Genomic DNA, 72,089 nt, shown 5'->3' with positions numbered 1-72,089 from the left:
GTGGTGGAAATCTGGAACTCTCTGCTGAGAACTCCAAGCTGAGAATGGTAGATTTTTGATAGGCAAAGGTATTAAGGGTCATGAAACAAAGGCAGGTAGATGGAGTAAGATACAGATCAACCATGATCTAATTGAATGGTGGAACAGGCTTGAGGGGCTGAATAGCCTCCTCCTATTGCTCTGTTTACACCATCGCCCAAAGTCAAAATGACCCCCAGTTGGTGAAGGCTTGTCTTCAATCTCAGCACATGCTGCACTGTCCTTTATGATCCTTGTGCATGCTTCCCATGAGCGTCAATGATTTTTGCATCTGTGTTAAATGGAGCCACATGTAAAGTTTAGATCACTGATTCCATCATTAGCTTTGGCTCAGTGAGCAGCACTTTCAGATTTGAATCGGAAAGTTGTGGGTTCAGTGCCTGCTTGAGACACAGACATGTCTTGATAGTGTAATCACTTTTATAATGTAGGAAATGTGGCAGCCAATTTGTGCACAGCAAGGTCCCACAAACAGCAATAAGAGAATGAACAGTTTTGAAAGTAGTGCTTGAGAGACCAGGAAACCGGGCAGCACTCTCCCTGATTTTCCTCAAAATAGTGGCCATCGGATGTTTTACTTCCCACCTGAGAGATGGGTTCAAGACACAGTCCAGAGACTTAAGCACATCATCCAGGCTGACATTCCCAGTGCCAGTACTGAGGGGGTGCCGCACTGTCAGAGGTGCTGTCTTTCAGATGAGACATTAAACCGAGGCCCCCGTCTTCCTTCTCAGGTGGACATAAAAGATCCCATGACATTTTCTTTCTACAAATGGGGCACAGGACAGGCACATCACTTGAGCAGTGGTTCCCTGGGCTAGTGCAGATAGTCAGTAAGTCATTTAGCCTGATGCACTATCGCTGGATGTAATGATTCAAAACCAGTATCTTCAACAACTGTCTTTGATGTTAATATAAAATGGAGAAATAGCTCCCATCCCATGTCCAAATGCAGTGTTCTTTTTATTCTCTTTTTCTGAGAGTTATCGGAACAGGAGGAGGTGATTTAGCCCCTTCAGCCTGTTCCGCAATTCAATAAAATCATGGCTGATTGCAATCTAACTCCATATTCTCACCTTTGCACCATATCCCTTAATACCTATGGATAACAATACAATCCTAATTTGTGTAATCTCTCCTCGTTATTTAACCCTTGGAGTCCAGGTATCATTCTGGTAAATCTACACTGCACTCCCTCCAAGGCTAATATATAACACCTTCCTAAGGTGGTGCCCAGAACTGCTCACAGTATTCCAGGTGTGGTCTAACCAGAACATTGTACAGCTGAAGCATGACTACTACTTCCTGTATTCTAGTTCTCGAGATACAAAGGACAACACTCTATTAGCTTTTTTGATTATTTCTGTACCTGTTCATGACATTTTAATGATCTGTGTACCTGGATCCCAAGACATTTTAACATCGGTGGTGAGTAAAGTTTTAAAAACAATAATAAGGAAAAAGAATCAACAGGCACTTGAAGAGGTTTGAGTTTATTTTATTTATTTATTTATTTAGAGATACAGCACTGAAATAGGCCCTTCGGCCCACTGAGTCTGTGCCGACCAACAACCACCCATTTATACTAACCCTGCAGTAATCCCATATTCCCTACCACCTACCTACACTAGGGGCAATTTACAATGGCCAATTTACCTATCAACCCGCAAGTCTTTGGCTGTGGGAGGAAACCGGAGCACCCGGCGAAAACCCACCCGGTCAATGGAGAACTTGCAAACTCCACACAGGCAGTACCCAGAAGTTAATTAAGGATAGCCAGCACAGATTTGTAAAAGGCAGTTCATGCTTGACCAATCTAACTGAATGTTTTGATGAAGAAAAAGAGAATGTTGATGAAGGAAATGCAATGGATGTTGTCTATATAGACTTTAAAATTTGACAAAGTACCATATAAAAGGCTGGTTAACAAAATTGAGGCTCATGGTTCATAACAAATTAGCTTAAGGACCGAATACGAGTCGTGGTAAATGGTCGTTTTCCAAACTGGACAATGGTAGACATGTTTCTAGGTTCCTATAACTCTCAGAGAAAGAGAATGGCGTTCCCCAAGGGTCAGTGCTCGGACCACTGCTTTTTATGATATATATAAATGGCATGGACACTGGAATACAGAGTAGAATTTCAAATGTGCCAATGATCAGAGATGTGGCAGACAGTGGCGATGATACCAATCAACTGCAAAAGGACATAGATAGGCAAGCAGAATGGGCAGACAAGTAGCAAATGGAATTGAATACAGAGAAATGTGAGGTGATGCATTTTGCCAGAAGGAATAGGGAAAGGCAATATATACTTAATGGCGCAGTTTTAAAGAGAATACAGGGACAGAGGGACCTGGGGGAAGGGGGGTGGGGGGAGGTTCATGTGCATTGATCTTTGAAGGTGGCAGGACATATTGAGAGAGTGGTTAGTAATGAAAATGGGATCTTGGGCTTCATAAATAAATGCATTGAGTACAAAAGCACCGAAGTTATGCTGAACCTTTATAAAGCTCTGGTTAGGTCACAATTGGAGTATTGCATTCAGTTCTGGTCACCACACTTTAGGAAGGATGTGAGGGTCCTTGAGAGGGTCCAGAGGATGTTTACCAGAATGATTCAGGGATAAGGGATTTTAGCTACAAGGTTAGGTTAGAGAAGCTGGGTTGTTCTCTTTGGGGCAAAGGAGATTGAAGAGAGATTTGATAGAAGTGTATAAGATTATGACAGGTATAAGGTAGGAAAAGAAAAGTTGTTCCCATTAGTTGGGTACAAGGAATAGGGACACAGAATTAAGGTTTTAGACAAGAGATGCAGGGGGAATGTGAGGAAGACCTTTTTTTACACAGCGAGTGATAATGACCTGGAGCTCGCTGTCCACGAGGGTGGTGGAAGCGGAGATGATCAACGATTTCAAAAGGAAACTGGATGAACACTCAAAGGAAATAAACTTGCAGAGCTATGGGGATAGGGCGGGGGAATGGGACTGACTGGATTGCTCCACAGAGCTGGCATGGACATGATGGGCCAAATGGCCTCCTTCTATGTCATAATGATACTATGACTCTATCACTCTTTGGACCTCCACTATTTCTAGCTTTTCCTCATTTAGAAAGTCAGCCTGTTCTATCCTTTTGAGGTCCAAAGTGGATGACCTTGCATTTGCCTACATTGAATCCATGTGCCAGTTTTGCCCATTCACTTAATCTTTTCATATTACTCTGTATTTTAAGCTACCATTTACACTGCTTACAATACCGCCTATCTATGTTCTCACATCAACAGCAGACCAGATCAGAACCTTTTGTGTTGGTTTGGCAGAAGTTCAACAGAGAGTGCTAAAAAAAATAAATCTGAAGAGGTATTTAGAAGAGGACAGATTGAGAGAGACAGTGCTGGGATCTCAACTGCTTTTATCGGCAGAAAATTGCAGGGTGTGCATAAATCCTGGGCAGTATAAAGAAGGAAAATATTTACTGTCACTTGACATTTACAGCTCTTGTTGTGAAAAATGGCTGCCCCTCCTGAATGAGCCCACATGGTGAAGGCAGCAGCAAGTTGATTGTATGGTCCAGTTACATATGTCACTTAGAAAAACCTGTTCAGGATTCCTCTGCTGTCACTTAGCATCACTTTCTGTTTAGGTTTAACGACTGAGATATATGAAAATAAATCCGTCGCAGCAGATATATTTGAACGTATGGACTAGACTGCATCATAAAAAACATCATAAATAAAAGTATGTGTGGAAGCAGAGTGCAATTTGTCTTTTATGCCTGATACCCTCCCTCCCTCTCCTGAAGGTGCTCGGGTGCCATGGGCACTGCCCAACATCTCTGACACCTATGACCCATGTGCGAGGCTAGGTAGCTAATGTTAGACGATAGTCCTCCATGGAAAGGTTCACAGCTAACCTCCCTCATTCATTGTCCTCGCATGTATACAGGCACACACACTCTCATGTACACTGACATGCAAACACAAAAATGCAAATGTACACACACACCCAAATACACATGTACTCATACATAAAGGCGTATACACTAACCCACACAAACATAAACATGCAAATGCACATACAAATACACATACGCACATCATGCACACACATGCGCGCATACATACTTCTATGCACGCAAACAAACGCACACAAATGAATACACACATGCGCAAATACACACCCACACACAAGCGCACATGCACAAAGTTGCAAATGCATGCAAACGCAAACATACATATGTACTCGCGCACACAAACACACGCACACTGCTTCTACTGTATAAAAGCACAGACTGTGGCTAATTTGTCAACTCTTTGATCCAATAACGCGAAGCTCAATTGTCGTAGTCCTGGTGCCAACTGAAAACTGGGCGGTTTTTGTAACACATGGCCAACCTGCAAAGCCCAATTTACTCCCAAGCACCCGGGTGCAAATCCAGTTTTCCCAGTGAGTTTAAGGCTCAGGGACAAGGCAGTTGCAGATGTGTAGATACAACAAATAGCGAGAGAATTCTAAAGGAGCCTGAAATGCTACACAACCTAATGGATACACTGTTTATTGCAGTGAATTGAAAGAAACCAATCTAATCCTTGAAACCTCTCAAACAGATTATTGTCTCTAATGCACTGTGATTTACCCATCATCCTTCAATATAGCTTCTGAAAGGACAAAATGCTAATTATGGGTTTTGCTTTTTTTTTGTATCATGTATTGATCACATTAAGAGTTCTTCTCTTCTCTTCTTTGGCCTCCTTATCTCGAGAGCCAATGGATACGCACATGGAGGTGGTCAGTGGTTTGTGAAGCAGCGCCTGGAGTGGCTATAAAGGCCAATTCTAGAGTGACAGGCTCTTCCACAGGTGCTGCAGAGAAATTTGTTTGTCGGGGCTGTTGCACAGTTGGCTCTCCCCTTGCGCCTCTGTCTTTTTTCCTGCCAACTACTAAGTCTCTTCGACTCGCCACATTTTAGCCCCGTCTTTATGGCTGCCCGCCAGCTCTGGCGAACGCTGGCAACTGACTCCCACGACTTGTGATCAATGTCACAGGATTTCATGTCGCGTTTGCAGACGTCTTTAATGCGGAGACATGGACGGCTGGTGGGTCTGATACCAGTGGCGAGCTCGCTGTACAATGTGTCTTTGGGGATCCTGCCATCTTCCATGCGGCTCACATGGCCAAGCCATCTCAAGCGCCGCTGACTCAGTAGTGTGTACAAGCTGGGGAAGTTGGTCGCCTCAAGGACTTCTGTGTTGGAGATACGGTCCTGCCACCTGATGCCAAGGATTCTCCGGAGGCAGCGAAGATGGAATGAATTGAGACGTCGCTCTTGGCTGACATACGTTGTCCAGGCCTCGCTGCGATAGAGCAAGGTACTGAGGACACAGGCCTGATACACTCGGACTTTTGTGTTCCGTGTCAGTGCGCCATTTTCCCACACTCTCTTGGCCAGTCTGGACATAGCAGTGGAAGCCTTTCCCATGCGCTTGTTGATTTCTGCATCTAGAGACAGGTTACTGGTGATAGTTGAGCCTAGGTAGGTGAACTCTTGAACCACTTCCAGAGCGTGGTCACCAATATTGATGGATGGAGCATTTCTGACATCCTGCCCCATGATGTTCGTTTTCTTGAGGCTGATGGTTAGGCCAAATTCATTGCAGGCAGCCGCAAACCTGTCGATGAGACTCTGCAGGCACTCTTCAGTGTGAGATGTTAAAGCAGCATCGTCAGCAAAGAGGAGTTCCCTGTTGAGGACTTTCCGTACTTTGGACTTCGCTCTTAGACGGGCAAGGTTAAACAACCTGCCCCCTGATCTTGTGTGGAGGAAAATTCCTTCTTCAGAGGACTTGAACGCATGTGAAAGCAGCAGGGAGAAGAAAATCCCAAAAAGTGTGGGTGCGAGAACACAGCCCTGTTTCACGCCACTCAGGATAGGAAAGGAGTCTGATGAGGAGCCACCATGTTGAATTGTGCCTTTCATATTGTCATGGAATGAGGTGATGATACTTAGTAGCTTTGGTGGGCATCCAATCTTTTCTAGTAGTCTGAAGAGACCACGTCTGCTGACGAGGTCAAAGGCTTAGGTGAGATCAATGAAAGCAATGTAGAGGGGCATCTGTTGTTCACGGCATTTCTCCTGTATCTGTAGCCTAAAGGGGCACATTCTCATTTAAGACATCTGCACTGTGCAAGAAGCAGTGGAGTAGACGGGATTATCTCTGTAAACTCCTCCATCTCTACAAGCCTCCGAGATCTCTGCCTCTTGTGCATCCCTGATTTTAATTGCTGCACCATTGGTGACTGTGTCTTCAGTTGCCTGGGCCCTATGCTCTGAAATTAACTCTCTGAACCTCACCTCTTCTCCACCTCACTTTCTTCCTGAAAGACACTCTTTAAAACCTACCTCTTTGACAAAGGTCATTTGTCCTAATATCTCCTTCGTGGCTTGGTGTCGAATTTTAGTTGAGAATGTTCATATGAATCACCTTGGGATGTTTTAATAGATTAGAGGTGCTATATAAATGCAAGTTGTTTAGATATGAATTTGCCAGACCAGCCAAATCTAATTCAAAAGGTGTATTTTTCAAATAGGAATTTCACAATAAGATACAAATGAAAGATGATGACTGATATTACTGTAACAATTCAAATAAAGCAAATGAAAACTAAAAACAGACTTGATGGTGATTTGTCACTAGTCTTTCAATTAATTAGTTTGTTTAGTTTAGAGATACAGAACTGAAACAGGCCCTTCGGCCCACCGAGTCTGTGCTGACCATCAACCACCCATTTATACTAATCCTACACTAATCCCATATTCCTACCACATCCCCACCTGTCTCTATATTCCCCTACCACCTACCTACACTAGGGGCAATTTATAATGGCCTATTTACCTACCAACCTGCAAGTCTTTTGGCTTGTGGGAGGAAACCGGAGCACCCGGAGGAAACCCACGCAGACACAGGGAGAACTTGCAAACTCCACACAGGCAGTACCCAGAATCGAACCCGGGTCGCTGGAGCTGTGAGGCTGCGGTGCTAACCACTGCGCCACCCCATTCACTGCAATATTCCGATGCAGATTTAGAATCGCAATCCAAACTATTCAGTTTATACTAGAAACACACCAGAGATGGAAGGTGATCCAACAACAACATGCATTTGAATAGCATCTTTTTACGTAATCGAAACCACCTCCTTTCCAATCAAGTGATCCAATTTAAAAGAAAACAGAAATTTCAGGTGGGAAAGTTTGAACAACATAATCACTCCCAATGTTTATGCCACTTCTTAGATATAGAATAAAGCTCCCTCTACACTGTCCCATCAAATACTCCCAGGACAGGTACAGTACGAACAAAAAGAAAAAGAAAAAAAATGGGGTTAGATACAGAGTAAAGCTCTCTCTACACTGTCCCATCAACCACTCCCAGGGCAGGTACAGCACGGGGTTAGGTAGAGAGTAAAGCTCCCTCTACACTGTCCCATCAAACACTGCCAGGACAGGTACAGTACGGGTTAGATACAGATGAAAGCTCCATCTACACTGTCTCATCAAACACTCCCAAGGCAGCTACAGCATCGGTTCTATACAGAGTAAAGCTCCCTCTACACTGTTACATCAAACACTCCCAGGGCAGGTACAGTACGGGTTAGATACAGAGTAAAGCTCCGTCTACACTGTCATATCAAACAGTCCCAGGACAGGTACAGCACGGGGTTAGGTAGAGAGTAAAGGTCCCTCTATACTGTCCCATCAAACACTCCGAGGCATATACAGCACAAGTTGGATACAGAGTAAAGCTCCCTCTCCACTGTCCCAACAGCGTGTTTCCATCGCAACCTATGACGAGCACCCCCTACTGCTTCAATATAGTGTTGTTCTATTCTTGCCCACAACATCTCGCTGCCTTTCTGATTGAATCTGACAATTTGGGGTTTGATCTCCTCTGGTAACATACAAATGTGTTTGTTGAAATTTCTTCACCTAAGCAGCTGAAGATGACATTAAAATAGCACAGAAAATAATTAGATATTACAGAGTCAGAGTAACTGAACTCCACAGTGTTAAAAGCAGTTCCATTCCCAAATCCTCCAAACCCTGAAACCCAATCTCCCTCAATCTCCAAAACACCCACTCGAAAACTTCCAATTGCCAACACCTCAATCTCCAAGCCCAACCCAAACTTCCAAACCCTGCCCAACTTCAACCCCCAAACTCCAGACCCTCACAATCCTCCCCAACACCCCCATAGTCAATCCCAGCCAACCTTGAAACCCCCAACTCCGAAACCCTCTAAGCTTCTAATACCCACAAACCTTCAAACCTTCCCAAATCTCCAAACCCAATCTTGCAAATAAATATGCATTGGTTCAATACCAGTCTTATTTGCACAACAGCTCCAGCTACAGTATTAACAGAGCATCTTGCACTCATGATTTTCACAGTAATCCTTCACTAAGGACACAATCTATGCTTCACTGCAAACAGCTGTCTACATCTAATATTATCTTTATCTGTTGTAGCAACTGCAGTTATCTGGCCAGTAGATAGCAGTGAAGTGGAGAGTAATAGTTATTAGAAACCCAAATGATTATGTTAATAGTTGTCAAATAATTTGTTCACTCATGGGTGCACATTATGCGAAATTAACATTATGGCTCCTGTGATTGGGATGCAGGAAGCAGCAGACTTCACATTTAGGTGGACAGGGATTCATTTTAAGGCTCCAGTTTTAATGAGCAGCACCAGGTGAAGAGCTGGAGCCTGTACCGAAGGTTAGAAAAACTAACAGTGTAATTGGCTGACGCCGAGTTTGGATTTTAAAACAACAATAATAACAGCAACTTGCACTTATATAGTACCTTTAACGTTCCAATGCACTTCAAACAAGAATTTGCACCAAGCCACATAAAGAGATATTAGGACAGGTGACCAAAAGCTTAGAGAAGGAGGTAGGTTGGAAGAAGCGTCTTAAATGAGGAGAGAGAGATGTAGAGAAGTGGAGCATTTTTGGGCAGGAATTCTACAGCTTAAGACCCAGGAAGCTGAAGGCAATGATCTCGCGATGGAAATAGGGGATGCACAAAAGGCCAGAATTGGAGGAGTGTAGATATCTCAGAGGGTTGTAGGGCAGGAGGAGGTTGCAGAGGTACAATACAATAGTCATCATACTCTTTGAAAAATTACTTCAGATGCTGAAAGGATCTGAATAAAGGCGAGTCATTTTGTTATTTCATTTCATGTTGGAGACTCCCGGCCTGAATCTGGCAGTTCTTTTATTTAAAGGTATACTATTGGCTATTTGTTCAGTGATGCAATTCAAAAAATAATATAAAGGGTGCTATTTTAGAGAACTGTTATGATGAAAGCTTCCTCATTAACAGCGCTTTTGGTTTTTGGTATATTTGTACAGTCAAGTAGACAAACTCTTGATAAAGAGTTGTGTTTCAATAAGACATTTCATCATATCAAACCATCAACATGCATTTCACATAATAAATGTAGAACACGCTGTTACATAGGCAAATTCAGGAGCCATTTCACACAATGTAAGGACAGACAAGTTAATTTTTTTTCATGGGATGTGAGTGTCACTGGCAAGGCTAGCATTTGTTGCCCATCACTAATTGCCCATAAGAAGGTGGTGGTGAGCCGCCTTCTTGAACTGCTGCAGTCCACATGAGGTAAGTACACCCATAGTGCTGTTAGGGAGGGAGTTCCAGGTTTTTGATCCAGCAACAGTGACGCAATGGCGTTATTGACCCAAGTCAGGATGGTGTGTGACTTAGAGGGGAACTTGCAGGTGGTGGTGTTCCCATGCATCTGCTGCCCTTGTCCTTCTAGGTGGTAGCGTCATGGGTTTGGAAGGTGCTGTCGAAGGAGGCTTGGTGAGTTGCTGCAGTGCATCATGTAGATGGTACACAGTACTGCCACAATGCGTAGGCAATGGAGGGATTGAATGTTGAAGGTGGTGGACGGAGTGCCAATCAAGCGAGCTGCTTTGTCCTGGATGGTGTCGAGCTTTGAGTGTTGTTGGGGCTGTGCACATCCAGACAACTGAACAGTATTCCATCACACTCCTGACTGGTGCCTTGTAGATGCTGGACAGGCACTGGGGAGTCAGGAGGTGAGTTATTCGCTGAAGAATTCCCAGCCTCTTGTAGTCACAGTATTTATGTGGCTGGTCGAGTTAAATTTATGGTCAATGGTAACCCTTAGGATGTTGATAGTGGGGGATTCAGTGATGGTAATGCCATTGAATGTCAAGGGGAGATGGTTAGATTCTGTTTTGTTGGAGATGGTCATTGCCTGGCACTTGTGTGGCATGAATGTTACTTGCTGTAATCAGCCCAAGCCTGGATATTGTCCAGGTCTTGCTGCATGTGGACACAGACTGCTTCAACATCTGAAGAGTCGCGACTTGTACTGAACATTGTACAATTATCAGCGTACATCCCCACTTCTGGCCTTATGATGGAGGGAAAGTTACTGATGATGTCATTGACAATGGTTGGGCCTAGGACACTACCTTCAGGAACTCCTGCAGTGATGTCCTGAATCTTACATGCTTGGGTTCCAACAACCACAACTGTCCTCCTTTGTACTAGGCATGACTCCAACCAGTGGAGAGTTTCCCCCCTATTCCCATTGATGTCAATTTTGCTAGGGCTAGGGCTCCTTGATGCCTTATTCGGTCAAATGCTGCTTTGATGTCAAGGGACAGTCACTCTCACCTCACCTCTGGAATTCAGCTCTTTTGTCTATGTTTGAACCAAGGCTGTAGTGAAGCCCTGGCAGAACCTAAACCGAGCATTGGTGAGCAGGTTATTGATGTGTAGTTGCTGCTTGACAGCACTGTCGATGACACCTTCAATCACTTTGCTGATGATCGAGAGTAGACTGATGGGGCGGTAATTATTTGGATTGTATTTGTCCTGTTTTTTGTGGACAGGACATACCTGGGTAATTTTCCACATTGTTGGGTAGATGCCAGTGTTGTAGCTGTACTGGAACAGCTTGGCTAGGGGTGCAGCTAGTTCCGGAGCACAAGTCTTCAGTACTACAGCTGGGATGTTGTCAGGGCCTACAGCATTTGCTGTATCCAGTGCCTTCAGCCATTTCTCAATATCAAGTGGAATGAATCAAATTGGCTGAATTTTTTTTTATTCATTCATGGGATGTAGGCGTCACTGGCCAGGCCAGCTCCCCTATTTGCCCTTGAGAAGGTGGTGGTGAGCTGCCTCTTGAACCGCTGTAGTCCATGTGGGGTAGGTACACCCACAGTGCTGTTAGGAAGGGAGTTCCAGGATTTTGACCCAGTGACAGTGAAGGAACGGCGATATAGTTCCAAGTCAGGATGGACTGAGGCTTGGCGGGGTGATGTTCCCATGTATTTGCTGCCCTTGTCCTTCGAGTTGGTAGAGGTCGCGGGTTTGGAAGGCGCAGTCTAAGGAGCCTTGGTGCATTGCTGCAGTGCATCTTGTAGATGGTACACACTGCTGCCACTGTGCGTCGGTGGTGGAGGGAGTGAATGTTTGTAGATGGGGTGCTAATCAAGTGGGCTGCTTTGTCCTGGATGGTGTCGAGCTTCTTGAGTGTTGTTGGAGCTGCACCCATCCAGGCAAGTGGAGAGTATTCCATCACACTCCTGACTTGTGCCTTGTAGATGGTGGACAGGCTTTGGGGAGTCAGGAGGTGAGTTACTCACCTCAGGATTCCTTGCCTTTGACCTGCTCTTGTAGCCACGGTATTTATATGGCTACTCCAGTTCAGTTTCTGGTCAATGGTAACCCCTAGGATGTTGATAGTGGGGGATTCAGCGATGGTAATGCCGTTGAATGTCAAGGGGAGATGGTTAGATTCTCTCTTGTTGGAGATGGTCATTGCCTGACACTTGTGTGGCGCGAATGTTACTTGCCACTTATCAGCCCAAGCCTGGATATTGTCCGGGTCTTGCTGCATTTCTACGCGGACTGCTTCAGTATCTGAGGAGTCACAAATGTTGCTGAACATTGTGCAATCATCAGCGAACATCCCCACTTTTGACCTTATGATTGAAGGAAGGTCATTGATGAAGCAGCTGAAGATGGTTGGGCCTAGGACACTACCCTGAGGAACTGCTGCAGTGATGTCCTGGAGCTCGGATGATTGACGTCCAACAACCACAACTATCTTCCTTTGTGCTAGCTATGACTCCAGCCAGCGGAGGGTTTTCCCCCTGATTCCCATTGACTCCAGTTTTGCTAGGGCTCCTTGATGCCATACTCGGTCAAATGCTGCCTTGATGTCAAGGGCAGTCACTCTCACCTCACCTCTTGAGTTCAGCTCTTTTGTCCATGTTTGAACCAAGGCTGTAATGAGGTCAGGAGCTGAGTGACCCTGGTGGAATCCAAACTGAGCGTCACTGAGCAGGTTATTGCTAAGCAAGTGCCGCTTGATGGCACTGTTGATGACACCTTCCATCACTTTACTGATGATTGAGAGTAGGCTGATGGGGCGGTAATTGGCCGGGTTGGACCTGTCCTGCTTTTTGTGTACAGGACATACCTGGGCAATTTTCCACATTGCAGGGTAGATGCCAGTGTTGTAGCTGTACTGGAACAGCTTGGCTTGGTGCACGGCAAGTTCTGAATTCTGGAATCTGTGATGTTAGGGACCTCAGGAGGAGGCCGAGATAGATCATCCACTCAGCACTTCTGACTGAAGATGGTTGCAAATGCTTCATTTTACACTGATGTGCTGGGCTTCCCCATCATTGAGGATGGGGATATTTGTGGAGCCTCCTCCTTCAGTTAGTTGTTTAATTTCCACCACCATTCACGACTGGATGTGGCAGGACCGCAGATCTTTGATCTGATCTGTTCATTGTGCAATCGCTTAGCAATGTCTATCACATAGCAAAAGGCTGAATGGCCAGTGAGTCTATATTTGCTTTTGGTGGTGCAGGTTAGGGAGGAATTTTAATCAGTGCGACTGACAGAGAACGCATTCTCATTTTCCAATAACACCATGGGCTTTTTAACACCCAGCTGAACACACAAATGGGGCCTCAGATTTAGCACCTCATCGGAAAAGGCGAAACATCTCCAACACTGCAGTGCTCCCTCGGCACTGCCCTGGAAGTGCTGGCAGGGCTCAAACCACTGGCATCAAATTTGAACCCATAAATTGACATTAAGGCAAAGCACGAACAACTGGGCTAATTTGAGCTTGATCTGTGTTCTCATAGACTGGTTACTGTTTAGTCTGAACATTTTCACTGAACAGTAGAATCTATAGCATAGGAGGCCATTCAGTCCACTCTGCCTGTGTCAGCAAATCAACTGGAGCTAGGTACCCCAATCCCATTTCCCTGCCCTTTATCCATATAGAAACATAGAAGCATAGAAAATAGGAGCAGGAGTAGGCCATTTGGCCCTTCGAGCCTGCTCCACCATTCAGCATGATCATGGCTGATCATCCTACTCAGTAACCTCTTCCCACTTTCCCCCCATATCCTTTGATCCCTTTAGACCCAAGAGCTATATCTAACTCCTTCTTGAAAACATAAAATGTTTTGGCCTCAACTGCTTTCTGTGGTAGTGAATTCCACAGGCTCACCACTCTCTGGGTGAAGAAATTTCTCCTCATCTCACTCCTGAAAGGTTTACCCCGTATCCTTAGACTATGACCTCTGGTTCTGGACTCCCCCACCATCGGGAACATCCTTCCTGCATCTACCCTGTCAAGTCCTGTTAGAATTTTATAAGTTTCGATGAGAATCCCCCCCTCACTCTTCTGAACTCCAGCGAATATAACCCTAACTGATTCAATCTCTCCTCATACATCAGTCCCGCCATCCCAGGAATCAGTCTGGTAAACCTTCGCTGCACTCCCTCTATAGCAAGAACATCCTTCCTCAGATAAGGAGACAAAAACTGCACACAATATTCCAGGTGTGGCCTCACCAAGGCCCTGTATAATTGCAGCAAAACATCCCTGCTCCTGTACTCGTATCCTCTGGCTATGAAGTCCAACATTCCATTTGCCTTTTTTACCGCCTGTTGCACCTTTTCAAATGCATGGACAATTCTCTTGTAAATGACATTACACTCTCTGCCTCAATAACCACTCGTGGAGATTTGGGTGTCCTTGTACATGGATCACAGAAACTGAACATGCAGGTACAGCAGACAATTAAGAAGGCAAATGGTATGTTCACCTTTACTGAAAAGAGGTTGAAGTGCAAGAGTAAGGAACCTTGCTGCAAATATATGACTCTGGTGAGATCATATCTGGAGTATTGTGTACAGTTTTGGTCTCCTTATCTAAGGGAGGATTGCCTTAGAAGGGGTGCAGTAAATGATCATTAGATTGATTCCTGGGATGAGAGTGTTGTCCTATGAGGAGAGATTGAGTAGAATGGGCCTATATTCCTTGGAGTTTAGGTGATCTCATTTAAACATATAAGATTCCGAGAGGGCTTGACAAGGTAGATGCTGAGAGGCTATTTCTCTAGCTAAGAGAGTCTAGAACCCGGGATCATAAACTCTGGGTAAGGGGTCAGCCATTTAGGAGAGTTGAGGAGAAATTTCTTCAATCCGAGGGTTGTGAATCTTTGGAATTCCCAGAGGGCTGTGGAGGCTCCATCCATGAGTATATTCAAGATTGCTATTGTTAGACTTTTGAATACTAAGGGAATCAAGGGATATGGGGATAGGGCGGGAAGGTGGAGTTGAGGTAGAAGGTCAGCCATGATCTGTTGAAAGATGAAGCAGGTTGAGGGGCAGTATGGCTTACTCCTGCTCCTATCTCGTATGTTTTTAATAAGTTCTTACTCCATATTCTAACTCTCTGTGATAAAACATTCCTTCTAACTTCTACCTTTGCTCTTCCAGTGATGTTCCTCTGTGGCAACAATCTTTCAGATTTGACCTTTTAGAGCTCTGCAAAGCTCCAATGTATATCCAGACCTTCTGTGTTCCAGTGTCCCCAAATTTCTGAAGCATAACCTCTTATAATTCTCTTGAATTTTTGCCGCACCCTTCAATGACTCCGATGTTCTTTGACTAATAGGGAATCCAAAAATGTATCCAATAATCCGACTGGCTTAGCCAATATCTTGAACAGATTTAACATTGTTAAGCAAGTTTTGTTCACCCTACACCAGTGTGTTCACTGACCCATATTGGCCCTCAGTCCGGCAACAGTTTGATATTGAAATTCTCAGCTTCATGTTCAAATCTCTCCATGCCCTTGACCCTCCCATTCTCTGTAATCTCCTCCAGCCCTATAACCCTCATAGAACTCTGTGTTCCTCCAACTCTGGTTTCTTCTGCATCCCCCACTTTCTTCACTCTACCACTCGCGGCCCTGCAGTTGCCATGGCCCTCAGTTCTGAAATTCCCTTCCAAAACCACTTTGCCTCTCCACTTTTCTCTCTCCTCCTTAAAATCCTCCTCTTTGATCAAACTTTTGGTCACCTGTCTGTACCTCCTTAAGTGGCTCAGTGTCAAACTTAGTCCGATTATGCTCATGTGAACCCTCTTGGGATGCTTTACTACGTGAAATGTGCTACATAAATGCAAGTTGTTACTATTGTATTCTAATGAAGACTCAAATGAAGACAAAGATTGGCAAGGGTCTGTGTTTCTTTTAATTGGAAAACAAATGACTAGTTGGGATGAAGCAGGGAAGCTAATTAAGGAAAACAAAAAAAAAAGGTATAGCGTGAATTTAACTATTGACTCTTTTGAAACTCATTAATTTCAAGGTAGTCAGAGCTTGGCTTGAGATAAGAAACAGAGGGAAGAGGTTGAAAGGCTAATTTTATATTTTCACTGCAACGTACAAGCTTATCAGGTTGATTAAACTGCAGCGACTTTAATGAGGAGAAGTATTGTCATCCGATCATTAAAACTGCTGTCAGTGATAATTTCAGGGTCACACATTCAACCTGGTACCTCAGATCATGGAAGGAATTAATCTCCCATAACAAGAAGGATTTTTTGCTATGTGCTGGCTTTGTTAAGTCACACTCTGCTGGACTGAGTCTGTTTGCTTTTGTAAACCAGTAACTACTGCAGACCAGGCCAAAGCCATGTAATGCTTCCCATTGTTTTATACTCAATGTGTGCAGCTTATGATGAGGTGAGATGTGGGGCTGACTGGAGTATACCAGGTTGTTGTGCTTGTTTTACTGCAAAACATTGCATGAAACCTAACAACCAGTGGGAATCTGCGCAAGTAATTCAAACGCTCACATTGCTTGCTGAGGTATTTTGTTGTGTTATTTTTTTTCTGCCAATTTCCTCCCCTGCTGAGGTGCAGACACCAAACCTTTGCTGTGTTATGGTCCCGCAGGCTCTGGGAAACCCCCGGTACCTCTTCATGTGTCAGTAGCTGTCGGCCTCCAGTCGTGGATGGGACTGGACGGCCGTACCTGTTGGATCACATCCATCTATCTATCTTTCTCTCTCTCTCTCTCTCTCATTCTCTCACTCACACACACACACACAAATAGACACACGCACCAACACATATGCACACACACAAATAGACACACGCACCAACACATATGCACACACACAGATACATGTACAAATGAATCAGACATACACCTCACACGTACACACACCAAAATGTACACATACATGCACACAACACCCACCAGCAGTGACCACTGGCTAGTGATCCGCTCCCTAGCCCTAAAAACAAATGGTCTGGTCATGATCTCATTGCTGTTTGTGGGACTTTGCTGTGCGCAATAAAGTACATGAAGCATGCTCAGGTCAAGAAAGGCATTTTATAAATGGAAGTTCATTCCTATTTCTCGAGTTGTCTAAAATCACAAATTCAAGCAGCACACTTTGTGAAAAGTTGGCAACTTCTGATCTAAGGATAATTAAGGATATTCTGCTATTAATGTTTGAAAAAGAAAAAAAATGAAAAGGGTGTGGGAAAAGAGCAGGGCAAGTGATTGAGTGGATAGTTCTTTCAGAGAAATGGGACAGACACGATGGGCTGAATGGCCCTTTCTGTGCTGTATGATTTCATGATACCTCCTTTGACAGAGGTGGGGGAAGTCACCTCGGGCTCCCACATCTGATCACTGTGAGGTAATGCCTGCTGAACCGTACTTTGAGTATAATTTTCCCAGTGGAGAAGGGAGGTCCCCGATATGTTGGTGGATTTAGGGGAAAGCCCCCTGCAGGAATTGACTATGCGCATGTTCAGAAAGCGGGATCAGGTTTGGCTGTGACCTTTTTCCACATTCAGAAACAGAATTCAATCATTCGAGGAGATTTGCGGCCCGGAATGTGACCCTCTTTCCAGCATGTTAGTCAGCACCCTCACAGCAGATAGGGAGGCAATCGAGGTGGGAGAGCGGGTTGAAGAAAGAGGGGAATAGATTTGAAAAACAATATGAGCAAGGTTTGTTCCACATTACTGTGAACCTGTTTTATTATCCCTTTTATAACATTTGCCATTCCTGATTTAGTGCTAAGCATGAGGGGGTACAATCAGTGCCCTGTGTAAAATGCAGTCACACCGACACTTCATTAACTTTCAACAGTTGGACTATGCCTGCCTTTCTGCTGATAGTCCTGGAATGCTTTAATTTCAGAAAACATGAATAATCTCACCAGAGGAACTGAGGGGTTTATTGGGCCCTGGTAGCGTGTAAGAGCGGAGTCGACACACTCGGTCAAAAGCTGAAGCAACCCATGGCCCTGCTCCCCCCTCCACACAGCTAGTGACAGTTCCAGGGATGGTTATGTGTCTCATCTGGCACTACCTGGTTCAATAAATCTTCCAAATCCCTATTAATACTCATCAGCAAGCAGTTTGCAAATTAAAAAAAAACACTGGGGGAAGAAATATCCACATGAAATTAAGAACTTGCATTTCTATAGCGTCTTTCACGACCTCGGGATGTCCCAAAGCATTTTACAGGCAATGAGATACTTTTGGAGTGCAGTCGCCGTTGTAATTTAAGAAGCATGGCAGCCAATTTGCACACAGCAAGATCCCACAAACAGCAATGAGATAATGACCAGATCATCTGTTTTTAGTGATGCTTGGCTCATGAGGTCGCAGGGAGGGCAACCGAGTGGTTTACCAAGGCAAAGTGTTTCGACATCCCAGTGCACTGCCTGTACGCCTACTGGGCATGTGTCGTGTGGATCTGTGGCTACAATTCCCTCAATGCTGGACCAGGCTGAATTCACTCAGCATTGCTCCCAGCTCTTGGTGACGCTCCACAGGAGTAAATGGCATGGCAACTGTCGCAGGGTCAGGACTCCCACTCACAAATGTGCGGTGGCCATCAATCGCCTGGCAGAGCAACTGAGCTGAGTAAGCGGCCAGGGAGGAACAGCTGTAGCATGAACTACGACAAGATGAAGAGCGTCAACATGGATTGCACAGAGACAAGAGATGTAGCATGATCTGGGGGTGAATGTCGAGAAGCGCTAGCATGAACGCAGGTAGAGTAAAGACTACCAACATTAACTTGGGTGGTTTGGGAAGAAGAGTGAAAATGTGGGGACAGTGAAGAGCGTTTCTATGTCACTATGTTCACCATATGAACAATATTAAAGCAAGTTAACAATCAGAGTTAGTGATAGACTACCAACACAGCCACAATAGCCAGCTATTCTTTCACAAGAACAACCCTCCAAGATCTCTGTGTTCCTCCAATTCTGGCCACGTACGTCCCTAATTTCCATCGCTCCACCACTGGCGGCTGTGCCTGGGCCCTGAGCTCTGGAATTCCCTCCCTAAACCTCTCCACCTCTCTCTCTCATCCTTTAAGACACTCCTTAGAACTCACCTCTTTGACCAAGCATTTGGCCACTGGTCCCAATATCTCTGGGTGTGGAAAATTATATGTGATAATGCTCCTGTGAAGTACCTTGGGACATTTTACTATGTTGAAGGAGTTATATAAATGTGAGTTGTAGACTAAGTGCAAAGCTTTAGGTTGTCATATTCAGATTCACAACTCTGTCAGTTCATGGGGAGCAGTGGGAAAAGTACTTGATTGTGGATTATTTCTGACCTTTCTGTTTCAATGTGTTATTAACTCTCAAATTGCATTTAATAATTATAATTCTCTGCACAGTTTTTGTCTGATAAACTGCCCTTATCTGCTTGCAATAATTGTTAGTGGAACAATATGTCAACACGTAACATACCTGAGACGGCCTGACTACCACGTGGAGTCAACCCAGTAATATGACAAATAGAATCAGACATTCTGGTGCAAAAAAGGCCACTCAGCCCCTTGAGCATGTGCCGGTTTTCGCTCCACGCTGGAGCTACCTACACTAATTCCCATTTCCATGCTCTTTCCCAATGCCATTTAATATTGAAAAAGAAATAACTTGAATTACATAGTGGCTCTAAAGTGTTTTAATGTCTTTAAATTTACCCATAGAAATCATGCCTCACAGAAGGAGGCCATTCAGCCCATCATGCCCTTGCTGGCTCGTTGAAAAAGCTATCTAATTAGTCCCACTCCATCCCGCTCCATCACCATAGCTCTGCAAATCTTTTCCAAACAAATATTTACCCAATTCCCTCTTGAAAGTTACTATTGAATCTGCTTCCATTGCCCTTTCCGGCAGCAGGTTCCAGATCACAACAACTCGCTATGTAAGCAAAATGTATCTTTACGCGCTTCTGGTTCTCTTGCCAATCATCTTATGTGTGTGTCCTCTGGCACCTGACCCTCCTGTCATTGTGAACAGCCTCTCCCTATCTACTCTAATCTTCCATGATTTTGAACACCGCTATTAAAACTCCCCCTCTAATCTTCACAGCTGTACGATGAACAACCCCAGTTGCTCCACTTTCTCCGCATAACTGAAGTCCCTCATCCCTGGCACCATTCTAGTCAATCTCTTCTGCACCATCACTAAAGCTTTGACATCCTTCCTAAAGTGTGTCCAGAAGTGAACACAATACTCCACGTGATGCCTAACTAGTGATTTATAAATGTTTAGCATAACTTGCTTTTGTAACTCTTGCAGGAAGGCACATCAGTAAGAGCAAGACTCCACAAACAGCAATGACATGAATGGCTAATTAAATTGTTTTGGTGATGCTGGTTGGCAGGTAAACATTGGTCAGAATATCAGATAGCTCCACTGTTCTTCTCCAAATAGTGCAATGAGATCTTATATATCACCTCAGGAGATGGATAGGGCCTCAGTTTTATGTCTCATCCGAAAGACAGCACATGGCTAGATAAAGAGTAAAGCTCCATCTACAGTGTCCCATCAAACACTCCCAGGGCAGGTACAGCATGTCCAGGTGAACAACTGCTGAAGATGCAGTACTGATCAGGCTGCATTGATTCTTACATGGCAAATGGACTCTGACGCTTCTGTTTATAGATGTTTCACGAAGACCAACAATTTAGAGGCATCTCAGATGCTGGTCATGAGAAGATCTTGTACATTGATCTGTTGTACTATGCCTTGATGTATAGTCGTTGCAAAATAAAGTGTAAAAACACAAAAAAAAAATGGGTTAGATACAGAGTAAAGCTCTCTCTGCGCTGTCCCATCAAACACTCCCAGGGCAGGTACAGCATGGGTTAGATAGAGTGTAAAGCTCCCTCTGCGCTGTCCCATCAAACACTCCCAGGGCAGATATAGCACAGGTTAGATACAGGTTAAAAAGCTCCAACAATGTGCTTTAGCTCCAACCTCAGAACACCGCACTCTACTGCCACAAATTAACATTGTTCCAATTTCTAAAGCAATTCCAGTTGCAATATTTCGACTGTCAATTTATGTTTGCTAAAAATGAATGACCGAGGAAGTTTCTATACTTTGAACCCCTGAAATTCTGAATGAGAAATGAAAGTGCTATATACTGACCCATGCTTGATACTGTAAATTATTGGCTGATAATCTATGCAGCCTTTGTGACCAATTATGTTTCCACAGAACAGCAGAGAACCAGCTGCACTATGCAACTAAACAATTGGGATAGCTATGCACTCACTGACCTACACTGGCACCTAGTTCAAAGTCTGGATTTTTAAAATGCTTATCCTCCAGTTCAAATTCTCCATGGCCTCACCCCTCCCTATCTCTGTAATCTCCTCCAGTCTCACAAACCTCCAAGATATCTGCACTCCTCCAATTCTGGCCTCTTGCGCATCTCCGATTTTAATCACTCCACCATTGGTGGCCGTGCCTTCAGCTGCCTTGGCCCTAAGCTCTGGAATTCCCTCTCTGCCTCTCCTCCTGTGCGACACTCCTTAAAACCTATCTCTTTGACCAAACTTTTGGCCACCTGTCCTAACATCTCCTTATGCAGCTAAACTTTAAGTTTAGTTTAATTTTGTTTGTCGGATTGCCTTGCTGTGGAGAGGCTTGGGACATTTTATTCCTTTTCAGGCGCTATCTGAATGCACATTGCTGTTTAGTACAGAACTTAGTGAGAAACACTGAAATTATTATTTACTTAATTTTTGTGACAAAATATTAAATATTGTTTGCTTTTGCCAGAAGAGGAAATATCATATTTCAAATTAAAGGGGAAGAATCGCCCTACTTGGTGCTTGTGCAAATACATGTTTACAATTATTCATCACACAATGAGGGTCATGTTCACTTTGAGCAATGTTTTCAAAGAGGTGACACTGAAAGGGCAGCCTGTTATACATCCCACCTAAGTTTCTCTCCCATTGACTTTAAAATCAGGGAGGGTGCATAATGGACATAGAACATAGAACATAGAAAATACAGCACAGAACAGGCCCTTCGGCCCACGATGTTGTGCCGATCCTTTGTCCTCTGTCAAGGACAATTTAATCTATACCCCATCATTCTCCTTTATCCATATACCTATCTAAAAGCCGTTTGAAAGTCCCTAAAGTTTCTGACTCAACAACTTCCCCAGGCAAGGAATTCCATGCCCCGACCACTCTCTGGGTAAAGAACCTTCCCCTGACATCCCCCTTATATCTCCCACCCTTCACCTTAAATTTATGACCCCTTGTAACGCTTTGCTCCACCCGGGGAAAAAGTTTCTGACTGTCTACCCTATCTATTCCCCTGATCATCTTATAAACCTCTATCATGTCACCCCTCATCCTTCTCCGTTCTAATGAGAAGAGGCCCAGAATGTTCAGCCTTTCCTCGTAAGACTTATTCTCCATTCCAGGCAACATCCTGGTAAATCTCCTCTGCACCCTCTCCAAGGCTTCCACATCCTTCCTAAAATGAGGCGACCAGAACTGCACACAGTACTCCAAATGAGGCCTTACCAAGGTCCTGTACAGCTGCATCATCACCTCACGGCTCTTAAATTCAATCCCTCTGCTAATGAACGCTAACACCCCATATGCCTTCTTCACAGCCCTATCCACTTGAGTTGCAACTTTCAACGATCTATGCACATAGACCCCAAGGTCTCTCTGCTCCTCCACATGCCCAAGAACCCTACCGTTAACCCAGTATTTTGCATTCGTGTTTGTCCTTCCAAAATGGACGACCTCACACTTTTCAGGGTTAAACTCCATCTGCCACTTTTCAGCCCAGCACTGCAACCTATCCAAGTCCCTTTGCAGACGACAATAGCCCTCCTCGGTATCCACAACTCCACCAACCTTTGTATCATCTGCAAATTTACTGACCCACCCTTCGACTTCCTCATCCAAGTCGTTAATAAAAATCACAAACAGGAGAGGACCCAGAACTGATCCCTGTGGCACGCCACTGGTAACTGGGCTCCAGGCTGAGTATTTACCATCTAAGACCACTCTCTGCCTTCTATCAGTTAGCCAATTCTTAATCCAACTGGCCACATTCCCCACTATCCCATGCCTCCTGACTTTCTCCATAAGTCTACCATGGGGGACCTTATCAAATGCCTTACTAAAATCCATGTACACCACATCCACTGGTTTACCCTCATCCACATGCTTGGTCACCTGCTCAAAGAATTCAATCAGGCTTGTGAGGCAAGACCTACCCCTCACAAAACCGTGCTGACTGTCCCGAATCAAGCAGTGTCTTTCCAGATGCTCAGAAATCCTATCCCTCAGCACCTTTTCCATCAACTTGCCTACCACCGAAGTAAGACTAACTGGCCTGTAATTCCCAGGGTTGTTCCTATTCCCTTTCTTGAACAGGGGCACAACATTTGCCACCCTCCAATCACCTGGTACCACCCCCGTCAACAGAGAAGATGAAAAGATCATTGCCAGCGGCTCTGCAATTTCATCCCTTGCTTCCCATAACATCCTTGGATATACCCCGTCAGGCCCGGGAGACTTGTCTATCTTCAAGTTATTCAAAAACCCCAACACATCTTCCCTCCTAACGAGCACTTCCTCGAGCTTACCAGTCTGTTTCACACCGTCCTCTTCAGTAATACACCCCTTCTCATTCGTAAATACCGAAGAGAAGTACTCATTCAAAACCTCACTTATCTCTTCCGGCTCAACACACAGTCTCCCGCTATTGTCCTTGACCGGACCTACGGTCCCCCTAGTCATCCTCATATTTCTGACATACGCGTAAAAGGCCTTGGGGTTTTCTTTTATCCTACCCGCCAAGCATTTTTCATGCCCTCTCTTAGCTCTCCTAATCCCTTTCTTCAGATCCTTCCTGGCCATCTTGTATCCCTCCAGAGCTATGCCTGTGCCCTTTTTCCTCAACCTTATATACGCATCCTTCTTCTTCCTAACAAGACTCTCAACCTCTCTTGTCAACCACGGTTCCCTCACATGACCATCCCTTCCCTGTCTGACAGGGACATGCTTATCAATGGCCCCTACTATCTGCTCCTTGAAAAAGTTCCACATTTCGACCGTGCCCTTCCCTGCCAGCATATGCTCCCAACTTATGCTCCTCAGTTCCTGCCTGACAGCATCATATCTACCCTTCCCCCAATTGTAAACCTTGCCCTGTTGCACATACCTATCCCTCTCCATTACCACAGTGAATGCTACAGAATTGTGATCACTATCTCCAAAGTGCTCGCCCACCAACAACTCTATCACATCTGCTGAGATATTGCGTAAAGTTAAAATTACCCCCACAGAACATGCAAAATATAGCTCCTCCTACTGAATTGCTAAACGCTGCCGTGTCAGGTTTTGTCTGACAATGCTGCTGTGAAGCCCCTATGTTAAAAGCACAAGCTGTTGTTGTTGTATTGGACACCTTTGGATGGAGTGCAAAAACAGGCTGTCCATTTGTAATTGCCCATTTGCACTATTAACCAAGACTAATTTATACGTGTGTGTGTGTGTGTCAGTGTGTATGTGCCCATGTGTGTGTGTATATCCACATGTGTGTATATTTCAGTGTGTGAGTGTATCCGTATGTATCAGTGTGTGTCAGCGTACCTGTGTTAGAGTGTGTGTGTGTGTGTCTCGTTATGAGTGTATCCTTGTGTGTGTATCAGTGTGTGTGTCGGTGTGTACGTGTGTCAGTGTGAGTGTGTATATCCACATGTGTGTGTTTCAGTAGAAGAGTCTGTATTAGTGTGTGTCAGCGTACCTGTTTCAGAGAGTGTATGTGCGTGTGTGTGTTTCAGTGTGAGTGTATTCGCATGTGTTTTAGTGTGGATCAGCGCACGTGTCAGTGTGTGTGTGCGTGTGTGTCAGTGTGAGCGTATCCTTGTATGTATGTATGTGTGTGCGTGTCCTTGTGCATGTGTGTGTGTTTCAGTGTGAGTGTATCCGCATGCGTATCAGTGTGTGTCAGCATATCTGTGTCAGTGTGTATTGTGTGTGTGTGAGTGTATCTGTCTGTGTTTTGCATCCATGTGTGTGTCAGCCTTCCTGCATGTGTTTGTGGTGTGTCACTGTAAGTGTGTCTATCAGTGTGTGTGTCAGTATTTTTGTGCATATCTGTGTGTGTGAGTGTATATGTGTGTCTGTGTATCTGTATGAATGACTGTGTGTGAACATGTATCACTGTGAGTGTGTCTGTGTGTAAATATTCAGCTGTTAAACATGTAGTGGCAAAACTTTTAAGGTATTCGGATTTGCGCACCCTTCTGTTAATGTCTGCATGTTGCAAGTGCTGTTGCAGAACGGAGCGTAAATCATGGTTTATAAAGTGTCGGGAGCATTCCCAACCTTGCCTCCTCAGACTTCAGCCGAGGCTTTTAATGGAGATTGTTGATGGGCAATTGATTGCCTGTTTAATGCCACCCATTCAACAAGCAAGCAGAGGTCTAAATCGTTTAGTGTACGGAACTCCGGGAGCAGTGTACGGAGCACCGGGTGCAGTGTACGGAGCACCGGGTGCAGTGTACGGAGCACCGGGAGCAGTGTACGGAGCACCGGGAGCAGTGTACGGAACTCCGGGAGCAGTGTACGGAGCTCCGGGAGCAGTGTACGGAGCACCGAAAACAGTGTACGGAGCACCGGGAGCAGTGTACGGAGCTCCGGGAGCAGTGTGCAGAGCACCGGGAGCAGTGTACGGAACTCCGGGAGCAGTGTACGGAGCTCCGGGAGCAGTGTACGGAGCACCGGGAGCAGTGCACGGAGCTCCGGGAGCAGTGTACGGAGCTCCGGGAGCAGTCTACGGAGCACCGGGAGCAGTGTACGGAGCACCGGGAGCAGTGTAGGGAACTCCGGGGGCAGTGTACGGAACAACGGGAGCAATGTACGGAACTCCGGGAGCAGTGTACGGAGCACCGGGAGCAGTGTACGGAGCACCGGGAGCAGTGTATGGAGCAACGGGAGCAGTGTACGGAACTCCGGGAGCAGTGTACGGAGCAACGGGAGCAGTGTACGGAACTCCGGGAGCAGTGTACGGAGCTCCGGGAGCAGTGTACGGAGCACCGGGAGCAGTGTACGGAGCACCGGGAGCAGTGTACGGAGCTCCGGGAGCAGTGTACGGAGCACCGAAAGCAGTGTACGGAGCTCCGGGAGCAGTGTACGGAACTCCGGGAGCAGTGTACGGAGCACCGAAAACAGTGTACGGAGCACCGGGAGCAGTGTACGGAGCTCCGGGAGCAGTGTGCAGAGCACCGGGAGCAGTGTACGGAACTCCGGGAGCAGTGTACGGAGCACCGGGAGCAGTGTACGGAGCACCGGGAGCAGTGTCCGGAGCTCCGGGAGCAGTGTACGGAGCACCGAAAGCAGTGTACGGAGCTCCGGGAGCAGTGTACGGAACTCCGGGAGCAGTGTACGGAGCTCCGGGAGCAGTGTACGGAGCACCGGGAGCAGTGTACGGAACTCCGGGAGCAGTGTACGGAGCACCGATAGCAGTGTACGGAACTCCGGGAGCAGTGTACGGAGCTCCGGGAGCAGTGTACGGAGCTCCGGGAGCAGTGTATGGAGCCACCGGGAGCAGTGCAAGGGGCTCCGGGAACACTGTCTGGAGCTCCGGGAGCATTGCATGGGGCTCCGGGAACACTGTCTGGAGCTCCGGGAGCAGTGCATGGGGCTCCGGGAACACTGTCTGCAGCTCCGGGAGCATTGTATTCCCAGCAGGTTTATAGAGTGGCAATCACTAACTTTTATTTCTCTTGTTATTTCTCAGGGATCATGGTACTTAGCTCGTTCCAGTGGGTGTGATGGTGCTGAATGAAGCAGTCTGGAAACCTCAGCATCGCAAGTTGTAAAATCAACTCCACTCAATCTGGCAATTGGTGGGCTGGACAGGGGTAAAAGTTGTGAAAGCTTGTGGATTGGCATAAAAACCCAGCACGTTCACTTTTGCCCCTTCAGGCAAGGTAACCTGCCATCCTAAGCCAGTCACTGCTACTTTGCAGTTGACTCTTAATGCCATCATGGCGTGACAATAAACACTGCCCTGATCACACTCCAAGAGGCAATACATTTTTAAAGAAGGGCTCCTGCGCAGTTATGTTAGTACTCCCACGTCAAGGCAGTTTTGGGCGGAGAAGTTCAGGGAGGGAATTCCAGTGCTTGGGGCCGAGGCAGCTGAAGGCACATTCACCCATGGTGGAGCCAATAAAATCAGGGTCGCGCAAAAGGCCAGAATTTGAGGAGTGCAGAAATCTGAGAGATCTGTAGGGCTGGAAGAAGTTATGGAGATAGGGCGGGGGTGACGCCATAGATGGATTGGGAATTGAGGAGGAGTGTTTTAAAATTGTGGCACTGCCAGACCGGAAGCCAATATAGGTCAGCGAGCACAGGGGTGATGGGTGGACCTGGTACTCGTTAGGATGTGGGGCAGCAGCATTTTGGCTGAGCTCCAGTTATGGAGGGTGGAAGATGGGAAGTCATCCAGGATAGTGTTGAAATAATTGAGTTTAGAGGTAGCAAAGGTGTGGTTGAGAGTTTCAGCAGCAGTCAAGCTGTGGCAGGAGCAGAGACGGGAAATTTTAATGTAGTAAAACATCACAGCGCTTTACAGAAGTTTTACGGAGCCAAATTTGACTGCGAGCCACACGAAGATGTACAAGGTGGCCAAAAGTCTGATCAAAGAGGTAGGTTTTACGGCACGTCTGAATGGAGGAGGGAGAGGTTAAACACTCTATTTCACTGTCAAGTGCAGGGAAAAGTTAGTTTCATGCTTTTTGGGGAAAGTCATTCAAATTTGTTGTTCGTTTTGTTCAAAATAGTGCATTTTTGCCTCTAAATATAAAGAGTTATGGAAGGAATTATAAAGCAGATTATTTAATATCTGAGATTTTGGACTGCTGAGAAAATGATCGCTTTTCCAGCAGTCTTCTTATTCAATAATAGTACTGTGGCTGAACCAATTAATCACTTGGACGAAGAACAAAAGTTGTCAATCTCCTGCACTGAATTGAGATGAAGAGATAAAGGGTGGAGCCAGAGAAATGGGCAATGAGCAAATGCTGAAAAGGGACCCATAAAAGCCACCCAATTGGAAAGCAAACAGACGATTCGTTGGACGATTCTTCACTTCAGTTGAACATCACCTTCTTCCCACCTCTAATTTTTTCATGGCCGAAAGTGTAAGTGTTCAAAGAAAACTTTTTTAAAAAATAACAATTTCTTTTAAATGTCACAATGGTTTTTCTCCAGGATTGCTTGCAGAGTTGCCCTGGAGGTCGTTGCTTCAATTCCCAGAAACTCCAGGACAATGCTGCAGAGTTGGCAACCCTAGGTGTTGCGTATCTGGGTGGATAACACTAGTGGCACAGTCTAACATGGCAGCAAACCACCAAAGCCCTTTATTTGTGACTGATGTTTTTGTTTGATTATCCGATACTGCCCCTTGTCAAAACAAATGACTAACACAAACTGCGAGGTCATTGAGATTAACACGAGGGTGTGTTGCAGCCTATGGCGCATTCTCAATGGGCCAACCACTGAGGGTCCAGGGTCAGGTTTGGTTGGAAGTTGCCATAGCAATGGCCTCAGTAGCAGCTGTAAACGGGATGAGAGAGAGAGCAAGAGACAGAGAGTCCGAGAGAGAGATAAAACTACAGGAGTGCAATGAAGCAGTAAATCTCCACAATTATCTCTTGGTAGTGACAGCTGTATGGTGTAATTTTCCTAATTGGCCACAGTTTACTTTCATTCCCTGTTATCCATTTAATATTTCCCCTTCATAATCTTCATGGAATCAGGGAGCAAAGTTCTTAAACACACAGATTTATGTTCCAAAGCCAATTAAGTCATGACAAAGTAGATATTTCCATTGCCATAACCTTGATAAAGCCGCCAGTGACACTATGAAGCCTTCCCAGACTGCCCTCACACAGTGTGCAAACAAACCCCATCCAAAGCAAACTTAAGCAGCTGGCCCCAATGTTAGGAAAAAAATATTAAGTAAGACAATTGGATAAATATTTCACTCATTGTGAAAACTGTTGATGCTGGAGGGCAGAAATATTTTCACCAACTTTGTCGCTGGATGTCAGCATTAAGTGCTCCCAAGTCACATGGCTGATGCAGAGTAAAGATTCCCCATCAAACACTCCCAGGACAGGTACAGCACGGGTTAGATACAGAGTAAAGCCCCCTCTACAATGTCCTCATCAAACACTCCCAGGCCAATTGCAGCACGGGGTTAGATACAGAGTAAAGCTCCCTCTACACTGTTCCCATCAAACACTCCCAGGACAGGTACAGCACGGGGGTTAGTTAAAAAAAAAACGGGGGTTAGATACAGAGTAAAGCTCCCTCTACATAATCCAAAAGAAAAACGGGGTTAGATACAGAGTAAAGCTCCCTCGACACTGTCCCATCAAACACTCCCAGGGCAGGTACAGCACACGTTAGATACAGAGTAAAGCTCCCTCGACACTGTCCCATCAAACACTCCCAGGGCAGGTACTGCATGGAGCTCAGTGAGTAGCACTTCCTCTACTGAGACAGAAAGTTATGGGTTCAAATCCCACTGCATAGAACTTGAGCATATAATCCAGGCTAGGAAGTGCTGCATTGTTGGAGGTGCTGTTGTTTGGATGAGGTTAAATTATACTATCAATGTTTAGTGACAGAGGCCAAGTGCTGACTATCAACCAACTGGTGGCCTTGATGCTGCAGTACTGGTTGGTCATTTTGGTCCAACCCCTTGCATGTGCCACTAAAATCCAGAAGAAGCTCATTGATTTCTCCTGGGGCAAGAGGAAGCACTGGGTCTCTGCCGCAGTCCTGAGTCTCCCGATTGAGAAGGGCGGTAAGTCGCTAGTGTGCGTCCGTTACAGCCAATGAAAATACGGTGGCGAATTTGTGCACAGCAAGCTCCCACAAGCAGCAATGTAATAATGACCAGATAATCTGTTCTGGTGATGTTGGTTAAGGGATGAATATTGACCAGGACTTCGAGGAAAACTCCCCTGCTCTTCTTTCAATAGTGCCATGGGATCTTTAATGTTCACCTGAGACAGCAGATGAGGTCTCAGTTTAACATCTCTTCCGAAATCAGCAACACTGACAGTGCAGCACTCACTCAGTACTGCACTGCGAGTGTCAGCCTAGATATTGCGCTCAAGACTATGGAGAAATTCCTTTCTCTGCTATCTTAACAGAAGTGATGACCTACTTAAAATAAAAAAAATGGAGTTAACTCCTCCTTAAATAGCAGAGGAAGACATTTCCTATAAATGTCAAGTATTTTTGCATCTATACTCCGATGCCTTGTACCATATGAGACTTAGTGTATTCCTATACTTTTTAGCTAGTTCTTTTTCATGCAAGCTCTGACCAATTCCAACCAATAGTGATGATCACCAGGCCCCGATTGCCATATTAAAAAGGGCATGTCGTCAGAAATAGGCGAGTGGTTTGGACACCCAGAGTTAGGACTCCTTTCAAAATGGTGTTGGCGGCATCCCAGTGTTAACGGATCGGTGAGGCCACCAACCCCCATTCTGAGGACGGTAACTGCCCCATTAATGCTATGGAAGTGAAACCCGGTCCATCTCAAACATCTCATCACTGAACAAGGAACCAGCACTGAAGAGGCAAGAAAGCAAACGGACTGTTTTTGTCAGGCTTGACTAACCATCTAGAAATTTTGCTTAGGTCATACAATTGTCACGCACACTGGAAGTACGATGATACAAATTATGGACCAACTCTGAAGAGTTATGAAAAACTGCCTTTGTCTTTTAAAAATGAACCTTTATTTTAATATGTGAGCAAGGGTCAAAAAATGGCCACCGAAGAAAAAAGGGATTGGCCTTTGTATTCAAACTGCCTGACAAGGACAAAGAACAAATCTTCAAAGCTCAGAGGTGTCAATTGCACACCAACCTAAAACATTCCAGAATTGAATGTCTTCTTCTGAAACAAAGAAGGTGTGAAGTAGCCACATCCTGGGACATTGTGCCATCACCATGGGATAGAGATCAGTAAGTCTCCTACCAGAAGGTGAGAAGTAACACAACTTTACCTTAAAAAGAAGATCGCCTAAAGAGAGAGACTCCAGAGAGAGAGAAACAACATCCAGCAGCTTGTTTACCAGCAAACCAGAAGACGCGTGCCTTGCTGTAGAATCCTACATCTACACGAGACAACAGTGAGCTAGAAATGATCCACCATTTTCAACTGAACTTTCAATCAAGAGAGAAATCTACAATCATCTCAGGCCTGCACCCAATTTCCAAGAGAATTTAACAGGTTTATCGTAGCCTTCCCCACAGTAAAAAATCACTTTTCATTTTTTCCCTCTTTATCTTTCTCTTGTGTGTGTGTGTGTGTGTGTGTGTGTGTGTGTATGTGTGAGAGTGGATGCGGTTGTGACAATTTTGGGATAAGGCGTATTGATCAATAAACAATTGATTTTCAACTTTTTCAACCTACAAGAAAGCCTGTCGCTGTTTGCTGCAGTCAGGTGGGAAGTTGAACAGTGGGAACCAACCACATCACATCATGTGGCCGTAACACAACAATCAAGTGTATTTTAAGCTTACTGCGGTTTGGCTCACAACTGGTACTTAAAACTGAACAAAGATTCACACACGGGCTACAGCCCAAAGACTCGAGAGTAGATGGTGAAAAGGTTACCTGAGCTTTGGAGAAAGTTGAATGGGAGCGTGGTGAGCTCTGTCGGTTCAAAATTAGACACCGTGGTTGTGGGCTTCGCGCATGGCCTAATCCTATGAAACCTTCGAAGCAATGGGTGGAATCGCATCCTCCTGTGGAACTCTCGTTTGCAAGTCTTAAGTTGCCGTGGGAAACGTCGCTGATGATTCAGTTCCAGAATTCCTAGGATTCAACAGTAGAGGTTTTCTGATAGGTTGCTGGCCGTTGGCTCCCCTGTAACTCCCTGGGTGTCCTAAACTGTGACATGACCAGAAATTGAGATAGTTTTTCCAATTGAGACATGCTCCTGCACATTGGGGATGCACACTGGGGATGCAGGAATGGAGATCAATGACCATGTGGTTTACTGAATGGAAAGTCATCTAGACTGCAAGTAAAGCAGGACATGAGCAATGTTGAAAAAGAGTAGGAGGGTTTGACAACCACACACTCATCTGCATATGCCTAAGCTCTAGAATTCCCTCCACAAATCTCCCAGCCTCTTGCTCCTTAAAACCTACCTCTGACCAAGCTTTTGGTCAACTGTCTTAACATCTCCTTATGTTGACTGGGTTTTAATTCTTTGATAATGCTCCTGTGAAGTGGCTTGGGACTTTTTTTTAGTACTTTACAGGTGCAATATAAATGTAAGAAGAACTTTGTAAGAGACAATATAATAATTCTTTCGTTTTTTTATGAATTTGTAAAATCGAGTGGTTAATGATCATGAAATTTCACTTTTATAAATCTGTAGGTTACAGCAGCAAGAAAAGACCAAAGGAGGGGGGTGGGGAATCCTACCATTTTAAGGTCCTGAGAATAACTGTGTGAGGGTATGACACAGAATTACATAGAAATCACCATATAGAAGCTGGTGGTTCAGAAGTCACAAGAGTTCAGAGGGGAGCTGAACATATTTGTCGGATCTGTAAAAGTTGGAATTTGCTCCCTGATCCTCTCTACCTCTTTCTCCTCCTTTAAGACGTTCCTTAAAACCTGCCCCTCTGACCAAGCTTTTAGTCTCCTTCTGTGGCTCTTTGTCAAATTTTGTTTGATTACTCTCCAGTGAATCACCTTAAGACGTTTTACTATTTTAAATGTGCTATATAAATGCACGTTGTTGTTGACCAAATTTGATATGACTATGTTACTCAAACAATTTAACAAGTGTACTGCTGGAGGAAATTAAACATTTAGATAAGACCAGTAATTTGATAAAGGAATTCAATCACATCTATTTACTCACAAGGACTGAAATTGAGTTCCTGAGTTATTAAACTGCTAAGTGCAGTTTTGGACCACACAAGCTCCCTTCTACAATTGATGTGGTTTTCACCCACTCAAAGGAGGGCCATTGAAAAGCTTGTTCTGTTTGTATCAAACACCCTTTTAGCTTGTGTAATGGCCTCTTCTCCAAAGAAACACTTTCATGTGAAGACACTGCTTTCACTGAGGTGAATAGGAATAAATAAATAAAAGCAGGAGGGATGTAAAACAGGCTGCTGACTCATGATTTCCCATTTCACAGCATTAAACAAAACCCGCTTGATCAACACCCTATCCACCACCTTGAAAATTCACTCCCTCCACCACTGACGCACAGTGGCAGCAGTGTGTACCATCCACATGATGCACTGCAACGACGCACTGAGGCTCCTTCGACAGCAGCTTCCAAACTCATGACCTCTACCACCTAGAAGGACAAGGGCAGCAGGTGCATGGGAACACCACCACCTGCAAGTTCCCCTCCAAGCCGCACACCATCCTGACTTGGAACTATATCACCGTTCCTTCACTGTCACTAGGTCAAAATCCTGGAACTCCCTTCACGACAGCACTGTGGGTGTACTTACACCCCAAGGACGGCAACGGTTCAAGAAGGCAGCTCACCACCACCTTCTCAAGGGCATTTAGGAATGGGCAATAAATGGTGGCCTGGCCAGCTACAGCCACATCCTGTGAATGAATAAGTAGAAAAAAGTAACCAATTCAGTCCATGACACATGTTGGACAATTTGGATCAATCCTTGAGCATTGTTTTGTTTGAGCCCTCCTTTGTGACATTTACTTGCAACAGACTTTCACTGAGCTACATACAGCGACAGCGTCAAAAACAAATGACGAACATGGAAAAAAATTGTTATGGAAAGATGTGCTCAGAAACATGTAGCATTCTCCGCAGGCCAACCAGCAAACTGAGGCTGACTGGAAAACATCCAAGAAATGCCCTGAGCATCAGGCGTGCCTTGGAGGAAACTAAACCCAAATGCAACTGCTAAACCTATCCAATTAGACAACGCGGTGTGAGACCTGCATGCTGTAGGCTTCCCTTCCAAGCAGAATCTCTCTTTGCTCCAAGTTAATCATTTGGAGTTTCACTGGCACAAATGCTAAGAGTGACTGGAAGGAGGAAGAACTTCCAGCAAATAAAAGCCTTACAAAAAAATGGATGAGGAAAGCAACGTGGTAGAGTTTGGTGGTCCTACTTGAACAATTACCCCTCATCATTCTAATTCAGCTGCTGACAAGCAAGGCTGGTAGAAACACAAGAACACAAAAATTTACAACAGCAATTTTTCAAGTTTTCTAAGCTTTGGAAAGCTTGCTGATGAGATGCAAATGTAACTTGAAAGACACCAAACCGCAAAATGGTATTCAGCAGGTCAGATTCTGTAGAGAGAGAAACAGAGTTAACTTTAGAAAGGTCACAGACCTGAAACATTAACTCTGTTTCTCTCTCCACAGATGTTGCCGGACTTGCTGAGTATTTCCAGCATTTTCTGTTTTCATTTTGGTGTTCCAGAATGCACAGCATTTTGCTTTTATACAAAAAAAAACAGGCGTGATCTGAATGTTCTTCTTCCCAATTTTGCACCATGCTAATACAATGTCAAGGAATTACATCAAATAGTAGGGACAATGCAACATCACAGAAAGTCTGAACGAAGATAGTTCACAGCCTTTGTCATCCCATCCCTCCTGAATACTGTAACGCTACGATGTTTTAATAATCATCCGAGGTAACTAATTCAGTATTTCAGCCAAAGCTCTAGACAGTAAAGGATGATCAGCTGAATAACATGCTGAAGTGCTTGATGCCATCGTCTTCTGACCCGTGAGTGCAACCAACTGAGTCAAACTGACACCCAAAGGAGCACTCAATGAATATTGGGAAGGGGAGGGTAAAGTTTGAACATGACGCCCAGGTGTAAAACGAGCCTCATGAAGCAGCTACCCGTTATACAAACTGTCTGGTTTTCATCTATGGCAGAGATCTGTGACATGCATGGAATCTAATTCAAAATGGAGAAACAAGAAGAGTGAAATCCATCTCAGGCAGGAATGAAAAGCCATGAGATGGCGAATCAGAAGCCTCGTTTTACACCCCACCAAACTTTCTACTCCAAGGGTTTCAACGTGGGTATAGTATAAAACAGTGCTTCGATTCGCTGTCACCCATTACGTGCTGCCAATGGAGACTAATTTCAAACCCAGTTTGTTATAGAATCTTACAGCACAGAAGGAGGCCATTCAGCCCATCCTGTCTATCCTGGCTCGTTCAAAGAGCCATCCAATTAGCCTCATTTCCCCCTTCTCTTCTGCAACAGTCCTGCAAATTTTTCCCCCTTCAAATATATATCCAGTTCCTTTTAGAAAGTTTCTTTTGAATCTGCTTCCAATGCCCTTACAGGTCGTGCGACTCACTGTGTCAAAGAATTTCTCCTCATCTCCGCTTCTGGCCTTTTTGCCAATCACTTTAAACCTGTGCCCTCTGGCAGTGAATTCCAGACACCCACCATCCTCTGGGTGAAAAAGTTTTTCCTCATGTCCCCTCTAATCCTTCTACCAATCACCAAAGCACTGGGTTCAATGAGCCCAAACAATGGTGGAGTTCCAATAGCCATCAGGGCAGCCGGAAGATGGGACAACACGACGGGAACATACAAGACGTTACCTGTGTGGAGAGTCAAGCTGTAAGGAGGTGTGGTACTGGTTGTGGTGCTGGTTGTGGTCTGCAGCTGAAGCATCTTGGCTGCCAGGTCCTTTGCACATGGAAGCTTCATCTCAAAATCCCGACTGTACGCACTGAGCTTTAAAAGTTGGCTGATACAAATCTTTTCTCGATGAGACAAGCGTCCTTTATGTAACCTTTCCCAAAGTCCTAGAAGTCAACGGTACAAGTTTATGACTTGATGGCTCACATATGCACTGAGATTGGTGGCTAAGTTAGCAGGTGATGGTTACTCACCTGGTGATTTGCACAAGACATTTGATCAAGCTTTTGCAGTTGAGCATTTTAAGACTTACAGAGGAGATAATGATGTAGTAGTAATGTCACTGGACTAGTAATCCAGAGCTCAGGCTAATGCCCTGGGAACATGGATTCAAATCCCACCATAACAGCCAGTGGAATTTAAATTCAATTAATTAATTCACTTAAAAAAAATTTTGGAATTGAAAGCGAATCTCGTGAATAGCGCCATGGAAGGACTGATTGCCGTCAAAACCCATCTGGTTCACTTTGGGGAAGGAAATCTGCTGTCCTTACCTGATCTGGTCTACATGTGACTCCAGACCCACAGCAATGTGGTTGACTCTTAACTGCCCTCTGAAATGGCCGAGCAAGACACACAATTGTTAAGGGAAATTAGGGATGGGCAACAAATGCTGGCCTTGCCAGTGATGCCCACATCCCATGAAAGAATTTAAAAAAAGTTAACTTGTCTGCCTGAAATCTCTAGCTCTACCATCTTGGTGGACCTGTTGATCTAGCCATTTATTTTAAGCGGGGTTAACACCTCTGCTAAAACATTCATGAGGAATTTCACATGAGCTTTCAGGTGAAACCAAAGGCATTGAAGCAAGTTGAGTTGGGAACAGGCCTGGCAATAGAAGATAGGGGTTAGCGTGTTTGAGGGGAGAGTTGTGTCATAGGATGACCGTCACTGGGCCTAATTGTCCTCATCCTTGACCTTCCAGCATTTCAATGTTTTGTAGTCCTCTGCTGTGTCACTGAGATATGGAAAGGGGCAAGTCATTGTCACAAGCTACGTATGAGGCAATTCATATAAAAGGAGAGTTGAGGCATTGAAGGACCAAATAATCCAGTGAGCTAACAAAAGGTGCTCTGTAATCTCCTCCAGCCCTACAATCCTCCGACATCTCTGCACTCATCCAATTCTGGCCCCTTGCTCGTCTCTGATTTCCTTTGCTCTACAATTGCCGGCCGTGTCTTCAGCTACGAAGGCCCTAAATTTTGGAACTCCCACACTAAATCTCTCCGCTTCCCTCTCTGTCCTCCTTTAAGATATTCCTTAAAACCTACCTCTTTGACCAAATTTTTGGTCGCCTGTCCTAATATCTCCCTATGTGGCACAGTGTCAAATTTTGTGTGATAACTCTCCTTGGAAGCACCTTGGGACATTTTCATATCAACAAGTTGTGGAAGATAATTACAAGCTGATACACATTAGGATGGGATTACATGATGAGCGGGTACACAGTGAATGCTTAATTGCATCGACAGAGTTCAAAATGGATTTGGTTGCAATTATAGATCATTCCTTGGTTGTATCCAATCAATGAAAAACAGTCAATAACAAGCGATAATGATCTGAAACACAGAAACATAGAAAATAGGAGCAGGAGTAGGCCATTCGGCCTTTCAAGCCTGCTCCACCATTCAGCATGGTCATGGCTGATCATCCAACTCAGTAACCTGTTATGGCTTTTGCCCCAAAACCTTTGATCCCTTTAGACCCAAGAGCTATATCTAACCCCTTCTTGAAAACATACAATGTTTTGGCCTCAACTGCTTTCTGTGGTAGCGAATTCCACAGGCTCACCACTCTCTGGGTGAAGAAATTTCTCCTCATCTCAGTCCTGAAAGGTTTACCCCATATCCTTAGAATATGACCCCTGGTTCTGGACTCCCCCACCATCGGGAACATCCTTCCTGCATCTACCCAGTCAAGTCCTGTTAGAATTTTATAGGTTCCTATGAGATCCCCCCTCACTCTTCTGAACTCCAGCAAATATAATCCTAACTGACTCAATCTCTTCTCATACGTCAGTCCCGCCATCCCAGGAATCAGTCTGGTAAACCTTCGCTGCACTCCCTCTATAGCAGGAACATCCTTCCTCAGATAAGGAGACCAAAACTGCACGCAATATTCCAGGTGTGGCCTCACCAAGGCCCTGTATAATTGCAGCAAGACATCCCTGCTCCTGTACTCGAATCCTCTAACTATGAAGGTCAACATACCATTTGCCTTTTTTACTGCCTGTTGCACCTGCATGCTTACCTTCAGCGACTGGTGTACGAGAACACCCAGGTCTCGTTGCATATTCTCCTCTCTCAGATTATAGCCATTCAGATAATAATCTGCCTTCCTGTTTTTGCTACCAAAGTGGATAACCTCACATTTATCCACATTATACTGCATCTGCCATGCATTTGCCCACTCACGCAACTTGTCCAAATCACCCTGAGGCCTCTCTGCATCCTCCTCACAACTCACCCTCCCACCAAGTTTTGTGTCATCTGCAAATTTGGAGATATTACATTTAGTTCCCTCATCTAAATCATTAATAGATATTGCGAATAGCTGGGGTCCTAGCACCGATCCCTGCAGTACCCCACTAGTCACTGCCTGCCATTCAGAAAAAGACCCATTTAGCCCTACTCTTTGTTTCCTGTCCGCCAACCAATTTTCTATCCATTGCAATACACTACCCCCAATCCCATGTGCTTTAATTTTGCATGCTAATCTCTTATGTGGGACTTTGTCGAAAGCCTTCTGAAAGTCCAAATAAACCACATCCGCTGGCTCCCCCTCATCAACTCTACTGGTTACATCCTCAAAGAATTCTAGTAGATTTGTCAAGCATGATTTCCCTTTCATAAATCCAGGCTGACTCTGCCCGATTCTATCAGTGTTCTCTAGATGCTCTGCTATAAAATCTTTGGCAATGGACTCTAAAATTTTCCTCACTACCGACATTAGGCTGACAGGTCTATAATTTCCTGCTTTCTCTCTACCTCCCTTTTTAAATAGTGGGGTTACATTAGCTACCCTCCAATCTGTAGGAACTGTTCCAGGGTCTATAGAATCTTGGAAGATGACCACCAATGCATCCACTATTTCTAGGGCCACTTCCTTGAGTACTCTGGGATGCATACCATCAGGCCCTGGGGATTTATTGGCCTTCAATCCCATCAATTTCCCCAACACCATTTCTCTACTAATACTGATTTCCTTCAGTTCCTCTCTCTCACTAAGCCCTGTGTTCCCCAACATTTCTGGTATGATATTTGCGTCCTCTTTTGTGACGGCAGAACCAAAGTATGCAATTAGTTGGTCAGCCATTTCTGAATGTACTGCCTGAAAGGGTGGTAGAGTTCAACAGTAGCTTTCAAAAGAGAATTGGATAAATAATTGAAAAAGGAAAAGAATTGTGGGTTTATAGGGAAAGAGCAGCGGAGGGAGACTAAACTAAAAGCAAAATACTGCCGATGCTGGGAATCTGAAATAAAAACAAGAAATGCTGGAAACACTCAGAACCCTGAAGAAGGGTCACTGACCCGAAACGTTAACTCTGCTTCTCTCTCCACAGATGCTGCCAGACCTGCTGAGTGTTTCCAGCATTTCTTGTTTTGATTATAGTGGAGGGAGACTAATTGGATAGCTCTTTCAAAGAGCTGGGATGGGCACGATCGATCAAATGGCCTTCTTCTGTGTTGTATGATTCCAGTAAAATTACTTCAATAGTATTCAAAACCTACCTTCAAAAGCTACCTTAAAAAGCAGATTTATGGATGATTTACTGGATATTGTTGAGAGATGAGTTGCAAATAGGCTGTGCAGGACTTGAGACTTTTTAGTTAAAAGGTGAATTTGCCTGCACTGGAAAAAGATGGAGATGGGCTGTGATTAGAATTGCCAACACTCCACAATTGACCTGGAGTCTCCAGGAATTAAAGATTAATTTCCAGGACACTGCTGTGAGCACACTGGAGAGAAAAATCATAAGGGCATTAAAAAAAAAATGTCATTTTTTTTTCTTTCTATACTTCTGTTTGTTCGTTTTAAAAATGTTACAAATTGGGGGAAAGGGCCATTTGAGCGACAGTCAAGAATCATCCAATTGGGCAACAATGAGTCTTCTTGCTTTCCAATTTGTCTTGGAAAGGTGGGGCACAGTGAGGATAGGCTGGGCACTGTGAGGATGGGCTGGGCACTGTGAGGATGGGCAGGGCACCACTAGGTTGGGAGTGTTGGAAAACCAATGGCAGAAACAAAGGAGGGGAGCAATTGGAGGAGTTCAGGCATGTGAAGAAACTTCCAGGAATGAATCCAACCTGATTTGGCAACCCTCGTTGTGATCCAAATGTCAAAAGCGATGAAGGGATTGTTATTCTTCTCCTTTAGAATGGGTGGAGGCACATACTGGGTTCAATCTCACATGCGTTACAATTTTTGCGATCTGACCTGACTGTTCAATATGTTGTCATGCTCAACAAAGACATATAATATTCATAAATTTCGAGATACAAGCTTTATCCAATGTCGACTCCTTGAAATTGACTTTTTCTTTAAAAAAAAGTGGATAATGTGCTGCAAGCATGGCCACCAAAGATCAGATGACCAGGCCTATGTATTCAAAATTGCCTCACTATCTCGAAACGACAAAAGGATACATTCCAGACAAAGAGGTGTTAACTACACCCATCCTAAAACCATCAAGAGACATACCTGAACCGAATGGATTTTTCTGAGACAAAGAAAGTATGAAGTAACCACTCCATAACAGAATGGTACACATCCAGACATCAGTAGATAACCATGGATTCCACATCCTGGTCCATTGTGTAGTCACATCAGTGGAGAAGGTCATGTGTCATCTAACATAAATGCTAATGTGATGGATTTTGACCTTAAAAGGTAGCCCACTGGAGAGAGAGGGGAGACTACAATATCATCATAGAAAGCAGTCCAGGCTGTGGAAGGATCCAGCCTAAACAAAGAAGGAGCCTGGCTGCTAATTCTACACTTCAACTTGCTGCAGCAGAGAACTGAAAGTGACCGCCACCTCCAGTCTGAAATCTTAACCACCAGAAAGCTACAACATCTCAACAAGTTTAAGACTACAAACATTCAGGCCTGCACCTTGAAAAGAGATTGTCCGCCTGAGAAGTTTCAACTGATTTACTGTAAACCACAAATGCCTATCTCACTTTAAACTACTTACCCTTTTCCACTCTATCCATCTATTCTTGTGTATTTGCGTGTGAGCTAATGCATGCGTGGGTGAGGTTGCGACCATTACAGGAATTGCGTAAAAATAGTTATCCTTTGTTTAACCAACGAAAAAAGCCTGTCATTTGTCTGTTTATTTGACCCTAAAAAAAAGTAGGGGTTAAGTCATCATTTTAAACAAAACACGACTGTGGTCATTTGGGAGGTGAACACTGGGAACCATCCACACCCCTTACCACCTTTCCATAATATTGTAAATTAAAATGTGAGCACCAGCAAGCTGCTTGATTCTGGGTCATCACATTCAAGCACAGTTCAATTCTCATCCAACATCCGCATGCATAGGCATCCTTCCAGCAGAACTCAATATTTGGCTGATTATTCTCCTCGCTAGCCGGGGGACACTGCAGTCAACAGCAATACACAATGTCAGCCAGGCTCAGTGGGTAGCATTCTCACTTGACGGTCATGGGTTTAGTTCCCACTCCAGAGAGCTGAGTACAAAATCCAGGCTGACCCTCCCAGTGCTGTACTGAGGGAGTGCTGTACTGTTGGAGGTGCCATCTTTCAGATGAGACATTAATCCAATGCTCTGTTTACCCTTTCAGGTGGATGTGAAAGATAACGTGGCCACTATTTGAAGAAGAGCAGGGGAGTTTCCCGTGTCCTGTACCAATATTTATCTCTTAAACAACATCATTAAAACATATTATCTCATTGCTGTTTGTGGGACCTTGCTATGCACAAATTGGCTGTCATGCTTTTTACATTTCAACAATGAATATACTTTGAAAGTACCTCATTGGCTGTAAAGTGCTTTGGGATGTCTGGAGATTGTGTAAGACGCTGTAGAAATGCAAGTCTTATCTTTAACTTAGCTGAGGTCAATTAAAAGCACACAGGATGTCTCTTACTCAGTGCACCACTTACCCAAGAATTTAATCACAGAACCAGATGTGGACTTAACTCCGTGACAGATTGTGAATGCAAACCTACAGCACAGGAGTCCAAAAGTGATAACAAGTTCAAAGAAGATTAAAATGAGAAGTTCCTATCTCACACTGCATTGAATATGATTGGCTCATTTACTTGTACTCCTTTCAATTTAGTATACTGTATTTACTGCTCACAATGCAGTCTTCTCTACATTGGGGAGACCAAACACAGCTTGGGTAACCGCTTTCATTCAGGTCCAAGTGTGAAGCCGAGCTTCTAGTCACTTGGCATTTTAATTCTCCGCTCCACCTCTCTGACCTCGGCCTCCTACGCTGTTCCATTGAAACTCAACATAAGCTCGAGAAACAGCATCTCATCTTTTGATTAGACACTTTACAGCCTTCTGGAGTCTGAGTTCAACAATTTCAGATCATAACCACTGTTTCCATTTCATGAGGCAGCAGCTGTTGGTGATGATTCTGCTGTTGCCATTTGCACCTCTTGTCCCATCTTCTGTTTCTTTACTTGTCCCATTACCATCTCCTTTTGCCTTGCACCATCATCCCTTTTGTCATTTAATCTCTCCTACCTTCTACCCCATCACACCTTTCCTTTTGCTCTTTCCTCCCCCTCTCCCTATACGTTCTCTGTATTCGCTTAAAACCGACTACATCTCTAACTTTTCCCAGTTCTGATGAAAGGTCACAGATCTGAAACATTAACTCTGTTTCTCTCTCTGCAGATGCTGCCAGACCTGCTGAGTATTTCCAGCACTTTCTGGTTCTATTATTGACTTTTTCTTGATTCGCAGCACTGAATGAAAGTGTGAGCTTGCTGTTACTAATACCAGTGTCAGATAATTTACGAACAGCTGTGGAACTTAACTTTCACCGGATTGCCACAAAGATAAACAGAAGATACAAGATTGATCAACAGCAAAAGACCTCGTTCACCCAGACAGCTGGAGCATCTTCATTACATTACTTTCTACCTCCAGTAGCCATGGAATATCCCAGGAGAGGTAAAAAAAAAGCAGAAAAAATTCCAATACTAATAAGGGGGAGGGGCAAGATGGAAAATTCCTCTCAGGCATCAAAATGATGTGGTTGAATGCTGCCACATACCAGCAAATCCCGCCGCCAGTGCCAAAAGTGGGAGGCAACCCTGCTTCAGCGAGCGGCGTGACCCAGTACGGTATATTGCCAGCGGTGGCCAACTAACAGGCCACCATCCAATTAAGGACTGCGACCTGCCCCCAAGAGCTGTTGACCCAATCCGAGGGCCACCAGCTCAGCAGTGCCACTGCTAGTGGTGGCCATTGCTCAGCCTGCAGCTCCAGAGAGAGGACACCTCAATGGTGGGGCACCCTCGAAGAGAGTTGAGATAGGTTGGGGGAAACTGGGGCCTGGCCGCTAGGCCCCAGGGGTTGGTGGGGAGGAGGGGGGGAACAGCAGTGCCATTGCCGCGGGGTCTGTCACTGCCATCTGAGGACTCCTCTGTGGGCTATAGAGTGCTGATAAAGGAGGGTTCACCCACCCGTGGGCAGTCTCCCCATGCAGCGGCAGGCCCGCTCATGCAGGCAGTGAAGTGGACTTTAATTGGCCACTTGAGAGGATCAATGCCACCTAGTGGGCGGCTGAGCAAACTTTCCTGCTGCTGGCAATATGTCATGGCAGGGGATGACATCAGGCTCCCTCCCGACGCCTCGCCCCATCATTTTGCCATTCCTCCTGCCTCCTAGCCTATCACCAATAGGCCAAAGGAAAAAATTCAGCCCTAAGAGTTCAAATGGACAATGCATACAGTAATTATCAAGAGCAATTAGGGATGAACAACAAATGCTGGCCTTGCCAGCAACACCCACATCCCATGAAAGAATAAAAAGAAACTTAATTTTGATGCGATACATTCACTGCCCCAGTACAGGGAATCACTTTGAACGTCAGCAACTTTCACTATGCAGAGAAACATGGCAAGTAATTTATTTAGAGATAGAGCACTGAAACAGGCCCTTCGGCCCACCGAGTCTGTGCCGACCAACAACCACCCGTTTATACTAACCCTGCAGCAATCCCATATTCCCTACCACCTACCTACACTAGGGGCAATTTACAAGGGTCAATTTACCTATCAACCTGCAAGTCTTTGGCTGAGAGAGGTAACCGGAGCACCCGGCAAAAACCCACGCAGTCACAGGGAGAACTTACAAACTCCGCACAGGCAGTACCCAGAATCGAACCCGGGTCGCTGGAGCTGTGAGGCTGCAGTGCTAACCACTGCGCCACTGTGCCGCCCCAATTTGTGCTCCAAGTTGCATAATTTGTGGTAAAATTACTTTCCAAACCACAAAAAAGAAATGCTGTGTGAAATGATTGGGGCGATTCAGAGAAAGAAGAAAGATTTGCATTTATATAGCACCTTTCACAACCACCGGACGTCTCAAAGTGCTTTCCAGCCAATGCAATACTTTTTGAAGTGTAGCCACTGTTATAATGCAGGAAACACGGCAGCCAGTATGCATATAGCAAGCTCCCAAAAACAGACGTGTGATCATGATTGGATCATTTGTTTTTTGGGCAATTGATTGACGGATAAATATTGGCCAGAACACCGGGGAGAACTGCCCTGCTCTTCTTCAAAGTAGTACCATGGGATCTTTTATATTTACCTGTGCAGGCAGATGAGGCCTCAGTTTAACACCTCATCCCTCGAGTGTCAGCCTTGATATTTGTACTCAAGCCCTGGAGCGGGACTTGAACCCAAAAATCTTGTAACGCAGAAATGAGAGTGCTACCAACTGACCATGAGTGACACGCAGCAAGTGACACTCAAACGCATCTGGTTGATTGTGTAAAACACAAGGTCATCTGAGAAAAGCTGTAACCTCAGTTTGCAGGGAAAGTTTTGGTTCAACAATTTGCGGGCTCCACACAGCAGAGTGGCTGAGTCCTCTGTTTAGAAAGTGTTAACAGATGATTGGTGCAGGTAGGGCACCAGGCTGTGGGTTCAAGTGCCATCCCAAGACATGGGCACAAAAGTTTGGCTGCCATTTCAAAGGCCAGTGCTGCTCTAACAATGTTAAACTAATTGCTGGAATGTTAACATGGACGAGAGGTTTCAGTTATGTGGCGAGACGTGGAAAAGCTGGGATTGTTCTCTTCAAAGCCAGGAAGGTTAAGGGGAGACTGAACAGAGATGTTCAAAATTATGAAGGGGTTTTCATAGAGTAGATCGGGAGAAACTGTTTCTAATGGCAGGAGGGTCAGTTACCAGCAGACACAGATTTAAGGAATAAAAACCTGCAGAGTATTTCCAGCATTTTCCGTTTTTATTTCAGATTTCCAGCATTTGCAGTATTTTGCTTTTATTACAGATTTACGGAAATTGGCAAAAGAACTAGAGGGGGAAATGAGGAGAATTATTTTACGTAGTGAATTGTTGTGATCGGGAGTGTGCTGTCTGAAAGGGCAGTAGAAGCAGATTCAATAGCAATTTTCAAAACAAAAATTTAAATGTTTATCCAAAGGAAAAGAATTGCTGGGCTAGAGAGAGAGTGAGAGAGAGTGGGACTGATGGGATGGCTTTCTGGGATACTAGACACAGGCACAAAGGGCTGAATGACTTCCCTGTGCACTGCATGATAACTGAGGCTGGAGTTTGTTGATTGAAGTGGATGTCAAAGATCTTACCAAAGACAGTAGGGTTCTGCTGGTGGCCAGGCAAACATTTTTCTCTTAACCAACATCATTGAAAAAAAAGGGATCATTCATCATATTGCTGCTTGTGCCTTACTGCTGTGTACAAAATGGCTGCGTGAGAGTGTCTACGTAATAGTGATTGTACTGCAAAGTAGTCCATTTTCTGAATGCTTTTGAGAGCGGGGGCAGCTGAGCTGGTGGGAGTTTGTGAGGAATGAGCTTAAGAACCAGTCATGAGTCTTTGGAATTCTCTTCCACAAAAGGTAGTGGAAGCAGAGTCTTTGAATATTTTTAAGGCAGAGGTAGATAGATTCTTGATAAGCAAGGGAGTGAAAGGTTATCGGGGGTAGGTGGAAATGTGGAGTAATCAGTTCAGCCATGAACTTATTGAATGTAAGTCTTTCGTTTTGATTGGAGTAGATTGAAGATTCTAAGAGAACAAGGTTAAAAAGTTCTTTTCTTGTCGCTGCAGGAGCAAGATTTTCACCTGACAAAAATGTCAGCTTTGAGCTCCACAGACTCTTCACTGTAATTATTGCTGCTAGACCCAATGGAAATGCTGTGTGCTCAGGTTCTTGCCTCTGAATCAGACAGTTGAGGGTGCAAATCCAAGTCCAGAACTTGAGCATAAAAATCAAAGCTGACTCAGGGAGTGCTACACTGTCAGCGATCCTTACTTTTGGATGAGATGTTAAACCAAGGCCCCGTCTGCTCGCTCAGGTGGATTTAATAGATCGCACGGTCACTATTTCGAAGAAGAGCAGCAGCGTTAACCCCTGGTGTCCTGGGCCAATATTTATACCTCAATCAACACCACAAAAAACAGATCACCTGGTCATTATCACACTGCTGTTTGTGGGAGCTTGCTGTGCACAAATGGTTGCCATGTTCCCTAAATTTCAAAAATACTTCATTGGCTGTAAACCACTTTGAGACATCCGGTGGTTGCAAAAGGCGCTATATAAATGCAAGTCTTTCTTTTTTAAAATTTTAAATGCACAGTGGCGCAGTGGTTAGCACCGCAGCCTCACAGCTCCAGGGACCCGGGTTCGATTCCGGGTACTGCCTGTGTGGAGTTTGCAAGTTCTCCCTGTGTCTGCGTGGGTTTTCTCCGGGTGCTCCGGTTTCCTCCCACAAGCCAAAAGACTTGCAGGTTGATAGGTAAATTGGCCATTATAAATTGTCACTAGTATAGGTAGGTGGTAGGGAAATATAGGGACAGGTGGGGATGTTTGTTGGGAACATGGGATTAGTGTAGGATTAGTATAAAATGGGTGGTTGATGGTCGGCACAGACTCGGTGGGCCGAAGGGCCTGTTTCAGTGCTGTATCTCTAATCTAAAAAAAAAATATCAATGTTGCCAACACCTGCCACTATATTGTGAAATGCTGACAATTCCCATTTCAAAGCTTTGCTAAAAGCATTATTCATAACTAGATAACTCATATAGAAGCAATTACACTGTCATTAATTGCATGAAATATAATCAATCTTCATTTATAATCATGTACAAGTACAGGTCAAGCAGGAACGAATACTTTTGCCAACAGATAGATGATAAATGCAGGTGAATGTTTGACAACACTATATTGTGTCGACAATGAACACAGATGTTAAAGATACCATGACATGATCTAGTGCCCTGACCAACCATTCCCCCCTTAGTCAACACTATCAAAAGCAAATGATCTGCTATTTGTGGGATCTCGCTGTGCACATTTATATTCGCATCCGTTATGATGTGTTGTAATACACAATGTGACTCTTTTAAAACAAATTGCGTAATTTGCGCTCCCTTCCTCACCTCCCCACCCTCCTAAACACTCAACCGATGCAGATTCTACCTGTATTACCTACCCTCTGCTGCTGTCTTTGGTGCTGATGCTTATTAAATCTGGACAAGTTAAATTATCCACAACGTACTTGGCCCTCTCATTTTTTTCCAGGTGGTTACTGCAAATTACCCAAAGGAGCCTTGTTTTGGGGGATAACTGGTTCTAACTTGACCATTTTTGGGCTGGGAAATTAGAGTTGGCTGGCTCAATTCCTGGTCATGATCTCTTGTACCGATCTCCCCTGGAAGAAGGATAGCAACTTCGAAGTGTCCAGAGCTCCTGTCTGAAATTTTAATATGCTAATCAGAGTCCTAATACCTGATTTTGGCCCCAGCTCCCAAATTCAGTATCAACTAAACCGTAAAGTTTCTCTGGGTCTACAATGGCAGGGGCCCATAAAGGCAAGTTTACTTGACAATACTTACCTTTCTGTGAAGCCAGGAGGAGCAGCACTGCTCTGCAACAACACTCCCGCCTTCTCCCCTCGGCTTTGGGATTTGACCGAGTTTCTCAACGGGGTTCCCAACCGGGAGCTGCACAGGGACACCCGGCTGCTGCTGGTGACTGGCTGATTTTATACAATGAGGATTAAGGACCAATTTCCAATGAGCCTCAGGCCAACATCTCCAGATGCACACGATCCAGGGGGGGACACCTCTGTCATGCCAGCTTCTGGTTCTCTGTGAATGTCTCAGCCCCACAAGTGTACCAGTTTACCAAACGAATGATTAGTTCAGCTCTGATAGTGCCAGTTGAATGATCATATCCCAGTCTTGCAAACTGAGGAGAACCTGTTACTGAGAATGTACATCCAGGGATAATCGAACTGAATATCACAAGGATTATGGTTGTGAATTTGTTATGTAACTGGACAAATAATCTACCGAACATAAGTTTGAACGCCACTCAGTAATTTGAATTCAGTATAAAAAACCTGGAAATAAATAGCCAGTATCAGTAAAAGTTGCTACGAAGCTTTTGTGTTGTCGTAGAAACCCATTTGGTTCACTTTTGGAAAGGAAACCTGCTATCCTTACCCGGTCCAGACTTTATGTGTCTCCAGTTCCCACACCAATGTGGCCACCTTATAACTGCCTTCTGAGATTTGCCTAACAAGCCACTCAGTTGTATCAAACCCCAGTGAAGAAAACTGACTGAACAGCACTGCAGGAGCACCATCACCACAGAGACTGTAGCGGTTCAAGAGGCCCACCACCACTTTCTCAACGGCGACTAGGGATGGGTATTAAACGTCGGCCTTGCCAGTGGTGCCCACAGCCCAAGATTGAGTAATAAAACAAGACTACAGGTTTAGTCTAAGAAGCTGAGCTGGAAGGGGAGGATTAACATTCGCCAAAGGGGGCTCAATCCACTTCTCTGTCCATCAGAAAAATGCAAGTTTGTTCTTTCTCCACAGCCAGACACATCGGCCTAAATCTTAACTCCCAAAAAAATGTCGGCTGAGGTCACGTGAGACGCTAAAACTTTAGAAATCTCAAAGCTGACTCCAATCTGCCCCCAACCAGCCACTTCTGGGTTTAACGGAATTGGGATGAGGGCTGGGCAGCCAAACCGCTCCCAGCTAATTAAATATGTTAATGAGGCTGGCAGCCTCTAATTTAACCAGGTTTAATCCTGGCCGGCTGGATTTCCCAAGCCTCGGGAAACACAGCAGCTAAAACAGAGGTGAGTACAGCATCGCGGAGACGGTAAGTGCTGTCCCATGCACCACCCCACACCCCAGGTTTCCCAAGCACATCAGACGACTCCCCCATACACCTCTTCCTAGCTGCTGCAGGCTCCTTACCTGTTGCTGCGGCCTACTCCAGAGTGCTCCGGATTAAATCAGGCTGACTTCCAACCAGGAAACCTGTCAAAACAAAACTACTCACGCTGTGGAGTCAAAACCTCACGGCATGTGTGGAAACCTGAACTCCAGGTTTCCAGGCAGCAACTCCGCCCCCCTTCGCCTACACAGCCCGCCCGTCAAGATTTCAGCTCACCATCTCTTAGCTGTGCCCTATATTGCTCACTAGGGCCGCCATTGGGTAACAGAAGAGACAGAGAACAGGAAAAACGAAAACATTACCTGGGATCTCACTCAAAATGAAAGGAAGTGTGGTGCTGGCTATGGTGCTGGTGGTGGTAATGGTGGCGGTTTGAAAATGAGTCATCTTCGCTGTCAGGTCCTTCACACAGGGAAGATCCATGTGATATCTCCCGGAGTAGTAGTGATATCGTGTTAGGGCACGGATGCAAATCTTTTCTCCATAGGACACGCGTCTGTTACGAAACATGTTCAAAAATCCTAGAAGTCAACAGTACATGTTACTAAGACAAAGCCCCTGCATGTACTCGAGGCATTTACATCCCAATTGGATGTGGGCCATCCGCAGATATTGTTTCAATGGAATTTCGAAAGGAATTCAATAATTTGATGCAGATTAAACCCCACAAGTTAAGGGCAATGAACCTAGGTGGTTTGACAGTAGGAAGCAGGCGGTGAGTGCTAATGGCAAGAGTTTAATGGAGTGGGAGGGAAATAAGGGTCTGTTCTTATCTACAAAAACACCTCGCTTACTACCCCAGCTCCACGAGAAAGCTCATCAGCTCATATTGTTGACAAATGAGTGTATGGGTCAGTTCATCGCCAGCCAATGGGCAAGGTGAGTGTCTGGGTCAGTTCATCACCAGCCAATGGGCAAGGTGAGTGTCTGGGTCAGTTCATCACCAGCCAATGGGCAAGGTGAGTGTATGGGTCAGTTCATCGCCAGCCAATGGGCAAGGTGAGTGTATGGGTCAGTTCATCGCCAGCCAATGGGCAAGGTGAGTGTCTGGGTCAGTTCATCACCAGCCAATGGGCAAGGTGAGTGTATGGGTCAGTTCATCGCCAGCCAATGGGCAAGGTGAGTGTCTGGGTCAGTTCATCGCCAGCCAATGGGCAAGGTGAGTGTCTGGGTCAGTCCATCACCAGCCAATGGGCAAGGTGAGTGTCTGGGTCAGTCCATCACCAGCCAATGGGCAAGGTGAGTGTATGGGTCAGTTCATCGCCAGCCAACGGGCAAGGTGAGTGTATGGGTCAGCTCATCGCCAGCCAACGGGCAAGGTGAGTGTATGGGTCAGCTCATCATCAGCCAATGGGCAGGTGAGTGTATTTGGCCTCTCAACAGGTGAATGACAGGTACGAGTGGCTTCACATGATTGTCCTGTGGAGCAGCACGCCTCAGAGTGAAGGGAAACGATAGATTGCAACAGGTTAAGGAAAAGAACAGGTTGCTTTGAAATACTATGAAGGCAGACTTACTGCACTGAAAACATGCAGTTGGAGCACGAGGATGATCGGAGTTTGGTGGGATAATGTAGAAATTTAGTATTTCTCCATTTTACTTTCTATTTCCTGATAGGGCTTGGTTTGCACAGGTGCCAGCAGCTCTGTTATCCATCACTTTAGTGTCAAAGGGCTGTACAGTCAACTGGTAGTGAGGCATCACAACCGGGAATAACCCTGATATTGCCCATCTTCACCCCTGCCTCAGCTCATCTGCTGCTGAAACTCTCATCAATTGCCTTCAGACACTATGCTATCCCAGCTGGCTTCATACCTTCCACCCTATATAAACTTCAATTCGTCCAGAACTCTGATGCCTGTATCCGAACTCACGCCAAGTCCTATTTAGCCAACACCTCCCGGTGCTCGCTGACCTACATTGGTTCCTGGTTCAGCAACACCTCGATTTTAAATTTCTCATCTTTGCTGTCAAATCCCTTCATGGCTTTGCCCTTCCCTATATCTGTAATCTCCACCAGCCCTACAACCCTTGAGATCCTGTGTTCCTCCAATTCTGGTGTTCTGCGCATCCCCGATTTTAATCGCTCCACTACTAGCTGTGTTTTCAAGTTTCATGAGGTCCAGAGCTCTGAAATTCCTTCCTTAAACCCCACCACCTTGCACCCTCTCTCTCCTCCTTTAAGATGCTCCTTAAAACCCAGCTCTTTAACCAAGCTTTTTGTCATTTATCCTAATATCTCCTTGTGTCACTCGGTGTCAAATTTTGTTTGGTATGACACCTTGAGACATTTTACCATATTAAAAGGTGCAAGTGGCTATTGTTGTTTTTGATATCGTGCCCAGATGTCCATACACAAGTTATTTGAAATAGCAGTGAGTAGATAATGATGAAAACTGGGAGCTTTAACGAACCGTTTCCTTCCCAAGGCCAAAGCCTGAAGCCAATTATAAGCACCCCAGGTTCCATCTTTGCTGAGATCAGCCATCTCAGTAGATATAGAACATGGAAATCCAGGTCTCCCTTTCCACTCACTTTGGTATTCAGCTAAATCTATAAGACCTGAGCCACATCTGCAGTTGCACAAGTGCCCTCGTCTACTATCAGAAATATCTGACATCAACCCAAGAGGAATCAAGCAAACTGCTGCTCCACATCAGCCACAAACGCAATGAAAAGTTCACCTGTGACTGTAGCTTCTCCAGGTGGAGACATTTCCCCATCCTGATCCATGTTTCATAGAGTGAAGAATTGTTCAAGTGACCCACTGCCAAAGGGTTGTTTATGTGTCACAAGTGCCAGCTCACTCAACAAGGAGAAAGCAATACTGAAACAACAGACAGGAAGGAGACTGGGAAAATAGTATTGGCAATCACTGATACATATCCCCAGTACTCTCCATTAATAATAAACTGTTATTTATCCCCAGTGGGCTTGGTATAATTACGGGGTGCAATTAGCTAAACATTTGGATTGAGTTTTACTTTTTACTTCAATAGCCCAGGTAACTGAGTTTCAACAATAATATTCATCTACAGGATATTGGATAGAACTATCTTATGTAAGAGGAACAATGTGACTAACCAAAGTAGCTGCAGATGTTGACCATTAATGAACAATTATGATCAAGATATTCAGGAGCCACACTCTGAGGACGAGAAATATGTTTCGATACCAGACAAAATCTAACTCCACTATTACCCAAATGCAAAAATCATCAGCAAATTTATTTGGATGCAGTTATTAAGCAACAGCAATTGACTCTGTTCCAAAAATGTTGCCTAACTTTCTACTTCCTGTAAAACCACACAGCCTCCTTGCCCTGCCCAAGCTCTGTAACAGGTCTCACAAAGGAGCTATGCACCATTGCTGGTGATGATGGTCAATATATGTAGCACAAATACTAAAGGAAACAAGACAGCAGCAGTCAGCCAAGAGAAACCCAAGAGAGAATAACAACACACTATCCAAACAACGTCACTGCTCCCTGACAGTAAGGTTCCATATCACCACATTCCCTAAATAACTGCAATCCCCAGCTGTAAATTATATCTTCAGCTGTGCTCCCTGAGGTTCAGGCAACCAATCACTTGCCTTTGTTACCATGTAGGAATTCCCCAGCTCACCAGTTGGGTACAACATGGACACACATCAAGTAAAAGAGAGAGAAAATGTTACCTGGGCTCTGACTCAAACTGAAAGGAGGAGGTGTGCGACTGACTGTGGTACTGACTGTGGTGCTGGTTGTGGACTGTAACCAAAGTATCTTCTGCGCGAGATCCTTTACACATGGGAGATCCATCTCAAACATCTTATTGTAGTGATTGTAATGGAAAAGAGGAACGACACAATTTTTTTCACGTGAAGATAACCGTCTGTTACGAAGCAATTCCCAAAGTCCTGGAAGTCAATAGTACATATTACTAAGACAAGGTCTCTGGTCCCCTGCACTGTGTGTTTAAATTTAACCACTCAATCTGCGAAAGGACAGTGATGGAACAGAGAAGTTTCAGTAAGATGATACAGGTAAGGGTACTGGGCCTCAGAACGCCAAGGTATGAAGATAAAGCTCAAGAGTTGATCTTGTTTTCACAGGAAGAATAAGGTTGGAGAGGAAATGTGATCCAAATCTGAAAATTGAGTATGGTGGGATACAATAACCATTTAGAATTTCTTGCGCTTTCTTCATCCTCTCCATTTCCACTGGCGTTTGGTTCCACAATGCCCTCTTGAGAATGCTTGTCAATGTGACAAAGTTTCAAACCTCTATGAAGACTATTCAATCATGGTGGGAAGCACACAGCCAAGTCTGACGCTGTCTTCACTCAATGCCAGCACATACATGTTTTCCAACAAAGGTCACTAAATACCATAAAATACTAATACTAAATATTAGTCTGGAACCCTGGGGGATTTCTGTTCTCTGTAAATCAAGGACAAAGAGGTTAATTATCACACCTGGAGCTCTGCTTTATTCAGTGAGATTTGCTTCTAGAAACCAATGGTTGACACCTCATCTCCACGGTTATCTGGTGCTGAGATATATCTGTAGTATGTCAGTTCTCACTGTGTAAGCATTCTACGAGACCACTGGAATTATGGGTTTCCCGCAAAAACAAGAAAAGCCATAACTGTAAATACAAAGTGTATACAGCACAGCAACAGGCCATTTGGACCATCAGATCCATGCTGGACCTCATGCTCCACACAGGCCTCCTCCCACCTGTGGTGTAAAAAGACGGAACAATAGCACGAAAAGTAAACAACTGCCAACAGGTAAAAGAATGAAGGTGAGTCTAGCATTTACATAGCGCCTTCCAGGTCCTCTGGACATCCCAAAGCACTTTACAGCCAATAAAGTACTTTTGAATTATACTCACTGTTGTAATGTAAGAAACACAGGGGCTATTTCATGCACAGCAAGCTATCACAAACAGCAATGTGACAATGAACAGATAATCTGTTGTTTAGTCATCAGGTAGAAATTGGCCAGGACACCTAGAAGTATTCCCTTGATCTCCTTTGAAATAATAGCATGGGATGTTTTATATCCAACTGGCAACGGGGCCTTAGTTCAGCATCTCATGTGGAATACGGCTCCTCTAACTGTGCAGCAGTCTCTCAGTACTGCACTGGAAGTGCGGGTTTGGATTGCAGGCCCAAGTCACTGCAGCAGGGACTTAAACCCACAACCTTTGAGTGCAAAGGCAAAAGAGAGAGGCGAGGGAGGGAGGGAGAGAGAGAGAGAAAGAGAGCAAGCGAGAGAGAGACCCACAGTAGATGCATGACAGATCAGACCAGATCAGAATTCCCACCTGAAATTGTTTGCACATACTTTGCAAAGAGGAAAATAAACGTTCTTCACATCATTCACTAATCTGCACACTGTGCTGGTTGACAGTCATAGAGCGCATTATCTAGTCTAACATTCCAGTGCTGTACTGAGGCAGTGCTGCACTGTCAGAGGTGTCGTCTTTTGGATCAGTCTTTGAACTGAGAGCTGAGGATCCATTTTTTTCTTCACAATGGATGTAACAGATCCCATGGGAGCATTTAAAGAAGGACAGAAAGTTCTCCTGATATCCTGGGCCAACAGTCATCACTCAGCTAAAATTGCTAAAACCCGTTATCTGGGCATTATCGTACAGCTGTCTGTGGGAGCTCAAATTGGCTATCGTGGTTCCCTAAAATGGAAGAGTGACTACACTTCCAAAGTACCTAATTCGCCGAAAAGCACACTCAGAGGACCTAAGTCTATCAGAGATGCTATATAAATGCAAATTCTTTCTAAAGAAATGGGAGGAGATAATTCCTCTTGCAAACCATCACAGCTAACAGCAGAGAATAATAGAGTTACAAATGGATAGAGTTTGGCACAAGTGATTTTGAGCGTGGTTTAGGAGTAGTTTGTAAGCTGCCTTTCTGTTGTGTTAAGAATGTTTCTAGCGCGGCTGAAGAATGAATTCTGGTAGCCAATAAGGTGCCTCTGCCTCATGCAGGATTCACCCAGCTGAAGCGTTGTGTACAACCTGGACACTCAACAAGGAAAGGAGAGAAAATGTTACCTGGGCTCTGACTCAAACTGAGAGGAGGAGGTGTACGACTGACTGTAGTACTGACTGTGGTGCTGGTTGTGAACTGTAACAGAAGCAACTTCTCCGCGAGATCTTTCACACATGGGACATCCATATTATACCTCATATTATACCGTGTATAGGCGGAACAGTAGTTTGAAAGAGTGAGGACACAAACTCTTTCTCGCCGAGACAACCGTTTGTTGCCTAGCAACTGCTGAAGTCCTAGAAGTACACAAGTCAACAAGTACAGGTTTACTAAGACAATATACCTGTGCCTACACCAATCATTTACTCAATCATTCTTTTGAGTGAGTTGTTAAACTGAGACCTCTTCTGCCCTCTCTGATGATGTGTAAGGTCCCATGGCACTATTGAAAGATGTGCAGGGGAATTCTCCCTGGTGTCCTGGCCAATATTTATCCAATAAAAACACTACAGAAATAAAAATAAAAGCGCTATATAAATGCAAGTTTGTTCTTTATTTCGACATGGGAGAAGGTGGATCATCCCAGTAAGATTATTTATTGGATTCCCAAAGGATATTTCAGCATTTCAAAGAAATGGATGTCTTCAAGAAGATTTGAAGACTCACAGTGTTAAGAACAATTAACCTCACTGGGTTAAAAACTTGCTTTGAGAATAGAGTGGGTGGTGAGTATAAATGTAAAACCTGCTTGTAAACCAGTAACCAGTGACTAGTTTTTAGATTTTAGAGATACAGCACTGAAACAGGCCCTTCGGCCCACCGAGTCTGTGCCGACCATTAACCACCCATTTATAATAATCCTACACTAATCCCATATTCGTACTACATCCTCACCTGTCCCTATATTCCCCTACCACCTACCTATACTAGGGGCAATTTATAATGGCCAATTCACCTATCAACCTGCAAGGCTTTTTTGGCTGTGGGAGGAAACCGGAGCACCCGGAGGAAACCCACGCAGACACAGGGAGAACTTGCAAACCCGGCACAGGCAGTACCCAGAATTGAACCCGGGTCGCTGGAGCTGTGAGGCTGCGGTGCTAACCACTGCGCCACTGTGCTGCCCATAGTAGAGGTCCATAGTACCATTCCCCTACAAATACTCCAATTATAAGTGATTGTGAGGGCAAGTGCCAATTGTATTATTGAGTTGTTTGATTTACTGGATCTCGAAAGGAGAAAGGAAGGAGGATGATATGGGGTAAGATTTCACAGGTTCTCCCAGCCCTCATACACCTCACTCAGTGTGCCCAGTCTCACTGCATCAGCCCAGAAGGAGAGTGCCAGTCATCTTTTACAGCTCAGTGAAACAATCTCAGTCAAAACATTTCCAATTTCAAACAGTCGCCACACGTCAATATTTTCCACATTGGGGTTCCAGATAATGATGGGAAGTAGGAAGCTTGTGTGACTATTCATCCCATCCAGGGTACTCAGGACAAATAAAACACCCCATGATGTCTGCCTTAGTTAAGATCCAACCAATGACAATGCAGATTAGTGCAGGAATTCCTTTTGTATATGTTTGTATATGAACTCTTCATGGACTTGTTTAAAGTTCCTGTGAATGATATTTTTCCACGGGTCTAATACACTCAATCTTTCTCCATAACATAACCCCTAGACACATTATAAATCCTGATGCAATAATCATTAACCATCAGTAAATTCATTTTGATACAGTTACTGAGCAACAGCTGTTTACTCGGTTCCAAGAATTTTCCTAAATATTTACAGCCCATCCCTCACCCTGCATTTATTGTTGCCTAATTTTCTGCTTCCCGTACCACCACACGGCCACCTTGTCCTGTCCAGTTTCTGTGCAGGACTGGCACGGGAACTGTACTCCATTATTGGTCACTGAATGTATCACAAATACAAGAGTAACTGAGACAGCTGCAATTAGCTGAGAAAAATCAAAAAGGGAATATCAAGAACAAACCAGCGACAGAACTTCGCTGCTCCCTGACACAACCCAGTTCCCAGCAATTTTCCATGGTGAGGTTCCTGCTCACCACATTCCCTCAAAAAACACAATCTTCACTACATCAATTATATCTTCACCTCTGCTCCCATTGGCCAGTGAATGGGTTTCGGGCAGTCAATCACTTGCCTTTGTTCCCATGTAGGAATTCCCCGGCTCATAACAAGGAAAAGAGAGAAAATGTTACCTGGGCTTTGACTCAAACTGAAAGGAGGAGGTGTGCGACTGACTGTGGTACTGACTGTGGTGGTGGTTGTGTGTAACCAAATCATCTTCTGTGCCAGATCCGTCACACATGGGAGATCCATCTCAAAGATCTTATTGTAGTAATTGTAATCGAAAAGAGAGTAAACACACCGTTTTTCTCGCCAAGATAACCGTCTGTTACGAAGCAATTCCTGAAGTCCTGGAAGTCAACAGTACATATTACTAAGACGACGACCCTGGTCTCCTGCACCTTTTAGTTAATTGCAGAATGTGGCCTGTTCACGGACATTATTGACTACAATTTTTAGTAGACAATTTCTATACGAGCTGTATAAAGATCAATATTTGTGTAGCGAAGAACCCTGTATCTGTTTGGCTTCTGAAAACAAAGGAGTTGGTGAGGGTTAATGTCATTATTTATGATCAGGAGGCAGTGACTAGTTGGGTTCCAAAGGCATCACTTCAGAGACACCTAATGTCACCTAAATAATCAGCGACATGGAGGAGGGTGACAAATATTTAATCAGAAAGGCCATATGATCAAAGGATCAGGGAGAGACTGATTGAAAGTGATCTGGAATAGTTAAGTGGACGGGTACTGAAAATGACCGAGGGATGTTAAGGTGAATCAATGTTGGGCTGGCTTTGAATTGGAAAGGATGTGATGAGTATAAATGGCAATAGTTCTGTTTGAAGACCATTGACAATTAAGAGTGCCACAGGGATCTGCTCTGGGATGCCTCATGTTATATTTATAATAAATTATATACAGGATGGTACCTCAGATACTCTGCACTCAATGTATTATATATTCAGGTGATCACATAGGGATTGACTGATAGATCTGGAAATGTCGCAACAGTCTGACATTAAGCCAGTCTATTCACAATCTTAGTGTCCCATTTGTCCCTGAGATGAGCCTCTGACCTCATATTCGTGCCATTACTAAGATCCACTATTTCCAGCTCCCTAAATTCACCCAACTTCCCCTCTGTCTCAGCTGATCAGTGGCCAGAATATGTCATTCATGCCTTCATTACCTCTAGACTTGACTATGCCAATGCACTCCTGGCTGGTCTCCCACATTCTACTCTCCATAAACTTCAAGTCATCCAAAACTCTGCTGCCAGTGTCTTAACTCGTTCCAAACCCCTGTGCTCACTGACCTACACTGGCTCCCGGGCAAGCCATGTCTTGATTTTAAAATTCTCATCCATGTTCTCAAATCCCATCATGGCATCACCCCTCCCTATCTCTGTAACCTCCTCCAGCCCCACAACCCTCCAAGATATCTGCACTCCTCTTATTCTGGCCTCTTTTGCATCCCTGATTTTCATCGCTCCACCATGGGTGGGCGTGCCTTCAGTTGGTTCGGCCAGAAACTCTGGAATTCCCTCCCTAAACTTCTGCATCTCTCCAACTCACTTCTCGCCCTTGAAGACACTCCTTGAAACCAACCTCTTTGACCAAGCTTTTGGTCATTTGACCGAATATGATCTTTTGTGGCTCGGTGTCATACTTTGTTTTATAAAGTTCCTGTAAAGCATCTTGTGATATTTTATTACATTAAAGATGCTATATAAATACAAGTTGTTGTTGTTAAATAGTACAATAACTGAAAAGCCCAAGGGATGCTACTGTGGATCTGTGTTGGGTAATGCAGAGTAGAATATGAGACATTAAACATACAAACACACTGTGGAAGTATCCAATCAATGTGAAGCTGCTATCAAGGGGGTGAATAAGGAACTGGGGTGAACACAAGTTATTCTCACCTGGTGTAGGGCCACTGAAGAGGCCACATTTGGAACAGTGTCTGTAAATTCAAAGACTTCACTTGCAAAAGTACAGTGATGGAACGGAGAGGCTTCACAGAGAAGGCACAGGTAAGGAGGCTGGGCTTTAGGTCTCAGGTCTGAATATAAGACTCAAGAACTGATCTTTATTTCACAGCCAGAATGAAGTTGGAGAGGAAATGTGATCCAGGTCGAAAAATTGGGTCAGGTGGGATATTTTGGCCATTCAGATTTTTCTCCGCTTTCTCCATTCTCCCCATCTCCACGGGAGTTTTGTTCCACAGACGCCACCAGCCCTCAGATACATCCTCTTGAGTATCCTCGTCAATGTGACAAACTTTCAAAACTCCATGAAGGCTATTCAACCATGGTGGACAGCACACAGCCAAGTCTGACGCTGTCTTCGCTCAATGCCAGCACATACATGTTTTCCAATGAAGGTCACTAAATACCATTAAATACTAATACTAAACATTAGTCCTTGGAACCCTGGGAGATTTCTGTCCTCTGTAAATCAAGGACAAAGAGGTTAATTATCACGTCTGGAGCTCTGCTTTATTGAGTGGGATTTACTAATTGGAACCTGTGGTTGACGATCTCGGATATCTGTATCTGTAGTGTGTCAGCTCTCACTGTGTAAACGGTCTATGGGACGACTGGAAACTGTGTGTTCATACACCATGATCCCTCTTTCCTCCACCCGATTTAAACGCTTATTTTCCAAGGAGTCTTTCACCTTTTTATTCTTCCTAACAAAAAGTATGACCTCACACATATCTATACTGACGTTCATTTGCTAGTTACTCACTCTGCATGTTTACGAATGTCTTTATCACAGCCCTTCCCAAACTGTTCTCATGTAAGAAACCCTGCAGCCATTTCGTAAACAGTAATTCTGTAAACACCCAATACCAAAATGATCAGATAATCTGTTTTTAAACTCCTGGATAAAAACTGACCAATAAGCTTGGCTGAACTCTCATGCTCGCCTTCAATATATTGTCAAGGGATATTTAAGTCCTACTCTGGAGAAGGACTTAAATCTTCAAACTTTTCAACAGAGAGACGAAAGAGAAAGTGATACCCACGGAAACACAGCTGACGCCACTCCAGAAATTCATAGTGGCTGGTCCCTGATTCCACTACCATTACTCCAATTATAAGTGATGGTGAGGGCGAGTACCAATGGCATTATTGAGTTGTTTGATTTACTAGATCTAGAAAGGAGAAAGGAAGAAGCATGATGTGGGCTAAGATTTCACAGGTGCTCACAGCTCTCAGGCACCACACTCAGTTGTGCCCAGTCTCACTGTGTCAGCTCAATGAAACAATCACAAACAATCTCCACGCATCAATATTTTCCACAATGGAGCTGCCAGATAACAATGGGAAGTAGGAAGCTTGTGTAACTATTCTTCCCACCCCTGGTACTGAGGACAAATGATGCCTGCCTTAGTTAAGATTCAACCAATCACAATGCAGATTTGTGCAGGAACTCCTTTTGTATAAGTTTGTATATGAACTCTTCATGGACCTGTTTAAAGTTCCTGTAAATGATATTATGCCACGGGTGTTAAACACTCAATCTTCCTCCATAACACACGACACCTAGACACATTATAAATCCTGATGCAACAATCATCAACCATCGGTAAATTCACTTGATGCAATTTCTGAGCAACAGAAATTACCTGGTTCCAACAATTTTCCTAAATATTTACAGCCCATCCCTCACCCTGCAGTTATTGTTGCCTAATTTTCTGCTTCCCGTACCACCGCACGGCCACCTTGTCCTGTCCAGTTTCTGTGCAGGACTGGCACGGGAACTGTACTCCATTATTGGTCACTGAATGTATCACAAAGACAAGAGTAACTGAGACAGCTGCAATTAGCTGAGAAAAATCAAAAAGGGAATATCAAGAACAAACCAGCGACAGAACTTCGCTGCTCCCTGACACAACCCAGTTCCCAGCAATTTTCCATGGTGAGGTTCCTGCTCACCACATTCCCTCAAAAAACACAATCTTCACTTCATCAATTATATCTTCACCTCTGCTCCCATTGGCCAGTGAATGGGTTTCGGGCAGTCAATCACTTGCCTTTGTTCCCATGTAGGAATTCCCCGGCTCATAACAAGGAAAAGAGAGTAAATGTTACCTGGGCTCTGACTCAAACTGAAAGGAGGAGGTGTACGTCTGACTGTGGTACTGACTGTGGTGGTGGTTGTGTGTAACCAAATCATCTTCTGTGCCAGATCCGTCACACATGGGAGATCCATCTCAAAGATCTTATTGTAGTGATTGTAATCAAAAAGAGAGTAAACACACCGTTTTTCTCGCCAAGATAACCGTCTGTTACGAAGCAATTCCCGAAGTCCTGGAAGTCAACAGTACATATTACTAAGACAAGGCCCCTGGTCTCCTGCACTGTTTAGTTAATCACAGAATGAGGCCTGTTCACGGATATTACTGACTACAAATTTTAGCAGATAATTTCTACAAGAGCCGTATAAAGATCAATATTTGTGCAACAAAGGGCCATGTATCTGTTTGGCTTCTGAAAACAAAGGAGTTGGTGAGGGTTAATATCAATAGTTTCTGATTGGGAGGCAGTGACTAGTTGGGTTTCACAGGCATCACTTCAGATTCACCTAATGTCACCGAAATAATCAGCGACATGGAGGAGGGTGACAAATATTTAATCAGAAAGGCCATATGATCAAAGGATCAGGGTGAGACTGACTGAAAGTGATCTGGAATAGTTAAGTGGACGGGTACTGAAAATGACCTAGGGATTTAAGGTGAATCAATGTTGGACTGGCTTTGTAATCAAAATGATGTGATGAGTATAAATGTTCTGTTTGAAGACCATTGACAATTAAGAGTGCCACAGGAATCTGCTCTGGGATGCCTCATGTTATATTTATAATAAATTATATACAGGATGGTACTTCAGATACTCTGCACTCAATGTATTATATAGTCAGGTGACCACATTGGGATTGACTGATAGATCTGGAAATGTCGCAACAGTCTGACATTAAGCCAGTCTGTTCACAATCTTAGTGTCCCATTTGTCCCTGAGATAAGCTTCTGACCTCATATTCGTGCCATTACTAAGATCTCCTATTTCCAGCTCCCTAACTTCACCTCTGTCTCAGCTCATCTGTGGCTAGAATACGTCATTCATGCCTTCATTACCTCTAGACTTGACTATGCCAATGCACTCCTGGCTGGTCTCCCACATTCTACTCTCCATAAACTTCAAGTCATCCAAAACTCTGCTGCCCGTGTCTTAACTCGTTCCAAACCCCTGTGCTCACTGACCTACACTGGCTCCCGGGCAAGCCATGTCTTGATTTTAAAATTCTCATCCATGTTCTCAAATCCCATCATGGCATCACCCCTCCCTATCTCTGTAACCTCCTCCAGCCCCACAACCCTCCAAGATATCTGCACTCCTCTTATTCTGACCTCTTTTGCATCCCTGATTTTCATCGCTCCACCATGGGTGGGCGTGCCTTCAGTTGGTTCGGCCAGAAACTCTGGAATTCCCTCCCTAAACTTCTGCGCCTCTCCAACTCACTTCCCGCCCTTTAAGACACTCCTTGAAACCAACCTCTTTGACCAAGCTTTTGGTCATTTGACCGAATAACACCTTTTGTGGCTCGGTGTCATACTTTGTTTTATAAAGATCCTGTAAAGCATCTTGTGATATTTTATTACATTAAAGGTGCTATATAAATACAAGTTGTTGTTGTTAAATAGTACAATAACTGAAAAGCCCAAGGGATGCTACTGTGGATCTGTGTTGGGTAATGCAGAGTAGAATATGAGACATTAAACATACAAACACGCTGTGGAAGTATCCAATCAATGTGAAGCTGCTATCAAGGGGGTGAATAAGGAACTGGGGTGAACACAAGTTATTCTCACCTGGTGTAGGGCCACTGAAGAGGCCACATTTGGAACAGTGTCTGTAAATTCAAACACTTCACCTGCAAAAGTACAGTGATAGAACGGAGAGGCTTCGCAGAGAAGGCACAGGTAAGGAGGCTGGACTTTAGGTCGAAGGTCTAAATATAAGACTCAAGAACTGATCTTTATTTCACAGGCAGAATGCTCTGGGTAAAGACGTTTCTTCTGAATTCCAAGGTGGATTTGATATTGGCTATGTTATATTGATGGCCCCACTTCTGGATTCATCCAAAAGTGGAAACATCTCTCTATATCTACCCTATCAAACCCTTTCATAATCTTGTAGACCTCTAGGAGGTCACACTCTCAGTCCTCTATCTCTTGAAAAGCCAGCTCCAGCCTATTCATTCTTACCTGATGGTGATAACCTCCCAGTTCTGATATCATTCTCGTAAATCTCTTTGCACCTTCTACAGTGCCTCTATATCGTTGTTATAATATGGAGATCAGACTGCTCACAAAACTGCAAGTGCCGTCCAAGAAAGGTTCTCGACAAATTTACCATAACTTCTCTGCATTTTAATTCGATGGCTCTAGAAATGAACCCCAGGACTTTGCTAGATTTTGTAAATTTTCTTATTAACCTATGTTGCCACTTTTACTGATTTGTGTGTTTGTGCACCATGATCCCTCTTTCCTCCACCTGATTTAAACACTTATTTTCCAAGGAGTATATCACCTTTTTATTCTTCCTAACAAAAAGTATGACCTCACACATATCTATACTGATGTTCATTTGCTAGTTACTCACTCTGCATGTTTACGAATGTCTTTATCACAGCCCTTCCCAAACTGTTCTCATGTAAGAAACACTGGAGCCATTTCGTAAACAGTAATTCTATAAACACCCAATACCAAAATGATCAGATAATCTGTTTTTAAACTCCTGGATAAAAACTGACCAATAAGCTTGGCTGAACTCTCATGCTCGCCTTCAATATATTGTCAAGGGATATTTAAGTCCTACTCTGGAGAAGGACTTAAATCCTCAAACTTTTCAACAGAGAGACGAAAGAGAAAGTGAAACCCACGGAAACACAGCTGACGCCACTACAGAAATTCATAGTGGCTGGTCCCTGATTCCACTACCATTACTCCAATTATAAGTGATGGTGAGGGCGACTACCAATTGCATTATTGAGTTGTTTGATTTACTAGATCTAGAAAGGAGAAAGGAAGAAGCATGATGTGGGCTAAGATTTCGCAGGTGCTCACAGCTCTCAGGCACCACACTCAGTTGTGCCCAGTCTCACTGTGTCAGCTCAATGAAACAATCACAAACAATCTCCACGCATCAATATTTTCCACAATGGAGCTGCCAGATAACAATGGGAAGTAGGAAGCTTGTGTAACTATTCTTCCCATCCCTGGTACTGAGGACAAATAAAACACTGCACGATACCTGCCTCAGTTCAGATCCAACCAATCACAATGAAGATTCGTGCAGGAACTCCTTTTGTATAAGTTTGTGGAGGAACTCTTCATGGACTTGTTCAAAGTTCATGTGAATGATATTGTTCCACGGGTCTAAAACACTCAATCTTCCTCCATAACACACGACCCCTAGCACATTATAAATCTTGATGCAACAATCATTAACCATTAGTCAATTCATTTTGATGCAGTTACTGAGCAACAGCTGTTTACCCGGTTCCAAGAATTTTCCTAAATATTTACAGCCCATCCCACACCCTGCAGGTTCAAGCATTTATCGTCGTCTAATTTTCTGCTTCTTGTAACACCACACGGCCACCTTGTGCTGTCCAGGTTCTGTGTCGGACTCACACAGGAGCTGTCAGTGAATGAATCACAAAAAATACCAGAGACACCTAAATAGCAGCAGTCAGCCAAGAAAAAGCAGAGGGAATGTTAACCATGTGCCATCTACAGAACTTCACTCGGTTCCCAGCTCTTTCCCACAGTGAGGTTCCCTCAATGAACACGACCTCCATTTAGTAATTTATATCTTCAGCTCCGCTCCCATTGGCCAGTGAATGGGTTTCGGGCAGTCAATCACTTGCCTTTGTTCCCATGTAGGAATTCCCCGGCTCATAACAAGGAAAAGAGAGAAAATGTTACCTGGGCTCTGACTCAAACTGAAAGGAGGAGGTGTGCGACTGACTGTGGTACTGACTGTGGTGGTGGTTGTGTGTAACCAAATCATCTTCTGCACGAGATCCTTCACACACGGGAGATCCATCTCAAAGATCTTATTGTAGTGATTGTAACCGAAAAGAGAGAAAACACAGCGTTTTTCTTGCCGAGATAACCGTCTGTTACGAAATAATTCCCGAAGTCCTGGAAGTCAACAGTACATATTACTAAGACGAGGCCTCTAGTCGCCTGCACTGTTTAGTTAATCACAGACTGTGGCCTGTTCGTGGATATTACTGACTACAATTTTTAACAGATAATTTCTACATGAGGGCTATAAAGATATTTGTGCAACAAAGGGCCCTGTATCTGTTTGGCTTCTGAAAACAAAGGAGTTGGTGAGGGTTTTTGTCAATAGTTTCTGATTGGGAGGCAGTGACTAGTTGGGTTTCACAGACATCACTTCAGAGACACTTAATGTCACCTAAATAATCAGCGATGTGGAGGAGGGTGACAAATATTTAATCAGAAAGGCCATATGATCAAAGGATCAGGGTGAGTCTGATTGAAAAAGGATCTGGAGTAGTTAAGTGGACAGGTACCGAAAATGACCATGGGATGTTCAGGTGAATCAGTGTTAGGCTGGCTTTGTAATAGAAAGGATGTGATGAGTATAAATGGCAATAGTTCTGTTTGAAGACCATTGACAATTAAGAGTACCACAGGGATCTGCTCTGGAATGCCTCATGTTATATTTATAATAAATTATATACAGGATGGTACCTCAGATAATCTGCATTCAATGTATTATATAGTCAGGTGAACACAGTGGGACTGAATTATAGATCTGGAAAGGTTGCAACAGTCTGAGATTAAGCCAGTCTGTTCACAATCTTAGTGTCACATTTGACCCAGAGATGAGCTTCCGACCTCATATTCATGCCATCACTAAGATCGTCTATTTCCCCCGCTGTAACATCACCCAATTTGCTTCAGTCTCAGCTCATGCATGTCTTCATTGTCTCCAGACTTGACTATTCCAATATACTCTGTCTGGTCTCCCACATTCTCCTCTCCGTAAACCTGAGGCCACCCAAAACTCTGCTGCCCATTTCTTAACTCGTACGAATTCCTGTTCCCCTTTCACCCTGTACTCACTGACCTACACTGGCTCCCGGTCAACCAACATCTTGAGTTTAAAATTCTGATCTTCATTCAAATCCCTCCATCACCTCACCCCTCCTTAACTCTGTAATCTCCTACAGCCCCACAACTCTCTAAGATGTCTGTACTCCTCTTATTTTGGCCTCATATGCCATTGGTGGCTGTGCCATCAATTGCCTAGGCTCCAAGCTCCTGGAGTATCCTCCCTACACCTCTCCAACTCGCTTTCCTCCTTTAAGACGCTCCTTAAAGCCTGCCTCTTTGATCAAGCTTTTCGTCAGGTGACTTAATTCCGCCTTTTGTGGCTCAGTCTCATACTTTGTTTTATAATGCTCCTGTGAAGCGCCTTGGGACATTTTCTAAAGTTAAAGGTGCTATATAAATATTTGTTGTTGTTGTTCAGTAGTACAGTTATTGAAAGGCAGAAGGGATTTTAATATGGATCTGTGTTGGATAATGCAGAGTGGAATATGAGACATTAGACATACATACACATTGTTGAAGCATCCAATCAGTGTGAAGCTGCTCTCAATGAGGCGAATCAGGAACTGGATGGATCTCAAGGGATTTGAATATTAATGAACACAAGTTACTCTCACCTGGTGTGGTTCACTGGAGAGGCCACATTTGGAACAGTGTGTGTGTAAATTTAACCACTCTACCTTCAAAAGGACAGTTATGGAATGGAGAGGGTTCAGAGAGAAGACACAGGAAAGGATGCTGGGACTGAGCGCTTCAAGGTATGACAATAAAACGCAACAGCTGATCTTGTTTTCACAGGAAGAATGAGGAAATGTGATCCAGGTCTGAAAATTGGCTAGGGTGGGATATTATGCCCATTCAGATTTTTATCCGCTTTCTTCATCCTCCCAATCTGTACTGGAGTTTGGCATCTTGCATGCCACCAGCCTCTGATACACCCTCTTGAGAGTCAAGATCAATGTGACAAACTTTCAAACCTGTATGAAGGCTACTCAACCATGATGAGCAGCACACAGCCAAGCCTGACACTGTCTTCACTCAATACCAGCACACACATTTTTTTCCAACAATGTTTACTAAATTCCATTCAATATTCATACTAAATATTAGTGTTTGGAACCCTGGGAGATTTCTGTCCTCTGTAAATCAAAAACAAATTGGTTAATTATAGCACTGGAGCTCTGCTTTTCTTCAGTGAGATTTGCCACCAGGAACCGATGGTTGACTATCTCATCTCCGCAGGTTATCTGGTACTGAGATATATCTGTCGCGGTCAGCTCAAGTGCCGAATCAACTGCTGTTTAATTTACTGGATCTCGAAAGGAGAAAGGAAGAAGGATGATACGGGGTGAGATTTCACAGGTGCCTACAGCCTTCAGATACCTCACTCAGTGTGCCTAGTCTCACTGCATCATCCCAGAAGGTGAGTGCCAGTCATCTCTTCCAGCTCAATGAAACAATTACTGTCAAAACCACTCCCACTTTCAAACGATCTCCACACGTCAATATTTTCCACTTTGGCGTTCCAAATAACGATGGGATGTAGGAAGCTCGTGTGATTATTCTTCCCACGGAGGGTTCTGAGGACAAATAAAACACCGCATGATGCCTGCCTCAGTTGAGCTTTGACCAGTCACAATGCAGATGAGTGCAGGAATTCCCTTGGCATAAGTTTGTATTAAGTACACTTCACGTACTTGTTCAAAGATCCTGTAAATTATATTATTTCACGGGTCTAATCGACTCAATCTTCCTCCAGAACACACACCCCTTTGCACATTATAAATCCTGATGCAACAATCATTAACCAACAGTAAATTCATTTTGATACAGCCACTGAGCAACAGCCATTGACTCTGTTCCAAAACTTTTCTTAAACATTTACAGCCCATCCCTCACTCGGCAGATTCAATCATTTTATCTGTCACTTAATTTTTTGCTTCCTGTAACATCACACAGCCACCTGGTCCTGTCTAAATTCTGCACAGGATTCACAACAGAGGTGTACACCATTGTTGGTCAATGAATGTCATCCACAGGTCTTCACTGCTGCCTGACAGAACCTGGCTCTCAGGTCCTTCCCAAGGTGAGGTTCCAAGTCACCACATTCCTTCAATAAACACAATTTTCACAGAGGAGGTTATATCTTCAGCACTGCCCCCATTTGGAAGTGAGTGTGTTTCAGGGAGTCATTCCCTTGCCTTTGTTCCCATGTAGGAATTCCCCAGCTCATAACAAGGAAAAGAGAGAAAATGTTACCTGGGCTCTGACTCAAACTGAAAGGAGGAGGTGTGCGACTGACTGTGGTACTGACTGTGGTGCTGGTTGTGGACTGTAACCAAAGTATCTTCTGCGCAAGATCCTTCACACATGGGAGATCCATCTCAAAGATCTTATTTAAACGATTGTACTCGAAAAGGGGGTAGACACAATGTTTTTCTTGCCAAGATAACCGTCTGTTACGAAGCAATTCCCGAAGTCCTGGAAGTCAACAGTACATATTACTAAGTTGAGGCCTCTAGTCACCTGCACTGTTTCGTAAATGGGGGATAAAGTGGCCTGTTCACAGATATTACTGACTTCAATTTTTAGCAGATAATTTCTATACGAGCAGTGTAAAGATGATATTTGTGCAACGAAGGGCCCTGTATCTGTTTGGCTTCTGAAAACAAAGGAGTTGATGAGGATTAATCTCAATAGTTTCTGACCGGGAGGCAGTGACTACTTGGGTTCCACAGGCAACAGCTCAGAGACTCCTAATGTCACCTAAATAATCAGTGATATGGACGAGGGCAACAAATGTTTTATCAGAAAGGCAATATGATCAAATGATGAGGGTGAGACTGATTGGAGGAGGTCATGGAGTTTCGTGCATGGGTATTGAAAATGACCGAGGGATGTTAAGGTGAATCAGTATTAGGCTGGCTTTGCAATAGAAAGGATGTGATGAGTATAAATGGCAATAGTTCTGTTTGAACACCATTGACAACAAAAAGTTCCACAGGGATCTGCTCTGAGATGCCTCGTATTATATTGATAAATTTTATACAGACTGGTAATTAAGATACTCTGCGTTCAATGTATTATATGGTCAGGTGATCACATTGAGACTGATTTGGAATAGTTACTGAAAGGCTCAATGGATGTCAATGTGGATCTGTGTTGGATAATACACAGTGGAATATGCAACATTAAACATACATACGCATTGGCCAATCACTGGAGGCATTCAATCAATGTGAAACTGCTCTCAATGAGGAGAATCAGGAACACAAGTTACTCTCACCTGGTGTAGGTCACTGGAGAGGCCACATTTGGAACAGTGTGTGTGTAAATTTAACCATTCTACCTGCAAAGGGACAGTGATGGAATGGAGAGAGTTCAGAGCGAAGCCATTGGTAAGGGTACTTGGCCTTAAGGTTCCAGTACCAGGCCTTAGGGCTCCAACATAATGAGAGTAGCGCCCATTTAGATTTTCTTCTGCTTTCTCCATTCACCCCATCTCTACTGGAGTTTGGGTCCACCGGTACCACCAGCCCTCTGATACATCCTCGTGAGAATCCTCGTTAATGTGACAAACTTTCAAACCTCTATGAAGGCTATTCAACCAGAGGGGGCAGCACACAACAAAGTCTGATGCTGTCTTCATTCAATGCCAGCACATACATGATTTTCAACAATGCTCTCTAAATACCATTAAATATTCATACTAAATATTAATTGATGGAACCCTGGGAGATTTCTGTCCTCTGTAAATCAAGGACAAAGAGGTTAATGGTAGCACCTGGAGCTCTGCTTTTCTTCAGTGAGATTTGCTACTCAGAACCAAAGGCTGACAAACTCGTCTCCACTGGATATCTGATGCTGAGATATATCTGTAGTGTGTCAGCTCTTACTGTGCATGTGGTCTATAGGACCACTGTAATTAGGGGTCAGGCGTTTAAATAAGAAAAGCCTTGATTGATGGCAAGTACAGATAAAGAAATCACAAAGTTACAAAGTATTTACAGTACAGAAACAAGCCACTTCGCCCATCAGCTCCATTGCTGGACCTCATGCTCCACACAAGCCCCTCCCACCTTTCTTCAACTAGCCCCCCCCACCAGCAGCAGAACCTCCCATTTCTGGTATCGTTCTACCAAATCTCGTTTGCACCTTCTCCAGTGTCTCTGTATTCTTTTATATAATATGGAGAACAAAACTGTTCATAGTACTCCAAGTGTGGTCAAACCAAGGGTCTACACAAATTTTTCATAACTACTCTGCTCTTCAATTTCATACCTCTAGAAATAAACTCCAGTACTTTGTTTGCTCCTTTTATATTGTCTTTATAATCACTACTTTCAGTGATTTGTGTGTCAGTGTCCAAAGATCCCTTTGCTTGTCTACTCCATTTAGACACTTAAGTTCCAAGGAGAATGTGGCCTCCTTATTCTTCCTATCAAAATGTATTGAAGTTTATTTGCCATTTACACACACGCTACAAGTTTACCAATATCTTCCTGTATTTTATCATCGTCCTCCCAAACTGTTAGACCAATGACGTCTTCTTGTTGTGTTAATCTACTACTCGTGTAATAGCCCATGGATAGTTCCAATAACGTCCACCTGACCAGCTTCTCCTGTAACACGATGGAAGTACAGCACGAAAAGTAAACAACTGCCAACAGGTACAAGAATGAAAGATAGTTTTCTGTTTTTATCGCACCTCCCGGGTCCTCGGGACATCCTAAAGCACTTTACAGACAATGAAATACTTCTGAACTGTGGTCACTGTTGTAATGTAAGAAACATAGAGGCTATTTCATGCACAGAAAGCTCCCACAAACAGCGATGTGACAATGAACAGATAATCTGTTTGTGAATATCAGATAAAAATTGGCCAGGATGCTTGCATGAACTCTCCTGCTCTCCTTTGAAATACTGCGCCTTATCTAGACTTGCATTCCAGTGCGGTGCTGAGGGAGTGCTACACTGTCAGAGATGCCATCTGTCAGATCAGACATTGAACCGAGGACCGAGGCCCCATTTGCTTATTCACAATGAATGTAACAGATCCCATGGCAGCATTTAAAGAAGGACAGGACGTTTTCCTGGTGTCCTGGGCCAACATTCATCACTCAGCTAGCACTGCAAAAACAGATTATCTGTACATAATGCTTGTGGGTGCTTGATACGAACAGATTAGCAGCTGCACTTCCCTAGATTACAACAGTGACGACAGATGAAAGGAACCTAATTGGCTGTAAAGTATATTATATGCCCTGAGTCCATGAAAGGTGCTATATAAATGCAAGTTCCTTCTGAAGAAGTGGGAGGAGATAATTCCTTTGCAAACCATCACAGCGAGCAACAGAGAGTAAGAGAGTTACGAATGGACAGAATTTGGCACAGTGACTTTGAACATGGTTTAGGGCTATTTTGTAAACTGCCTTTCTGTTGTGTTAAGAATGCTTCTTGTGTGGCTGAAGAATGTGCTCAGGCAGCCAATTACATGCCTCTGTTTCATGTTGGGAAACCCCAGCTCAAGCGTTGTGTACAAGATGGACATTCAACAAGGAAACGAGGGAAAATGTTACCTGGGCTTTGACACAAACTAAAGGAGGAGGCATGCGACTGACAATGATACTGACTGCGCTGCTGATTGTGGACTATAACTGAAGCAACTTCTCCGCGAGATCCTTTGCATCCATACTATACCACATATTATACCCTGTATGTGTGTAATGTCGGTTCGGTTTGAAAGAGTAAGAACACAACCGTTTGTTGCAGTGCAACTTCTGAAGTCCTGGAAGTCAATAATACAGGTTACGAAGGCAATATCCA

This window comes from Heterodontus francisci, chromosome 10 (genome assembly GCF_036365525.1).
Source record: "Heterodontus francisci isolate sHetFra1 chromosome 10, sHetFra1.hap1, whole genome shotgun sequence".
NCBI lineage: Eukaryota > Metazoa > Chordata > Chondrichthyes > Heterodontiformes > Heterodontidae > Heterodontus > Heterodontus francisci.
Note: the sequence above shows the minus strand (reverse complement) of the source record.